The sequence below is a fragment of the Humulus lupulus genome, chromosome 6 (genome assembly GCF_963169125.1).
Source record: "Humulus lupulus chromosome 6, drHumLupu1.1, whole genome shotgun sequence".
Classification (NCBI taxonomy): domain Eukaryota; kingdom Viridiplantae; phylum Streptophyta; class Magnoliopsida; order Rosales; family Cannabaceae; genus Humulus; species Humulus lupulus.
Window position 1 is genome coordinate 190,459,156 of NC_084798.1, and position 72,089 is coordinate 190,531,244.

Genomic DNA, 72,089 nt, shown 5'->3' on the forward strand with positions numbered 1-72,089 from the left:
TTACGTCCTCCTTAACATTTTAAGAGTAAATAGCACTTGGGATCCTCAAACTTTATCACTTGTATCATTTAGGTCCCCAATTTTTTTTTTTGTAGCAATTAGATCCCAAATTTTCATATTTTGGTTCACATAGATCTATATTTTATTAAATACAACTTAATTTATAAGGGTAAAATGAGATTTTTATATAGCACCCATTTATTTTTTCTTTTTAAACAAACTAGTTAATTACTTATTATCAAATATATTATTTTTGGTAATTTGACTTAAATATTCTTATCAAATATTCAAAATTTATTTTCTATTATTCCTTATATATTAATTAGTTTATTATTTTTGATAAAAAAAAAATCATACTTGAAATTTTAAAAGCATTAAATTTATTAAGGGTACATCTATCTATAACATAATTTTTTTTTCTCATTACACACATTTCTATTAAACTCATCATTTTTTCTCACTACCCACTTAATATTTTTTTATGTGTGTAAATTTTTTTTAACAATTTATGAGGAATTTAAATAGAAATGTGTGTAGTGAGAAAAAAATGATATTATAGATAGAAACACTTTTAATAAATTTCATGCTTCTAAAATTTAAAATATGTAAAATTTTTTATTATTATTTTTTAATATCTCAAGAGAATATTTAAGTTAATTACAAAAATAAAATATTTGGTAATAATTAATTAATTACGAAGGATTTAATTAGAAAAAAAAATGGGCGCTATGTTTTTATTTATATATTTTTTTGTTGAAATCCTATCTTACTTTTATAAATTAGAATTTATTCAATAAAATATAGCATTAAGGACATATGTGAATCTAAAATTAAAAATGATAATTTAAGTACTACAAAATAAAAATTAAGAACCTAAATGACACAAGCGGTAAGGTTCAGCACCCTCTTTCAATTTTCTCCTTCTGTCCCCGATAAATGCATGTTCTTTAGCAGGGTATCAAGTTGTCTGTTTGGGAAGCCTGTCATAGAGTATTTTGAGTGTTGGATTCATTGGAAATGGATTAGGGTTTCTTGTAACTCGTGTTGCTTCAGGTGTGGTGTACAGAGAATCTTCTACTCATGCTTTGGTATTCTTTGTTAACTTGTTATTTGCCCTTTGGTTGCTAAGAGAAGTTTCTAGCGTGAGTCACAGTATTAATTATGTGCTATTTTGAGTAAGCGTAATAATCTTTTCATTAAAAGTAATTAATTAAGGTGCAAAACACCTTTTATTTATTAATTAATTGCTTGAGGATGCATGTTTTTTTATGAGTTTTAGATTGAGTTTTTTTTCCAGGTTTAGTTCTTATTTTTTATACTTTGTAATACTTTGATCCCGAAAGTTGATTTTGTATCAGTTAGGTCCCCGATCTTTTTAAATTGTATCATTTAGATCCTTAAATGTTATTTTAATTTCTTTTTTATTTCAAAATACATAAATAAATTATGAAAAATATTGAATCAATCTTAAAAAAATTAGACCACTTAATTTATAACAATACCAAACATGACATTGACAAAAATATATATTTTCATGACATTTTAAAAAATATTTAATGATTTTATAACTTAAATTAATTTTTCATTTAAAAATTCTTACATATAAATTTTTAATATTAATTACTGACTTATCACGAGATTATCAATATTTATAATGTTCATATTTATTTTTTATTTTGTAAATATTTTCTATAATGCAACTTATAACTAATCATATATATATATATATGTGCACATAATTAACTTTATATTCATTATTATTAAGTTTTAAAAAGAATGTATGAAATAAAAAAGCATAAACATAATAAAAATTAATAATATCAAAATAATCGAGATGATATAGTTATTAATATTAATTATAAAACAACAATATATGTAAGAATATTTTTTTTTAATAAATACTAATTTAGTTTATGAAAATATTAAATATTTTTAAAATGTCATGAAAATATATATTTTTTATGTCATGTTTGTTATTGTCATAAACTAAATGTCCAAATATTTTAAGAACGATTCACTATTTATTTTGTATTTTCAAATAAAAAAGAAACAAAAATAACATTTAAGGACCTAAATAATGTGATTTAAAATAATTAATGATCTAAGTGACACAAAATTAACTTTTAAAACTTAAGTGTTAAAAGTACAAAAAATGAGACTGCAGCTGAAAAGAAACCTTTTAGGAAACCAAAAACAAAAATAGAGTTGAGTGATCTCATCACGAGGAGAGTCTCCAAGATTATACTCTCGATATATCTCGATCCCTCTCCTATAGTGATCACTAATTAATATAGATCAAAGCTCAATATTATTGATGCCTCTCTGTGTTCAAAGATGTGATCACATTTTTTTGGTATTTGGGCAATTATTCGTAATAATGATGGTAAGTTTGGATATTCTTCGCTTTTACTTCTTATACAGTTGAAGTGATAGTCATACGAGTGAAGCATCATAACTATAAATATCCAGTTAAAAAATAATACACCAAAAAAGTTAAGAGATATTCAGTTAAATAATTAATGTAAAAAAAATTACTATATCTTGAGGAGGCATCTTGATGACATTAAGCCATGTTAATTAGTTTTGAATTGAAACTTTATAATCTTTACATTAATTAATTTGGTTGAGAGTGATTATTTATTTGTTTTATTTTATTGAAAACACGATTGAATAACCATAATGATTAAATTGAAAAATGTAAAAATTTGGAGGGATCATTTTCATTAAAAAATGTTTGTTATCTACCTAAACAACATACAGACTAAATTATAGATTGCTCGCTCCATAAGAATTGCAACCAACAAAATAAAGAAATATTCCTGAAAATTTTGACCAAAAAACTTTAAAATAGGAAAGAATACCAGATTCAGAGAACCGATTACTTGAGCTCAATTAAATCCCACCAATAGAATCATCATCCACTTGAAGGGAATTAATTTTTTTAAAAATAATAAATATTATTTTATTAATCACACAAAGAATATTGAGAGACAAAAAATCACTTATTTTCCTTAAAAATTTAATATTATATTTATTGAAGTCTATCTTTTAAATGACTTTTTAAAAAAACAAAAAAAAAACAGAGAAAGAATTACGAAAACTATGCACAAGTTGTGAGTTTTCTTGTGATGATTTAGCTAGTAAAAGTAAATACATATCCATTGATGACTAATGATAATAATGGCTCTATTTGTTTTATTCCTTATTAAGGATTGGCACATTCACAACCACACATTTGTTAGCTAGAAGTTGTTTAGAGCTTGTTTCTAAATATGGTTTGGATCCATAAAGTTTCTTCTTTTGATTGTGATCGAATACAAGTCAAAATTTGAATTAAGGCTATCTAAATTGTGCTTAGTAGTTAGTACCCCAAACCTAATTAATTTTCAAGACTAATATAAGTTTTTATAATAGAAAACAAGTTATGTTTTATGGTGGTTACTTGGCTTCGTAGATCTCTTATGTGTTTTATGGCCGTTAATTAGAGTGGTAGATCTTTAAAATGATCATCAATGATCAACTTTTTCATATATTAAAGGTATTAATTAGTGATTAATAATTTTTTCTCTAGAGCACGTCTTTCTAACAAAAGTAACTAAAAACAGAGAAATAATTTTTCTTCTTCATTTCGTGATTTGTTTTATCTTAATTGAAAAGCATATATAAAGTAGACAATAAAAAAGTGAGAATTAGTGTGTATATATCACTATCAATAACAATATTAACGGTAGGTCCCGCGTTACCTTTTCTCTCTAGGTGGTCCTGGTTTGACCTTTCAGCTTCTGTTGTCTTCTTTCAACTTTTCTGTTTCTCAGCTTGTATGGAGCCGATTGAGAGTCCACAGGTGGATCTGGAAGACATCCTCAATAAAACAGGGTCCCTGTCAGTCGAGGATGCTGAGGAGGAATGGGAGACTATTGAGCCCGGGGATATCATGGGGAAGATGTCTGTGGTAGGAAGAGTGGTAGCCAGGAGAAAGTGCAAGGAGAGTTTCTTAAGAACGAACTTCGGAAGAATATGGGAAACTAAGGTGGGTTGGAATGTGAAGATTCTTGAACAGATGGAAGGGAGCTCGATCGTGGGATTCACTTTTGAGGAGGTTCAACTTCAAAAGAGGGTCATTAATAGGTCTCCATGGTCCTTTAAAGGAGGTATATTGATTGTTGAGGAGTGGCCAGCGTCAGGTAACTGGAGAGATGCACGTCTTGAGCACTTTGAATGCTGGGTTAGAATAACAGGTATCCATCCAAAGGCTTTAACAAAGAACAATATAGTCCGACTGGGAGGTATGGCTGGGACAGTGACAGATATCAAATGGGAAGACCCCCGAATCATCATGATGAAACAAGAAGTGAGAGTCAAGATCAAATACCCCATCAACAGGGTTGCCTTTGTGGGGAGATATCTACCAGTAGATGGGGGGAAACATTGGGTTCAATTTAAATTTGATTTTCTCCCCTACTCTGCTTTTGTTGTGGCCGTTGGGGCCACCACAAAAACTCATGCTCCGAGGAACAAGTTATGGTCCACGACCCAATGGGGAATTTGGTTGCCCTATACGGTGGTTGGCTTAACTCAGACGATGAAAGGAAGAACTGTTTCAGTAACACAAAGGGAGAGGTGATAGCCGAAGTTGAAGGGTCGACGGCGTACACGGAGGCCGGAAGTGCCAGGAAAGAGAAAGCTAACCAGGGGGCAAAGGAAGTTGATGGGATTGGAAAGGGTACTTTCATGCATGGAGCACCCAAAGGCGCATTGGGGGAAGAGATTTTACAGCCTCAGTCGGCTGCTATGATCAGGGACCAAGGGATGAAACAGAGAATTGGAGGGAACTTGGGAAATACGAAAGGTAATGCTCCTAGGAAGTACCTTTTGCCCCCTACAGAAAGACATTTCGGAGTCAGACAAACGGGACAGCAGGATGGACAAGTGGCGGCAGGGAAAGTGCATGTCGGGTCAACAGAACTTGAGCTGGTTGACAAGTTCAAAGGCTCTAGTGGGCTGGGCCTAAGACCTTCTGGGCTTCGGGAGTGTGAAGTGAAGGAACTGGGTCCTCAACCGGAAGGTCTGACTCGAGGGAAAAATCTGGTTAATGAAGAGGGAAAAGGGCACGTGTTGTTGCATGAGAGGACCGTTGAAAGTATTCGAAAGGAAGGATGGAAATGAATAACAAGAAAGACAAGCCCTGGTAAGGCTTCAGGCCAGGGAAGGTACGAGCATACGACAAGCAAGAGGAAAAGTAGAGGGGAGAAGGAGGGGATCACTGAAAGGCTAGAGCGAAGATGCAAGAAACAGGATGGGGACGAGCCAAAGTTCGACGAGAGCAACTCCAACCCCTCTTCCCAATTTATGCTGGTTCCAGAGCCTTTCTCAGTCGCAAACGTCTCTCTTCGTTCTGCTCAGTCCAAAGGGAAAGGCCGGAAGAAAAGGTCGATCAAGGAAGAAGCCCGACACAGGGCCATAGGGCTTGGTGTCATCGAACCGAGTGAGAAGTCAGCTACTAATGGAGAAGAGGCAAGAACGAGGATGGAAGAAGGAAAGGCAACACCAGGGGAAAGGTTTCCTAGCTCAGAGGATTCCTCGGCTCCCGCAGATGAAATCGAGTCGGCGCGCCTTGTTGACCAAGGCCGCCGGTCCCAATGAAAATCCTGTGTTGGAATGTGCAGGGGTTGGGGAACCCCTGTACATTCAATATTCTAAAATCCCACTGTGTTCGTCTAAAACCGGATATTGTGTTTATCATGGAAAGCAAGCTTGCCCGGAGCCAAGCTGAAAGTGTTACCATTAGATGTGGCTTTGACAATCTGTTTACCGTGGATAGAGCTGGTTTAAGCGGGGGATTGTTGCTGATGTGGAATTCCTCCGTGAAGGTTAGTGTTCGCAATCATTCAAAATCTCACATTGATATCTTTATACATAAAGAAGAGGAGGTGGGATTCCATTTTACGGGTGTGTATGGGAACCCGGTGGCTGGTGACCGCATTCACACTTGGGAGTTATTGTGTCGTCTGGCTGATTCAATCCAGGGGCCATGGATCCTTGGAGGTGATTTTAACGAAATTTTAACGATGGAGGAAAAGTGTGGAGGCAGTTCGCGGAGTGGGGAGGCTATGAGTAGATTTCAGAGAGCGCTGGATTACTGTGCTTTGGACGATATTACCAGACAGGAGAAAACCTTCACGTGGTGTAATGGCCAGAAGGCAAACTTTATCATGGAAAAACTGGACCGTTTGCTGGCAAATGTGGAGTGGAAAGAATTGTTCAGGGACTTCAGGTTACAGTACCTTGACTGGCTGGGCTTTGACCATAAGGCTAGCATTATTGTGTTTGGGGAGGAGGGCTCATCTATGGAAAAGAGAGGTCAGTTCAAGTCCCGGTTTCACTTTGAGGAGGCCTGGTGCGACGAGGCAGAGTGTAAACAGATTATCGAGGAGAAGTGGAATAATGGAGTGGCTTGTAACAACCCCTCTGAACTCAATTTGAAGTCGAAGGATTGTAAGGAGGAGTTAAGGCGATGGAACCATAAGAGGAGGAAGCAAATGAACGATAGCATTGTCGAATCTCAACGAAAAATTAATGATTTATCTATGTCTATGGACCCTGGTAACTGGCAACAGCTCAAGAGAGAGGAAAAACACCTGAACTGTTTACTGGAGAAGAAAGAAGTCTACTGGAGACAGAGGAGTAGAGCAGTCTGGTTAAAATGTGGAGATCGCAACTCTAGGTATTTCCACCATAAAGCCTCGACGAGAAAGAAGAAGAATAAGATCAGGGGGCTGCTTGACAAAGAAGGGATCTTTCAGAGTGAAACTGAAAATATCGAAAAAGTGGTAGTTGATTATTTCCAAGACCTGTTCAAATCAACTAGTCCCTCCAATGAATCCATAGATATAGCTATAAGAGGGATACAACCACGAATAACGGAGGATATGAATGAGAACTTGCTAGGCAGGTTCACAGAGGAGGATGTTGTTTCGGCGGTTAGGGGAATGAATCCTATCAAAGCCCCGGGGATCGATGGACTCCCCGCCCTCTTTTATCAGAAATTTTGGAGCTCAGTGAGGGGGGATGTCGTAAGTGTCTGTTTGAAAGTTCTAAATGATAACGCCCCTCTCCATCAGCTCAATGAAACACTGATTACGCTAATTCCGAAGGTGCCTAATGCTAAGAGAGTGGAAGAGTACCGGCCTATTAGCTTGTGCAATGTGGTATACAAAATTGTGTCAAAATGCTTGGTTGATCGTATGAAAAGTTCATTATCGGTGGCTGTCTCGAAGTCTCAAAGTGCTTTCGTGATGGGTAGGATGATACATGATAATGCTATTGTTGGCTATGAAGGGCTACACTGCATGAGGAAGGATCGCTTTGGGAATGGCAAGAAATTGGCTTTAAAACTTGATATGTCTAAGGCGTATGATAGAATCGAATGGAGTTTTGTGGAGCGATTGATGTTAAAGCTGGGATACCACGAAGTATGGGTGAAGAAAGTCCTGGGGTGTCTTACGTCAGTCTCCTTTGCCTTCCTGTTGAATGGGGAAGTCAGAGGTAATGTGTCCCCAGGTCGGGGCCTCTGCCAGGGCGACCCCCTCTCTCCCTTCATTTTTGTGCTTTGTACTGAAGTGCTCTCTTGTTTGATATTGGAAGCTGAGCAGAGAAATCTTCTTGAGGGTCTTTGTTTCGGTAGAAGGGGTGTTAGAGTATCCCACTTGTTCTTTGCGGATGACAGCATTATGTTTCTAAATGCAAATGCTGCTGAATGTAGAGCGCTGAAGGACATCCTTCGGTGCTACACGACCGCCTCGAGACAAAAGATCAATTTTTGCAAGTCTGAAGTATGTTTCGGCAGCACGGTTAATGAAGGGACCAAGAAAGAGATGGCAAAGATTTTGGAGGTTAACATTACGAACCAGTTTGAGAGATATTTGGGCCTTCCGGGGCTGGTTGGCAGATCAAAGAAGGAGACCTTCAGCTATATCAAAGGCCGAATCTGGAATAAAGTTGAGGGATGGAAGAGATCTTTGTTTTCTGCAGCTGGAAAAGAGGTATTGATTAAGGCAGTGGTGCAGGCGATGCCGAATTATACAATGAACTGTTTTAGACTCCCCTTAAACCTGATAAACAGTATTCATAGCATAGCTGCCAAGTTCTGGTGGGGTTCTTCTAAGAAAAGAAGGAGAATTCATTGGTGCAAATGGGAGGTGCTGTGCAAAAGAAAGCTCAGAGGAGGTTTAGGATTTAAAGACATGGAGCTCTTCAATAAAGCTATGATCGCTAAACAATGCTGGAGGCTGGTGAAATATCCCGACTCCCTCGTCGTTCAAGTCCTCAAATACAGTTATCATGGTAACTGTGAATTTTTGCAGGCTAAGTTGGGTGCTGCCCCTTCCTTTATTTGGCGAAGTCTCCTTTGGGGGCGGCAGATTATCGAAGCTGGGGCGCGTTGGAGAATCGGTTCAGGAGAAGAAGTGCGAATTGTTGAAGATAAATGGATTCCTAGGCCTGTGCAGTTCGCTTTTACGGAGCAACCCGAGCTGCCTACGGGACTCAGAGTTATTGATCTGAGGGGAGCCGAGGGGGAGTGGGATGAAAACTTTGTTCGTAGCATCTTCAACAAGGAAGATGCAAGAAGCATCCTGAGTATTATACCAGGGCCCCTGGATTCTAGAGACAAGAGGATATGGCATTACAACCAGAATGGAGAGTATTCGGTGCGTAGTGGATACCAAGTGGCTATCCGGGAGAGAGAAATGGTGGAAGGGTCAGACATGAGCGAAACTGAAAGCTGGTGGAAAAGAGTGTGGGGCCTGAGTGTCCCTCCGAAAATCAAACAATTCTTATGGAAGCTTAGCAACAAGTGGCTTCCCACTAACAGTGTGTTGTTTTGCAGGAAACTCAGGAAAGATTATGACTGCTGCAGGTGCGGGGAGAAATCGCAAAGAGAAGATTGGTATCATGCAATTTGGAACTGCCCAAGAAATAAACAGGTCTGGAAGGTGGCGGGATTCAGCAAGGTCATCAAGAGGAGGAATATGGAAGACCCGATTTCCTTCCTTTCCAGAATTTCTTCTTAGCTTCCCAGAGACAGATTCGGGTTCTTCATTGTTTTAGCGTGGCAATGCTGGAAGAGTCGGAATAATGGCCTGTTTAAGAAATGGAACCCGGAGGCTGCTGCATTGGTGGACTGGGCAGCTAACTATCACAATGACTTTGTTCAAAGTCGGGGTGCCAACCCCCACATTAGCACTTCTACCCAGGAAGGGTGGAACGCCCCAGCTACAAACGAGATTCTAATCAACGTGGATGCTGCCACTAACAGGGTCCAAGGCTGCTGTAGCAGTGGAGTGGTGATCAGGGACAACGAGGGAAGGGTTATTGTGTCCAAGAGCACCCTCATAAACTGTGCCCACGAACCGCTGGTGGCCGAGCTGCTGGCCATTAAGCATGGCATTGATTTGTTTAAGAGCTTAAATCTGCAGGGGGGGTTGATTGTTTCTGATAGCAGCTTAGCAGTGGGCATGCTCAATAGACCACCAGAAGAGAGTGGAGATCTTCATCTTTTGGTGGCTGAGATTAGAAGGGAAGCAGAGGACCCCAGTATTTTATCTGTTCGGTATGGACCAAGATCGTCGAACACTGTTGCCCATTTGACTGCCAGGCACGCTATTCGTTATCAAGCTTCTGGATGTTGGGACGGTGGGGTTCCCCCCATTGCGTTTCCGGCTCTTGCTGAAGATATGGCTCGTATGGCAGACCGACCCTAGGTGGCTCTGTTTTCTTTTCTTTTGTTTATCTATTGTATTTCCTCTCAAAAAAAAAAAAAACAATATTAACGTGTAGGTTTCACATCATAAACTGAAATAGAATTATCTTCCAGTCAAACTAGCTAGTCTAACTTCTTTCCTAACTCCCAACTTTTTTTATCATTTATAATAATATCAATTTTAATATTTAGAATTAATAATTTGATGGTTCGTTTTTTTTAAATGTCACACTTGTCACAATGATCCTGTCTTGATTGTCAAGTTAATAAAAAAAAAAGTTTTTTTTAATATATGATGGGACTAAAAGAGCAAATACTAGTGGCCCAATAGGCCAACAACTTGTTATGGAAGTTGGTTCCAATTGGGAACAATTTATGGGTTAGTAAATATATATTATTTTTCTTATGTTTTGTCCACTGAATATTTAGAAATACCAATTAGATAAGCTTTTTCATTTGTGCATTATATACCATTCTTTTCAACCATCTAGTGGCTTCAGATTAATTTCAAACCAGACAAATTAAATAAATTATCAATATTGTTAATGCTCTTTTTAATTTATATTTGTTTCATAGCTTAATTTCAGGGCACTTCACACCCAAAATGTCAAGCATTGATATCTTTTTTATTGAAAGTTTTTCAACTAAAGACTAAAGCCATCCTTAAGCTTACCTAAATTGGTGTTTTAATTATTACCAATAAATAATTCATTATTTTGTTGGTTGATTTGAAGAAGCCAAAAGCCTCTGTCTGATCTTAACCCTAAAAAAAGAAAAGTAAAAAAAATAAAGCACCGACTTATTTTGTATAAACAGCCATTAATTTTGCTTGTTAAAATAATCTTAACTTTCACCAACTCTAACATCCAGCAAGAACTTTAATGCAAAACAGAAATACAAAATTAAATAAAAATTAATTAAGATATTATATATATAAATATATATTCTGCAATCTGTCTATCTATTATTCTCTTAAGCATATCAAGTATTGGAAAATTGTTAACTTTGAATTTATAAGAGAATTTTCTTAGGTAGCATCAATTGGGAAATTTGATTAATCATACTTACATTAGCTTAATAATTAAAATTTGAACCAAAGTTAACCACCATATGATATCAATGCTCATCTTTCATTTAATACCAAAAATACCCCTCTCATAACACCTTTCCTCTCTATTCTCCCTCTTCCTCTCTACCTCTCTTCACCATACCTCTCTTTACCATACATTCTCTCTCACTCTCTCTTCACCATACGTTTTACACACAAGATTTTTATACTAAAATCTTGCAAGAAAGATACACATTCGGACATTGTGGATTGTTTGAGGAGAAACACCAAGCTTTGTGTTATTTTTGCTCATAGTGAAGATATTAAATGGGTAAGTGATTTTCTTTGATTCTTGTTGTTGTTGGTTGCTTTTATGATTCATAATGCTGTTTATATGTTGGATCTATAGTTTGTTGGTATTTTTTGCTGTTTTTTTGGGTGAAAATCGTGTCATGTGAAAATCTGCGTTTTCTTGGGTTCCCTGAGTTTTTTTCTAAATGTCCGATAGTGTCCGATAGAGACCCGATACAGGCACGATAGTTGTTGAGTTTCAAGGTTAGGGATGAAGGTCCGATGGCAACCCGATGGTTGCCCGATAGTTTGTTTACCCGATGGTTATAAGGGTACGATGGCTACCCGATGGTTGCCCCGATTATTATTTTAAATCTACACATCCTTTTAAGTACGATAATGGATCGATAGTAGTCCGATATATGCCCGATAGTTATTATTAAGTTACTGCTGACCTAATAGTACGATGGTACTCGATGTTACCCGATACTTGCCCGATATTAGTGTTTTAAGTGATCAAAAAACATAAATAAAACTTTGCCCGATACCGCCCGATATGGCCCGATACTGGTACGATTCCCAAACATTTGAACTAAATTTCGACATTTTGTTGCCATTTACTGATTTTTTTTCTTTGTACATGATAGGGTCAACTTTGTTCGCGTACTTAATGTATAATGGTGTTTGGGAGCGTGAAGGTAGAGATTGGGTTTTTAATGGAGCCGAAAATTTAACGTTCGAGTTGGAGAAGGACATAACTTACTCACAACTTGTTGAACTTCTGTACTCAGAGCTGGAGGTTGACAAAGTGCAGTATGACCTGAAATTAGAAGTGAATTATAAGTACATGAAAGGGTTAATGTATCGGCCTGAACTTATAAGGAATGACAAGGGTGTAAGCTTATATTTGTCAATGCTTTTGAAGAAGCCAGATGAATTTGTTCCCCTTTTTGTGACTTTGGTGGAGAAGAATATCATTGTTGATCGTAATCCTCCACCAAGTACTGTTAAGGATACTCGTAGTGAGGTTGGGACTTATGTTCTAGAAACAAATCCGGAGGTGCTGGTAGCCACTGCAATACCTGAATCAAACCCTTTCATACCAACAGTTGACCATGTAGCACAGATGCCATTTCATGATGATTTTCCTGATTGTCCTGACCCTGAAAATGATTTTGAGGGCAATGACGACCAAGAAACAGAGGTCCGTTCTCAAGCTTTGAGCCTGAGTCCACTGTCGTACCAAATACCGAGGCAAACAACATGTAGAAGTAGACCCCGTAGAGAAGATCGCCAAACACCTGGTACTAGTAGTAGTCGTCCAGACGGAACAAATGATGCTAGAGAATTTAGTGATCCACTCTCTTCTTCGACATATTATAGTAAATTCAAAGCTCAGATGTTTACAAGAGAAGACATTGAGGATAATAGTCACTATATATCTATGGGTGGCACATCGGGCGGGGAGATTCATTTAGGAAAGTTTTTCAGAGACAAGGAACATTTAAAAAAGGTTGCTGGCTTGTTTGCAATGAAGAAGGGATTCGACTTTATAGTTAAGAAGTCTAGTACTGATGTTTGGTATATTACATGCAAGGATCCTGATTGTGGGTGGAGGTTAAGAGGGAAGAAGAAGCAACTTTCTAACATGTTCGAGGTGACAGCATTTGAAAATGTACACACATGTTCCCTCGATGTTCAAAAAAAAGATAACCGTCAAGCATCACCTTTGGTAGTTGCCGAACTGATCAAGGATAAATTCTCAGTTAACGGTTCAGATTATTTAGCCTCCAAAATAAGAGAAGATATGAAGAATTCTTTCGGGATCGAAATGAGTTATGAGAAGGCTTGGAGATGCAGAGAGAAAGCACTCCACATAGTTAGGGGTACGCCTGAAGCTTCATATTCGAAGTTACCTGGGTACTTGCACATGCTGCGGTTGAACAATCCCGATTCCATTACTGATTTCAAGGTAGACGAGGGTCGCTTCAAGTATTGCTTTTTTTCTCTGGGTGCTTGTAGGCGGGGATTCAAGTTTTGTCGACCTGTTATATGTATTGATGGGTCCTTCTTGAAAACTAGGTATGGTGGCCAAATGTTGTGTGCCGTGGCATTGGATTCAGACAGCCACATATTTCCGATTGCTTTCGCAATGGTTGACAGTGAGAACCACGACTCTTGGACCTATTTCATGAGGAAGTTGAAACAAGCGATTGGTGATGTTGAGAACTTAGCATTCGTATCGGATAGGCATCAAAGCATTGTTCATGCTTTGGAACTTGTCTTCCCTGATGCACCCCATGGCGCATGCTACCACCACATTATTATGAACGTGGCTAGCAAGTTCAAGACTGATTGCTTCACGGATCATATTTACAGTTGTGCATACTCGTATAAGAAGACAGATTTTGAAAGAGAATTTGAAAAGATAAAAGCAATGGATGTTCGAGTTGCACTATATCTTGAGGGCATTGGATTTGAAAGATGGGTTCGTGCGTACTTTCCAGGGGACCGTTACAATGTAATGACAAGTAATTGGGCTGAAAGTTTCAACAGCAAAACTAAGGACGCAAGAGCCTTCCCGATCACTGCTTTTGTTGAATTCATCAGGTTTACTATTCAAACATGGTTTGCTACTCGAAAGGAAAACGCTGAAAAGTGTAGCACGACTCTATCACCAGTTATGGAGGGGGACTTGTCATGTCAATTTGAGAAATCTCGGTTCTTAAGCGTCGACAGACCTGGACCTTATACATTTAATGTCCACCCCGGAGGAACAGTTCAGAGCGGTGGTATAGTTGATTTGGAGGCACGACAATGCAGTTGCGGCCTATTCCAAATCATGAAGATTCCTTGTCCACATGCATGTGCTGCTGCTCAAGAACGAAATATTAGCATGTACGCATTGTGCTCTCAATATTACACAAGAGAGAGTTGGAAGAGCACATATGAGGGGACAATTATGCCAGTTGGTGATGAGGATGATTGGGAATTGCCTGAAGACATTAAGAACATCCAAGTTGGAGTACCGATTGAGAAGAAACCTGTAGGCCGACCGAAGAAGCAAAAGGTCGGACGAATTAGGAAAAATCGATATCCTTCTAATGGAGACAAGGTTGTGATACAACGATGTTGTAGCAAGTGTGGTGGTAAAGGGCACAACAAAGCGTCTTGCAAGTACCGAGGTTAACTTGTTTTGTTTGTATTCTAGTTGACCTATTATGTTTTATTTCTGCTTGAACTAGTAATATTTGTTATGTACGATAATGTACGATATTGGTCCGATAATGGTACGATGGTATGGTTTCAGGACTGTTCGTGAAATTTGTGAGGCAAGTGAGGGTACGATAGAGTACGATAGTGATCGATGATAGTACGATGCAAAGATTAAGCACATTAAAATGTAGTAATTACAAAAAGAGCAATCAAAAAAATTATACAATTCAAAAAAATTAAGACCGTTCAACATAAGTTTTGGTAGAATAAGTCTACACACCACCTTTGCCTAAAAAGTTTCATATTATTGTCAGTTACATTATCAAATGGTAGTTGTAGAAGCTTATGTTCAATATGCTCAATTACGTAACATCCGCAATCGCCACTGCATTAGAAAATAAACAATAATTTAATAAAGTTTTGTAATTAAGAAATAATAATTAATATGTGATATTTAATAAAGTTCACCTGGATTTTGTTTGCGGTACGAATTCACGTGGAATGAGTTTCCAATCGAAGGGTCTGACCTGACTCTCTGATGCTGTCAACTGAGGCGCGAGTATAACGTCATGGTTCTCAAATAAACCGGACTGTCGCAAGACCGACGGGAAAATGGTACACCAGTCAACCATCAAGCTGATCAAATCGTTTTCGGAAATTGATCCAATACTGGAGTCAAAGATGTTGAGCATCCACCCATTCAGGTCTGCCTCTACAGCTACCCAATGCATTTGGTCTTTCAAGAAGAGGGAAAAATAAATGAACTCCTTGTTCTGCCAACTCGGTAAGAACTGGACTGCATCACCCCTAACCAGGTCCAATATACTGTCATCCCAACTAAATCTAGAGTAGTCAGAACCTGGAAAAGCGTCCCACCGACCCTTCAATGATTCGGGAAAAATTGTAGGCATAACAACACATTTCTGAGGGTACACGTTAGGATAAAATTCTAGACGCCTCCTCATGAGATGAAATGCTGCATCTAAATGCTACATTAAAGGAAAATTAAGTCAGTAATGAATATAGTAACTATCGTACCCCAATCGTACCATTATCGTACCCCAATCGTACATGAATATATTAACAATAAAACCTTCTATCGTACCAATATCGTGTTAATGTCGTACCATCATCGTACCTTTATGGCAAAAACTAGTATTATACACCATCGTACCCACTAGCGTCCCACTGTCGTACCATCATCGTACATTATCGTACTACCATCGTACCACTATCGTGCTAATGTCGTACCACCATCGTACCATTGACATAAACAGTTTATAATTTGACACTTATAATTATCGTACTACTTTCGTACCATATCGTACCCATATCGTACCACTATATATAGAAACATTTAAATAAATTTTCAACATTATTTAATTATGAAGTTATAGAAAACTTACAGAGTCAGAAAGCCATGTCCTCGGAGTATGCAGTTTCAGGAACCAAGCAGCATCGTGTGTCCCTGAGAAGCATTCCCTCGGATATTTATTCCCAATGGTGCCAAGCAACCACTTGTGAAAGGTCATAAGTAATTTACCATCAACAACCCTCAATGGATCCACATTCACTGCTGTCTTCGATTTCTTATTCCTTTTCCTCATTGCAGTGTACTCATCGAACCACCTAGGCCTCTTTCTTTCTCTCCTCTTCTCCGGTGCTGGTGGAGCTATGTTTAAGAATTGTACTTCAGAATCTTCAGTATCTCCGATTACAGTAATTTGCATATCCTCTGGTGTGCGAAAAATGTGATCATCTACATCATCAGGTCTGTAATCGTTAGGGAGAATGTCTTCATCTACAGGAGACTGAGGGCCTTCTTCAGTGGACTGAGGGTGTGGATCTGGAACTGGCCTACTAAGATCTTCCATCATTGTCATAAGCTTCTGCAATTGACCCAAGATCTCGGACTGACCTTTAATAAGGGCACTTTGTTGCCCTTCAACCTTTTCCAACCTGGCCAAAATCATAGAGTAGCCTGGTTGCTCAGCTTGGGAGGAGGTGCTGGCATGAGGTGTTGATGGGGGAACCTCAGGTGCCTCAGGTTGAGCTGGTGGAACCTCCTTAAAAATATTTGCTGCTTCTGCTTGCTCAGCTAACTTTTCAGCAAGCTTTTCAGCCTGGCTCTGTAAGGCTTCCTGTGTAGGCTGTCCATCGGGACCCACCTCTAGTTCCTCTAACCCCATGTCCACATACAATGGGGCTTCATTGTCTGTAAGGGTCCTCACATACTGTTCTTCAGCAGGTCGGGCACACAGGTAGGGGTATACTGTCAACTGCCACAAAAAACAATGCATATTTAGATTGGAAAGTAAAACAATATATCATGTCAATTGGTAAACTATCGTACCCCAATCGTACCCATATCGTACCCATATCATGCAATTATCGTACCCATATCGTACCCATAACATAACAATATCGTACCCGTAAGTGAGAATTGCTTGCTAACTATCGTACCATCATCGTACAACATCGTACCAATATCGTACCACCACTACTACATTAACAAAGAATACATATCGTACCCCCATCGGACCATCATCGTACCAAATCGTACCACTTAGTCAGTTTTCAAATAGTTGACAAAAAACCACAAAATAACCCCATAATCGTACTCAAATCGTACTCTATCGTATTCCTATCGTGCAGTACCCATAAAATTGCATATCTAGAAAAAAATATAGAACATTCAAAAGTAAAGTAAAAGCTCACCTTTTTGGCAAACAACTTAATAAGTTGCTCTTTGTGTATCTCTACTTTCTCCTTGCTCTGCCAGTTGATCATTCTTGGTATGCCTTGGCCCAATCTCACAGCATGATCCTGACCCAACTCAATGATGGACTCAAAAGCCCAATACTGCAATGCTGCAGCATACCCATAAATAGAGTACTTGGCCTCCTTTTGAGTCTTTCCTTTCTCAATCTTCTTCTGTAAATGCTTCTTCATTTCAACAAAGTCTTTTTGACAAGTTTGTAACAACTTCTGGTATGATATCTTCCCCCACGGGTACTGGAAAAAGAAGTCAACATCGTCTACCATCTTCAACATGTCAGTCCAAACCATCAACTTCTCCTCACGACCTTTCAAAACACCCTCAACTAATAAGCACAAACCCATCTTGTACACATCATCAACTATTTGACAACTCTCAAAAGTTCTGCGCAGTTGCCCTATGCTCACTTGGGAATGACCATTGAAGTACTCAAGAATTAACCGATCCGAAGTGGTCTTCGCTTTAATCTCAGCTTCAGACGGTCCGGCCTCAAAATTTAAACCAGTAACTAAAGCGAACTCCAATTGGCTAAATCTACATCTTTTTTTCCCAATATAAAACTGGACTTCGTCAGTCTTCTCCCCTCTGAATTTGTGCAACAACAATTGATGGACTAAGGCACCAGAAAAATTTAATGGTTCCGCCATGAAGAACTGTTTGAAAGGGGATTCCTTCACCCTATCCAATAAACCACACTGTATAAATTTTGCTTTAATCTTTGGAAAGTACCAACTGCCGCGCCAAGTGATACGTCCCGTAAAATGTTCCTCTACTGGAACTATCAGTTGTGGAGGTCTTAAGTTCTGCATAAAACAAATAAATACCCAATTAAATAGAATAACAAAAAAAAACATCAAATTTTATATTCTGCAATATACTATCGAGCAACTATCGGAATCTATCGCACCATATCGGACACCAATGGAAAACTGGAACTATAACATTATCGTGCACAATCGTACCTCACATCGTACACCATCGTATTATAACATACACAACAATTTGTTCCCACTATCGGGCACACATCGTACCCAACATCGTACCCTATCGTACCTCCATCTTCAACCTCAAGTTATCAGAAAACACAACCTATCGTACCACCATCGAACCACTATCGTACCCCTATCGTACACTCATCTTCAACCTGAAGTTATGAGAAACACAAATACTATCGTACCCATATCGACCCACTATCGTACCTTATCGTACCTCTAAAAAACCCAGAAATTTTTTTCAAAATTTTACGGTTTATCAGATGTCACACAGTCAGATTTAACACAGTCAAATTCAACAATACATACTATAACATTTTTTAATGGAGAAGAGATTAAAAAAAACACATACCCTAGACATTTTTGCGCAATGGGGTGTCGGTTTTTCTTCTCCGGTGAGGGGTTGGAGCTTGGTTTTTCTTCGTCTCCGGTGGGGGTTGGGGCTTGGTTTTTCTTCGTCTCCAGTGGGGGTTGGGGCTTGGTTTTTCTACGTCTCCGGTGGGGGTTTTTCCGACCATCGGGTGAGGGAGAGAGCAGCGTCGGGTGATGGTGGGTGAGGGAGAGAGAAGCGTCGGGTGTGAGTACTTATGTTGCTCGATGGTTTTGTGGGAGTGAAGAGTTGGGATTTGGGAGGGAACGGGAAATGGGCAGGGGAAAAGCCGAAAGGTACGGTTTTTATCAAGTTTTTTTATCACTATCGTGTACCATCGGGTAAAATCGTGTACCATCGTACTATTGGGCAAGCATCGGGCACTTATCGGGTACCATCGTGTACAATCGTACTAATAGGTCTGCATTAACTTAATAACAACTATCGGGCATGCATCGGACTCGTATCGATCCATTATCGTACTTAAAGGGTTTGTAGAATGAAAATAAATATCGGGCAACCATCGGGTAGCCATCGAACCTTAATGACCATCGGGTAACCAAAACATATCGGGCAAGCATCGGGTGGCCATCGGACCTCATCACTAACCTTGAAACCCAACAACTATCGTCCCTGCATCGGGCCTATATCGGACACTATCGGGCATTTAGAAAAAAATTCAAAGAACCCAAAAAAACGCAGATTTTCACAGACCACGATTTTCACCAAAAAAACAGCAAAAAATACCAACAAACTACAGATCCAACATCTAAACAGCAATCTAAATCATAAAAACAACCAACAACAACAAGAATCAAAGAAAATTACTTACCCATGTGTATCTTTTTTGCAAGATTTTAGAGAGGAAAGGTATGGGATTTTGTTATGAGAGGGGTATTTTTGGTATTAAATGAAAGATAAGCATTTGTATCATAGGGTGGTTAACTTTGGTTCAAATTTTAATTATTAAGCTAATGTAAGCATGATTTATCAAATTTCCCCATCAATTTTGCTCTTACCATATGAGTGTTTTTTATTTTCGATTATTGGAAAAATTATAATTTAATTTTTTTTTCATAATAATGTACATTATATATATAATAAGTATCCTATTAAATTTTAGAAAAAAAGATTATTTGAACTCTGATTTAGGCACGGTAAATTATTCGGAATTTCAAAAAAATTAGCAGGATGCCTACTATAACTATTATGTATGATGTCAAATACCCAAAATAGAAAATACCCCATACGGTAGAAGCAAAAATGATGTTCATACCTAAAAAAAAAAAAAAAAAACTCCCTATATTTTTAATAAGAGATTTTATGGTTGAATAATTTTGACATGTGAACGAGAGTATCAAAATATTCTATTAAAGCCTTACTATTTCTATAAAAGCCATAACCAAAGTAAATCTGTTATAATAATCAAACGAGATTTACATCATCTCGTTAAAAGTATAATTTTTATATGCAACTAATTGTATCTATCAAATCAATAGATTTAAGTAAGGAGAATAATATTTCATGTAATTTCATTATAAAATTAGATGAAATATTAAAAAAAATTAAACATTCTAAATTATTGTATAGTTTGGAATAAAAATTTGGGGTAGTTTTATTTTATCCAATATAATCTCTTTTTTGAGTAATTTAATAGTTAAAAAAAATTAAAACTTTACTTCCAACTTATTTTCTCTTATTTATTATTGAGAAGTACTCAACTCATTTATTTTTCTATGATTCTTTGTCAATTAATTTAGCTAAATAAAATATTTTTACACCTACATATTACAATTAATAAACATAATGTAGAAAATTATACTGGACCTCAGTACCTCACACTTACTAAGATTCATTTATGGTTTATTTTTAATATATATTCGGATCAATGAGGCTTACCTTAATAGAAAGTAAATTCACTCATAAGAATTACATTTTTTATTTTTTTTAAAAGAAATATGTTCAAATCAAGTAGCACAAATAGTTCCCTAAAAAAAAATAGCACAAATAGTTAAAAAAATATATTTACATTGTAAAATTTGAACATAAATTTGTTTATCCTGTAATTACTGATCGAATAGTTAATAGAGAACAAAGATAACGATCTATTTTTAGCAAAAAAACAAAATTAAAAATCTTGGGAAAGACATAACTAATCTAAATTGTTGCCAAAAAACAAATATTGGGAAGGGGACTGCTGATCTGAATGGGAGTATATATTTTAATAAAACTTACTGAAATATCTTGAAGTACGTTTTTGTATAGATCAATATTGATTGAATTTGTGGATTTTGTGTAGATATTTAAATTAATAATAATAAAAAAATTAGAAAACAAAATATAGAAAATAATATAGATAAAACCAAAATAGACAATAAAATATTTATTATGAAATTTAAAATATAGTCATGTTTACACAAATTCTAATAATGGTCATTTTCTGTTTTTACCCCAAATAGTGGGACGAAATAGTTCCAATGAAAAAAAAATAAGAGGCTCTCAGCAAAAATAAATGAAAGAAGAATAAGAGGTCATAAGAAAATTTTTAGATTTGATATTTTTAAGAAGAAATTACACAAAAAAAATATTTTTTTTGCTTCACTAAAAACATCTCTATTTTTTTAAATGAATATCTCTAAATTTTCCAATATGTCATTTCCATTCACCCTGTAATCTAAACAAGTGGAGAGATTTACCAATCTCAAACAAACTTTCGTCCTTATTTTCTATTGGTGTATATCACCATAGGTCCCAATTTATTAGAAAAAGTGTCTCTTAGGCATTTTAGTTTTATTTTGTATTACTTAGGTCCCCACTTAATAAATAAATAAATATGTATTAAATAAGTTTTTTATATTATAAGTTACCCACTTAATAAATAAATAAATAAATATGTATCACATAAGTTTTTTATATTATAAATTAATTTACATAATGCATAATGAATAATGATTTATAACTCAGTTAATTACAAAAAAAAACTAACTAAGTTATAAATCGAAATTTATTCGGTTAAAATTGTTTTCTATTATACATTTTAAAAATGATTTTCTAATAAAAATGACTTATATAATACATATTATGTAAATTTGGGGACTTAAATAATACAAAATAAAATTTAAAGATCTAAGTGATACTTTCTAGAAACATCACATACCTGTACTAATTTAAACCCTTTTCTATTAAACTATTTATTATTTAATTTTATTTTTCATAAAATGAATAAATATATAAATGTAGATAAAATGGGCCCAATTAAGTTACGTACAAAGTTTCATTTTTTTTCTTCCTCCTTTGTCACTATCTTATAATAATAAATAATCATAGGAAGAAAAAAAAACATTCAAAAATTTATTTTTATTAAATTAAAAAAAGAAAAACACTTTAAAAAAAAAAAAAAAATTTGCATGAAAGGATCCACGTGCCGTCTCTCTCTCAATCCGAAAATTCCTTAAAATATTGAACAAAAATCCACTGATGCCATGTTTCTCTCTCTCAATCCAATCCAAAGCCCAAAGAAAAGACCGAAGCTTTTCCCTTTGATTTTCCCGAGAAAATAAAAATCTAACCCAGGAAAGGAAAAGAAAAAGGAAAATGACAATGGCATATCTGTATTATTACCCATCCAGAACAAATGGAGAGATTCGCTCACATCTCCTCAATCTAGACATCCAAACTGGAGAAGAAGGAGAAGCTTCATTATAATCATACCTCTAAAATCCCACTTCTCTATCTTATCTCTGTAATTCTCGGAACGCTTCTCTCTCTCTCTCTCTGCAGAACACCGACTCGGCTTCTCAGTTCTCATATCTGGTACTCATACATATATATATATATTATGTGTGTATATGTATGCGTGTGTAATTGTGTATATCTGTTTTCCTCTGGTTCTTTTTCTTTGGTTTGGAATAATATGTACGTTGTTTCGGAAAATAATCTGAAAGGTTTTTTTTTTTTTTTTTTTTAAGTTTTGTTGGGATACTTTGCAACTAAGAAAACGAGGGAAAATTATTGAATATCCAACTAGCAAAAACCCTAGCTAATAGCTATGTGTGTTGTTTTAAGATTGATTGTATGGAACCTAAGTTGAAATTGGTTGATTGCAGATATGGCGTTTGATCAAAATTCGATCCCGAAAGATTTAAGACCGTTAAATATAGTTAGAAATATATCTGATGATCCCCGCATTACGCCGGTTACTTCAGCGGGTAGAAGTCCAGATGGGTATTATGCTAACCCTGTTCAAGAGATTAGGAGCCCCGATCCCGTACCCGTATCCGTTTACTACCCAGCAACTGTTTCTGAAGCTGGGCTTGTAGGACTAGGATATGGAAATGCGGTTCCTAATGTGGCTGCCTGGGCCCCTCGTGTCGCTGTCCAAACCTTACCAATGGCGTATCAGAGTGTGTGCCCTGCTGTTGGGTATGGTTTCAGTTCTAATGTGCCCAATCGGTGTGCTGGCGGCTCCGGAGAACTTGTCAGCAGCAGCAGCGCTATTTCAACAGGGTCTGGTGGCAGCCCAAATTTGGGCAATCCGGCTGGTGCTTGTGGTGCTGATATTGCTAGTTATAATGTGCCTGGCAGGGTTGGGTATACTTCCACTTTGGGTAATAGGGGCATTGGCAATGCTGCTGATCAAATACTGAATGATTCAGCAGCTGGGTGTGGTTATGTCCCCAATATAGGCACTCGGGTCAGTGGTAATGTGGTCGATCAAGCTAGTGATGAGGGCGGAGATGATTTTGCGTCAGGGAGGAAAGTAAAGTTTCTTTGCAGTTTTGGGGGAAAGATTTTACCCAGACCAAGCGATGGGGTGTTGAGATATGTGGGAGGACATACAAGGATTATTAGTGTCAGAAGAGATGTAAGCTTTAACGAGCTAGTGCAGAAGATGGTGGATACCTATGGGCAACATGTAGTTATCAAATATCAACTTCCTGACGAGGATCTTGATGCACTGGTGTCAGTTTCATGCCCTGATGATCTTGAAAATATGATGGAGGAGTATGAGAAGTTGATCGAGAGGTCTTCAGATGGATCAGCTAAGTTGAGGATGTTTCTGTTTTTGGCATCTGAGCTTGATTCATTTGGTATGTTACCGTTTGTGGATTTACATGATAGTGGGCAGAGATTTGTTGATGCAGTGAATGGGATTGGAGGTGGTGGTATTACAAAGAAGGAGAGCGTAACAAGTGCCACTTCAACACCAGCTTCTGATTTCAGTGGGAGTGAGGCTGTTGATGGCCTCCTTCCTGGTCAAGGGGAGGTCACTGGACCCTTATCAACTGGTATGTTATTGCGTAAGCAGAATTCAGGCAACTCTGATGACGTTTCTCCAAAATTGGTGTACGTGGATCCTAGCACTTCAGGTTATGCTGAACCTTCTGTAGTTTCATTGCGCATGCCTTTGATTAAGTCGGGTCCTCAACTGATTTCACCTTCCACACTAGAAGTCGAATTAGAAAGGCCTGTTCCTGTATCAGTAGTTCCGCAACATTTGGGTTTGCAGCAACCTGGAATGGAAATTCCAACTTCTGCCTTTGTGCCACTGCCAGCATACATTGATCCTCGCCAGGAGGTTTCAAACCAAGCAGACTATCTACAGTTTCCTCCCCAGATGGGATTTCCAAATCCTCAGCTGTTGCGAACTCGTGGCCCTGTGTACACACAACCACATTGCCATGGTAATGGGGCTGGGGTTGTCACAAGTCAATATATTCCTGCAGTGTGCGCAACAATGAATCCTTCACCTTCTTATGTTGGTATAAGACCAAACGTGCTTCAGCCAGTGATTCAACCTCAACAGGCTCGAGTGGATAATTATGTGGATGAGAGAACATTTGGTCCAAGGGTTGTCCAGCTGCCTGCTGAACAAAGCTATAATTCATATCAGGTTCCGGTCTCTTCTGCAGTGGCGGGTGGTAATTATGGCTGGCATCAGGTTCCAAGGCAGGACCATGCCCTCATCTCTGAGGGTCTTGTACCTCACCAACAGGTAATGTTTTCTGATAAAGTCCCTAGGTTTCAGGAATGTTACATGTGTCAGAAACGATTGCCTCATGCACATTCTGATACTGTGGCACAGGGTCAGAGAGACAGTGGTGCAAGCGCTTTGTCTGATTTAGGCTCTACTTTTCATAGTCTTCATTTGGACAACCATATGAGAGCTCAACCATTGGCTAAGGTTATGGTAACTAGTGGTCTGGGGGATTGGGCCCTTGATCAAGGAGTTGAAGCACGACGCAAGGTCCATGCTCATGTTGATCCTCAAATTGGCAAGTTTCAACCTGAGACCAGTGGTCTCGTGCAGAAACCTGATTTAAAGCTTGAAAAGGAAAGAGTTAATTTTCAACAAGTAGATAGCATTGAGCATCCTAGGATTCCCATTCCTCAGGCTGTGATTGGAAGAGCTATTGACATACAGCCACCTAATTGTTCATTCATGACTTCTGTCCTGCAGTATGGTCGAGATGATCCTGTTCAGCAACAATCTGTTGCTGCTCAATACCTGGTTAAACATGATGCCTTGGTCAAACCTATTATCCAAGATATGCCACCTGTTGGAGGAACTCCTGTCCTAGCTTCAGAACGTCCAAATCGTGAATCTCCAAAAGCTAACAAATTTCCTGGCATAGTAATGAGTGAAGGTGCTACAGACACTTGCATTTCGTGTGACCAATTGAGACCAATTGAAGGGAGAATGGAATCTGTCAGAAATTTCCCCCCTGAAATATCCATCCTCAATGACCGCAGCAAGTCACCACCTGTTGATAAACTGAGATTGGAAGACAGCTTTGATCACAGAACTCCACATGAGCGCAGTAAACTACCTGTTGATAAATTTGAAACCAGTTACTGTATACCAACTGAACTGCTGCCTAGTTCCTCTACAGAAGTACCATACATCCCTACTTCACGGTTTGTTGAAACATGTGAGGTAGCACAACCACCTTTGTGTGTCAATCCTGGATATCACACACAACCAAAAGTTGGAGCACATCTCTTGGATTCTAATGAAGTTCATTATGGAAACCCTGCATTTCCTGGCATTGACCCACCATTTTCACTTCCTTTATCTAATACGACTGGAGAAGATATTCAAGATTCCTCAAACTCACTTTTCAGCAATCAGGATCCTTGGAATTTGCACCATGATACTCATTTTCCACCTCCTAGACCTAGTAAAAGTTCATCGATAAGAGAATCTTATGCCAGTAATGATTCTTTTGGTGAGAACCGCTCAGGTAATTACACAGAACAAAGCTTAGTGGAAGATGGAGTTCAACCATCATTTGGCATCTTGAACAAAGACCTAGGTTCAGATCAGTCTCAGCTGGAAAATGGTCAGCATGCCTATTATTGTAATAATTTTTAATATTATAATTGCTAGTAACTGCCATGATGTTGATTTTGTTTATTGTATCTGTAAAAGGCTCAACAGAGGAACAGATTAAGAATGATCTTCAAGCTGTTGCTGAGGGTGTAGCTGCTTCTGTTTTCCAGCCAGCTACTGCGTCAAATCCTGGATCTTTTAATGATTCCATTCAAGCAGATGTTAAAAAGAGTAGTGCTGAGTATAAGACTAAAGTTGAGGTGATCATCTACATCTGCTTTTAACATATACACATATTTATTTATTTGTATTTATATATTTATTTATATGTTTGGTTTTCTTTTCCCTTCAGGGTGTTAAGATCAAAGTCCCAGAAACAGCAAATGTTGGTTTTTCTGTGTCTGATGGCATTGGACGCTTGCAGGTTAACAAATCTTAGTTTCTCAGTTTGAGTTAACTTTCTTCTGCTCTTCTCTGAAGTTAATCTATTGACCTCGGTCATATTATCTTGCAGATTATAAAGAACAGTGACCTGGAAGAGCTGAAAGAATTAGGTTCTGGCACCTTTGGCACCGTCTATCATGGGAAATGGAGGGGTACTGATGTTGCAATTAAACGGATCAATGATAGGTGTTTTGCAGGGAAACCTTCAGAACAAGAGCGTATGGTTTGTGTCTCCTCCTTGAAACAATTTAAAATTTTTTTAAAAAAAAAAAACTGTTCTGTTCATTGCATGCTAATCATCTCTCTATATGGTATCAGAGAGATGATTTCTGGAATGAGGCCATTAAGCTGGCTGACTTGCACCATCCAAATGTTCTAGCTTTCTATGGGGTTGTGCTTGATGGTCCTGGAGGTGCTGTAGCAACAGTGACAGAGTATATGGTGAATGGTTCTCTAAGAAATGCTTTGCAGAAGAATGAGAAGTACTTTGTTACTCTCGCACAGCATCCTTCACTCTTTTTTCCAGTTTAATTCAAGAGTTCTGCAAAATGATAACAATTGACAGAGAAGTATTTGTTTCAGGATTCTTGACAAGCGCAAACGTCTATTAATTGCCATGGATGTGGCATTTGGAATGGAGTATCTGCATGGAAAGAATATTGTGCACTTTGATTTAAAAAGTGACAACTTACTTGTTAATCTTCGAGATCCTCACCGTCCAATATGCAAGGTTAGTGCTTTCGCAATTCTGGTCCAAATTCCAAGTCCAGCATTGCCATTTTTTATTAGTGCTTGTGTTGGCAACTTACCTTTTCTAGTGCATTCACCACGTTCAACTATCCCTCATTCAATGTATATCTTGCCTTCATTTGTCCAAACAATGAACATAATAACTTCTAAACTATGCTCTGATAGAAGCTGAAGACATTAGTGAATCTACCAATCCCACTACATGCATTGCCTATTGGGTCAACAAAATCCAAGAGTGCTTATAACTCCTGAGTGTTTACCTCCTTAAATTTTATTTTGAACATTGGTCTGTCAATCTGGACACCTGTTGGTGTTCGAGTCCGTCCTAGACATTTACATAGGGATTGCTAATTCTTATAATTTTCTGGCCTCCAAATATAACAAGATTAAGTAGAGGGCCTCGTTTTTTTTTTTAATATCTCGACAGCTGTTGCTGACTACTATTTTTTCATACTAAAGTGAAAAACTAATTAAACACATGAAGATTCTTTGACACTGCGGATTTTGCTATACATGCTGATGTCACATGCCACACGTGCCATCGCCCTTCTTTTTATTTTTCCTTTCCCACAAACTTGGTTTTCTTTTTAGTTATCTGGTAAAAGCCTTTGGCACTTTGATTTAAGCATTTGTATTATTTGATTTCTTATGATATTGAATGTATGCTTCTCAGGTTGGTGATTTGGGACTATCCAAAGTGAAATGTCAGACACTAATCTCCGGTAGCGTTCGAGGAACACTTCCATGGATGGCTCCAGAACTTCTGAATGGTAGCAATAGCCTTGTTTCTGAGAAGGTTTGTGTTTGGATCCTGTGAAAGAAACTACTCTCGTCTTCATTATTTACTATTTGAACTCTGATCAGTGCATGTTTATCTATACCAGGTTGATGTGTTTTCATTTGGTATTGTGATGTGGGAGCTCCTCACTGGAGAAGAACCATATGCAGATTTGCACTATGGGGCCATCATTGGTATTCTTCCCTTTCACTTCAACTTCAAATTATTTGCATCACCCTTTAGTACTCCACTTTGTTCAGCTCCATAATGAGAGACTTGAAATTGGAAATGTTCTTAATCAGTTGTCCAATCATGTTGCAGGAGGTATTGTCAGCAACACCTTGAGGCCATTGGTACCGGAATCTTGTGACCCTGAATGGAGGTCGTTGATGGAGAGATCCTGGTCGACGGAGCCATCTGAGAGACCAAGCTTCACCGAAATTGCGAATCTCTTACGGGCAATGGCAGCAAAGCTTCCTTCCAAAGGACCTAGCCCGCAACAGCAGCAGCCCCTTGTTTAAAAGATATAGCTCATATGTTTTTTTTATTACTATTTTGATCATTATTATATTTTTTCTTTAGAAGATATAGCTCATATGTTTTTTTTTATTACTATTTTGATCATTATTATATTTTTTCTTTAGTGAATATATATATATTTATAGATAGATAGATAGATAGATAGATAGGGAAATTTTATACACTGATCTCCACAGAAAAAAATTAGTTCTTACAGAAGTGGGTGTTAGGCCTTTTTATGGAAGATATTTATTTAGATGTACATTTTTTTTTACATAAATATGATTGTAAAATGGTGAATTAATTTTTGTTTCTATTTTTTGTGTGTTGGGATTTTCAAATTCTTTTCAACAGTAATGACTGATTGTAGTAACGGTATACCATACTGGATCTTACACTAATACTTAATTCTTATATATACTTTTATTTTTAAGCTTATTAGGATTTTTTCTCCCGAACTATCACAACGATCAAATTGTGTTCTTTGAATTTTTTGGCTACGTTACTGAAATGTGGGATTTTTATCCAATTTTACTAATAGAATGGTGATATGTGACATTAGATTGCTAATGTGGATTGCCACGTGTATAATTTAAAAAATAGATAGGATTTTACCCTCAAACTTTTACCCATCGAATTCTAAAATTTAATATTTAAACAATATTTTGAATATTAAAAAAAAATATAAAAAATATTAAACTAAAAATTCATTTAAATTAAAGGGAATTTACTCATTTGGTACCCTATGATTTTATAAAGTATCATTTTGGTACCTTCTATTTTCAATAATGCTCATATGGTACCTTATATTTTAAAATCATACATATTTGGTACCTTAGATTTGGATTTAATAGATAAAATTTTGTCAATATGACCAAGCTGTCATCAGTTATATGTAATTAAGTAATTAAATATAAATTTAGAACTTATATAATTGAGAGCATTTTGATTAAATTTGTAAAATTTTATTAATTAAATTTGAGTTTAGGGTATCAAATATATACGATTTTATGATACAGGATACCAAATATGTACGATTTCAAAACACAGGGTACCAAATGAGCATTATTGTAAACATAGGGTACTAAAATGATACTTTGCAAAAACACAGGTACCAAATGGTTACCTATCCTAAATTAAATGAAATCATACAAAATAAAAACTTAAGGCGATATAGGTGACACCAAAGCTAAATGTCGCCAGGGACCCACATGAGCCCAGTCTATCGACGATGTCGCTACCCAACCAACTTTGAGCTCATTCTGATGCATGCCCAACACCCAACCCAATTTTTTGGCACCATCAATTTTTTTTTATTTTAATCATTTTTTTCTTTTTTTTTAATATTCAAAAGATTGTTTACTTTTAAATTTTTTAAATTCCGGGGGCACAATTTGGTAATGGTAATAGTTCAGGGGAAAAAATCATATTTATTCTTTATATTATAAACGAGGCATTGATATAGCAATACCACATCAGCGACCAAACTAACACATCACCATTTTGTTAGTGAAATTGGACGGAAGTCCCATATTTCAGTAACATGAATAATTCAGGGGGAATTTTTAACAAGTTGAAAAATTCGGGGGAACGATTTGGATTGGTAATAATTCGGGGGGAAAAATCATAATAAGCCTTATTTTTAACAATGATATAATAGTAAGTTTATTAAGAACATTCATTAATCTATCCCAAACTTAATTTACCCTTTGATTTTTGAAAATTAACGTGACCCTCTTTTGTGATTAGAGGTCTTAATTTCACTGTGTGTAGTGGTGCATTGCGGTAATTTAATCTAAATGAGACAGTTTTAACTGTCTTATGTGGTACGAGGGATTTTTTACATAATATTTAATAAAGCTCCTGATGGTTCGAGATTGATATTAAGTGTCTTATCTAACACAGTTGTGTGATAGTGTCTGTTTGACATGCAAGATTATTGTATTGTTAGTAAGGACTGGACTGGACCAGATTGTCTTAGTACTATATTAAGTTGTATAATCCTTGCGTTGTACGAGACTAAATAATTTTTTTTTTACATAATTAAGATTATGTCAAATAAATAATTTAATATATATATTTAGAAACTAATTTGTATTAATATTTTAATACTAAAACTATTATTTAATTTTTCATATATGTATATATAAAATAAAAAATATAATGTTGAATAATATTTTAATATTCATAATTAACAATTAAATTAAATTAATATTTTAATATTAGACTTTTTTTGTTATTTAAACAAAGTTAAAATATATAAAACACATATTACATATAATATATGTATATAAATGTATTTAAGTAATGTTGAATAACATTCTAATATTTATAATTAAAAAAATAAATCATATTAATATTTTAATATAAAATATTTTAGTTATTTTAAAAAATTAAAATCTACAAAACAAATATTATATATATAATATTTATACACAAATTTATTTAAAAGTCACATATACAATTATAGAAAGTTAAACAAGAAAAAATTAAAAAAAATCTGAAACTATTTTAACTCACTCTAAACAAATATTATATATATATATATAGTTTATATGCATATACATTAATTATTGTAAAAAATTAAAAAAAAGTTTGGGACTATTATAACCCATCCTTTAGGTGGGTCAAAATAGTCCACTAAATAAATATGAGACTATTTTGAGTAGTGGACAAACGAGTCCAATTACTATAATGTTACCAAACATATGACTGCACATTTGTCCCAAAGGTTTGTATGGCTTAACACACAGAGCCACATATTAATGATAAATAAATAATTATTGGTAAAGACGCTATAATTTTCTAATTTTATGGAAACTTATGATAAAAATCTGTAAGTAGTTCATAAGGTTGTACTAAAGTAACTAAGAAATTATTTTGGTAATTTTTAGCCCATCTTCATCAAATAGAATTCCAATAATGATCTAAAATGTGTGCTAAATTTGACATATGTCAAAAGTTGTCCCAAATTTGCTATAAAATATAGTATGAGCCAAGTTTGGCCCATAATAAATATCACTTTTTTTTAAGTACTCATTTGCCACTCATTAATACGGTTTATTAATTGAAAATTATTTTTAATTTATCTTTTAATAATAAAAAAATAATTGATTTGTATATTTTCAATAAGCATTAGTAGATGTATTAATTTTTTTAGGAAGTTTGCACCTTGTGCATTGGAGTACAAATGCAAAAAGTGGGTCAAATATAACTTTGACACATATTTTAGGCCAAATTTAGCACAAAATATGCACCATCTAGTCTAAGTAGTCTGAAAAGTTGCACTTAAGTCATTATATATATATATATATTTGTAAAAGTTACATTTTACAAAAAATTATATAATTTTCAATTAATTAGTAAAAATCTAAATACATATATTTTTAACATGAAAATAAGAATTGGAATATGATTTAAAAATAAAAAAATAATTTAAAACTTCTAACATGAAAAAATTATTTAATTCTAGTTAAACTAAATTTTTAAAAATTATACAACTTAAATTAAATTAAAACTTAATTTAACTAAAATTAAATAATGTTGACTGCATTTTTCACTATCAACTAATTAAACCAAATCTTAAAGAGATGCAGTAAAGAACACTGGCCAACACCATCGCCAGCGAAAATCTTATATTTTTATAGTTTCCGCAACACGCCGAGGAAGAAGCATAATAACCTCGATGGGTACTACGCGTTGATGAAGTATGCCCATACCTCACTAATCTACAAGGCCTCAAATCACAATGAGAACCATTCTCGGGACTTCAAGAACAAATACTTCTTCACCAACAGTTTCCCGACGTGTACCAACCTTATGCTAATACTTGAGTGCTCCAGGGTTGGTGAGAATTATCACAAAAAAGCTTTGTACTTCTTTCACTTCCTTAGTTTTTCCCATACTTAGTAGTTCTTGTGCATATAGGCCCTTTCCATTGGATTCCCTACATCCAGGTGTATGAAGATCACGTGCTGGAGATGAAGACCCTTCCAGATGTTGAGCTGGAATTGAGTTTCTTGGTGACAGAGGAGAACTTGAGGGAAGTAGGCCTTCTCCAGCCGGGGCAGCGTATAAGCAATGTGGACCTGACCTGTTACATGAATTTCAATAGGCCCCGACAATTGGCCAATCAACACATTAACTACATCAATGGTTGGGCACTCACGATGTTCAACTAGAGGCTGCTGGAGGAGCGATTCGAGAATGCTCAAGTCGTTCAAGCAATCCTAAAGGCTCAAGATGTACAAGAGCTCGAGGAGGAGCTCCAGGCGGGGATAAAGAGTTCATACCTTATTCAAGTAAATCTGCGATAATTGTATATAACGCTAAACTAGTAGGAGATGGTGTAAGTCCCGAGCACGTGTGGGCTTCTCCATCGCTTCTTCGGTGTGGGCTAACTTCCGATCGGCACTAGACTAGGGAGGAGTTCCAAGATTACCACTTATAGACGCATTCCTCCACCAGTCGCGAAGGCAATTGCCTCCACGGGGATTCGTGCCCTTGGAAAATGTAACCTCTTTCCATGCGAACTGGTTTTTCCAATATGAGACTATCACTACCCAGATGATGGGGAGGTTAATTAGGGAGTTTGCGCGTTCAATTCTACACCCAGAGGAGCTTAGTGGTGGGAATTTCGGGAAGCCAGCGTGCTCTCAACTTGCGTATTTACATCTTGTTCATTATTTTGTGTTATGCAATTTTCTGATTGTTGCTTTGCATTTTCAAAACACATGGGGTCGACTGACATTGCTCGATCATCCCTTGGACTTGGAGTGGGTCCAAGTTCGTCCACTGTGGGAGGATCACAGAGACCTCAGGAGGAGGTGGTACCTCCTCCGCCGGCAAATCAGCAACATACCTCCTCCCCCTAGAAAGAAGTTCCTCGGGCGGAGGTCACACCAATCTATGAGATTTCCTCCTCTCCTTCTCTTGTGGATGAGGAGACTCCGGGAGTGGAGAGCCAGAAGTTGTTGGCTCACCCCCAACTCCAGGTATACTAAGAGAAATTCGAAGGTGAGATGTTGGAGCATTTTCAAGCCATGCTACAACACTTCGAGGTGCACCTGTAGGAAGGGAGCAAGGACCTTCATGACACTACAGAGGCTTTGCGCCAACTAAATCCTCCAAGGGAAAGGCCTGTCGTGCACTCGATAGGTCGCGCCAAGCTAGAGACCCTGTTCGCCACCAAGCTGGGAGAGATGGTTGCTACACTTGTGGCAGAGCTTCTCCAGGGGGTCATATCCACCATGTTTGAGCAGACTACTCCCAGCTATGCTCAATTGGGTGACAGCAGAGGCATCCCTTGTCGCCTCTTGCCGATATGCCACCGTTTGGGTAAGTTGTGTTTTTATCAGCTATTTGCATCATTTTTTTCTAATGTGACACCATCTAAACTGTTCCATGTTCTTGACTTGCAGTCGGCATTAGCATGCCAGCGCCTTGCGGACATAATGATGGATAAGTCATACGAACTCCAGCGGGCTCAAGCTAGAGTGATGATGCTACTAGAGAAGGTCCGGGTGCCCCCGGAGAAGCTAGTCCGTCTGCGGACCTTGGTGGAGGCGGAGCAGACCCGCACCCAGATGCTTGAAGAGACAGCCTAGAAAGTAGCTGAGGAGATCCAGGAAGCCAAGGAAGAGGCCCAGAAGTCTAAGGAGGAAGCTGCTAAGGCCACAACAGAGGTTGCACAAGCAGTGGAGGAGGTCACTAGGGCTCATGGGGAAACCAAGGAGGCCATTGAAAAAACCCGTGCTAGTGAGGATAAGGCTCTCCAAGCTACGGAGAAGAACAATTCCCTTCAACGGGAGGTGGAGGTCCTTAGGAAGGAGGTTGACACCATCGCCGAAGATTCATTTTATGTAGCTTGGTTCCACTACCAAAAGATGAGCATGGACTTCATTGGCGAAGCATACAAGTATCAACTTCTCTTTGAGGAATGTTTGCGGGTTGCAAGGGCTGTGGAGGTTACCAAGCATGCTGGGGTGGCTCCGGAGGTGGACCCCATCATCGATGTTATTAAAGAGGTTCCCCAGGGTCTGAATTTTTATTATTTTTAGGCATACGTGCCATTCCTTCTTTGGTTTCTTATGGGGTACAAACAATTTACTACTCGAGCGCCCGAGCACATCTATGTATATTTTTACCTTTCGAGAACGAGTTTTTCTTGCACTATTCACTTGCCTTCTTTTCTTTATAACTTAACACGTTTATTAGCATTTAGTAATTGTGCAAATTGGTCTTAAAATTCTTAAGGTTCCATTTTCAACTCTCAATGTAATTTATCATCATGAGAAAGATTGTTTTATTTAACCTTAACTTGTCCACCCTACGTGGGTCTTAGTCATGATACTTAGGTCTTATCTGCCCTAGTTAATGCAACTTGGGACTTGTGCTCGAGTCCTGGCGACTCGGGTCCTATCGATCCACCTAGTTCTTTGACGCTTTTAAGCACTTAGTGTTGCTTCACGGGCTTCATGCCGTCAAGTGTGAGCACTTGGTGTGTCCTTACGTCCTCTATTCCTAAGAAACTTGAGGCTTAGGAGGCCAAATTAACTTAGGGTTCGAAAAATGTGTTACTCCACGGGCACATAGTCCTCGGAAGGTTACACTGTGACTTTTTCATTAGTCATGATTATAATTTTGCCCCTGAGTACAAGTCACTCAGGGTTTTACCATTTTTTGGAAATTGGGAACTCGCTACTAGTCCTCAGGCTCTAGGTCCTTGGGACATGGATCAAGTTCTTTGCCTCTTTAGGTTCCCTAGGTTAGCCCATTCTAACAAGCCTTGGAATTAGGCTTACTCCGCTCACAACAAGATTAGTTTCCTAGGTTGTGCTCCACGAGCAATTACCCTGGGAGTTGACTCATCTATGCCCCCAAGTGACCAGAGACTAGTCTGCGTTCACTTGTCCAAGGCATTGAGCAGGTACTCCTTGGAGAGTAAAAGTTAAAATTAAAATTAAAAAATACAAGAAAATTCTCTGAATTTCATCTATTGTGTTTTGTACACACGATTTTCATTTACCATGCTTGGAGGCTACAAAATGATTACAAAATTTAGAAAATACATTGCTCATATTACTAGTAATACTGACGGATGTGCTCGGCATTCCAAGCTGGGGTATTAGCTCCCCATTCAGTCAGGCCAGTTTGTATGTCCCAGGACACACGATGCTCTCGACTTGGTGTGGGCCTTCCCAGATAGGGCCCAATACTCCAACACCTGGGTCTCGGGTTGCTAGAAATACTCTTCGCAACACCAAGCTGTGAAGCTTCTCATAGCTCCTCCACAAGGTCTAGAGATTCATGGAGTAAAGCATGATTTATGGTCAGATAGTATGTGTCTCTTTGGTGTGTGGAAATAGCCGCCTCAACTTGGTGAATGGCTTCATACCCGTAGGCCATGGAGAAGGGTGAATGGCCAGTAGAGGTCCTAGCTATGGTGCAGTAGCTGCACAATTCCTTAGGCAGCTCTTCGGGCCAGGCGCATTTCGCCTGTTCTAGCATTTTCTTCAAAGTGGATTTAAGCATCTTGCTGACCGCTTCCACTTGCCCATTTGCCTGTGGATGGGCTACGGAGGGCAAAATCTTCGTAACTCCATGCCTTTGGAAAAATTCCGCGAACAACTCAGTGTCAAACTGCATGTCGTTGTTGGAGACTATCTTCCCGAGAGCCCATAATGGAAAATGAGGTTCTTGATGACAAAGTCTAGCGCCTTCTTAGAGGTGATTGTAGCGAGAGGTTTAACCTTGACCCACTTCGTGAAGTAGTCAATTGACACAATAGCGTACTTTACTCCACCCTTTCCCATGGGCAAGGGTTCGATTAGGTCAATGCTCTAGAATGCGTAGGCAAAGGACTTGTCATCTGTGTGAGCTCATTTGGAGGAGCTCGGGGGATGTTGGCGTAGCATTGGCACTTGTCCCATTTCTTGACATAGTCCATTGCATCACCATTCATTGTAGACCAGAAGTAACCTTGTCTCATAATTTTCTTAGCGAGGCTCTGCCCCCCAGTGTGGTCCCTAGGTAAGCCCTCATGCACTTCTTGGAGGATGAGGTTGACTTCCTACTTGGATATGCACTGGAGTAGTGGTAACAAATATCCTTACCTGTATGACTTATTGTCCATGATTACGTACCAAGGTGCTTGGTAAAGCAGCTTTCGAGCTGCTTTCTTATCTTGCGGTAACTCTCTGGAGACAAGGTACTTCACTATTGGCTCCATCCAACCGTCGTGGGGTTGGACCACTTCTACCTCCTCGAGAGCTGAGATGCTCGGAGAAGAAAATTAGTCTATCAGGACCACACTGATCAACTCGACATCCTTAGTGGTAGCAAGCTTGTTCAGGGAATCAGCATTGGAATTCTATTCCCTTGGCACTTGTCGGATGGTGAACTTTTTGAAGTTGTGCAGCATTTCCTGGGTCTTGGCCAAATAAGTAGCTATCTTTGTCCCCCGTGCTTGATACTCTCCGAGGATCTGGTTCACTACGAGCTGAGAATCATTGGAAATTTTGAGGCCTTCAGCTTTAAGTTCTAGGGCTACTCGGAGTCCAGCAATGGGTGCCTCGTACTCAGCTTCTTGTTTGAGACGTCAAACCCAAATATCAAAGCATTGTGAATCCTGTACCCTTCGGGGGATACCAAGATAAGGCCTGCTCCGGCTCCATTCTTGTTGGAAGACCCATCTATAAACAAATTCCATGTGGGCCCGACCACCTGGGCCTCCTCGGGTCGCTCATGTGTTCCTGTGCACTCGGCAATAAAATCCGCTAGTGCTTGAATCTTTATGGAAGTCCTCGGGTGGTAAGTAATGTCGAATTAACTTAGCTCAACCACCCACTTGAGGAGTCTCCCAGAGGACTCCGACTTTTGGAGGACTTGCCTTAAGGGCTGGTTGATGAGGACCCCAATTGGATGCGCCTTGAAGTAAGGCCGTAACTTCCGAGATGCTATCATCAGGGAAAATGTTAGATTTTCCATGAGCAGATACCTAAATTCCGCTCCGATGAGTCGTTTGCTCACGTACTAAACGAGATATTAAATACGACCTTCCTCGCGGACCAAGGCAACACTTATGGCATTTTCTGAGACAGCCATGTAGAGGAGGAGGGGTTCTCCGTCTACAGGCTTCAACAAGATTGGAGGGTTTGTCATGTAGGCTTTTAGCTGCTGGAATGCCTGTACACACTCCTCCATCCATTCAAATCTCTGAATTCCTTAGAGCGTGTTGAAGAAGGGAATGCACTTGTCAGTTGCCTTCGAGACAAATGCGGCTTAGAGCTGCGATCCGAACAGTTAGGCTCTGCACATCCTTGTGCTTCCTGTGGGATGGCATCTCTATGAGGGCCCTTATCTTCTCAAGATTTCCGTCTATTCCTCGGGCGTTGACAATGAGTCTTAAGAACTTACCAAGGCCACTCCAAAAGTGCATTTATGGGAATTTAACATCATTTCAAACTTGTGGAGGACAGAGAACGCTTCTGTAAAATCTTTCACATGGTTGGGGGCTGTTCTTGACTTTACCAACATGACATCTACATAAACCTCCATTTTCTGACCAACCTGGATTTTGAACATCCGGTTCCCTAATCTCTGATACGTGGAACCAGTATTTTTGAGACCGAAAGGCATCTCCTTGTAGCAGTAGACACCTTTGTTTGTTTGAAAGCTGGTGTGTTCTTGGCCTGCGATGTGCATGGATATTTGATTGTACCCCGAGTATGCGTCTATGAAGGACAATAACTCATACCCAGAGGTGGCGTCGACCATCTGATCAATCTTAGGCAAAGGAAAGCAATCCTTTTGGCAAGACTTGTTAAGGTCGGAGAAGCCTATACACGTCCTCTAGGTGCCATTCTGCTTGGGCACCAGGACTGGGTATGAAAACCACTTCGGGTACTGAGTGTCTCATATGAAGCCATTTGCGAGAAGCTTGTCGACTTTTGCCTTTAAGGCCTCCGCCTGGGTCGGGTCAATTGTCCTCCGCTTCTATTGCACCGGGGCAACATTTGGATCGATATTCAAGGCATGGCATATGATGTTCGGGTCAATGCCCGTCATGTCAGAGTGGGACCAGGCAAAGACGTCTTGGTTTTCCTTGAGAAAGCTCACCATAGATTCTTGGACCTCCTCCTTGAGTTTGTTCCTGACCTTAGTTTTTCTCTCAGTATTGGAGATGTCAAGGATGACCTCCTCACCTTCTTCCATGGGCTCAATAGCCCTTTCTTCTCCAACCCTCATGTAGTGCACCAGTTTTTTTAAATTTTTTTAATTATTTTATTATTTGTTAATTGTTAAGTGTTAGAAATTTTAATTTAATTATTTGAGTGTTTAATGTTAATCGTGTGAATTGAATTGAATTGTATTTGTATTTGTTTTATTTATTTAAATTATTTTGTGAATTTATTTATGAGTTTTAATCTGGTGCATGAGATTGCATGTTTAATAGTGGTGGACTTGTGTACTTGTGTGTGTGCATGTACATGGTATGCATGGTGAGCATACAATAGATTTCCATGTTTTTTTCTTTATTTAATAGAAAATAAAATGAAGAAAAAGGTAAGGAATTGTGATTGATTGACTTATGCTATTTTGGGAAAGTAGAGAAGTGAGTTGGGAGTGTGAAAAGGGACATACATGGCCGAGTAAAGAGAGAGTGAGAGGTGGTCGGCCAAGGATGGGGGAAATGAATTGGCTTTGGTTTCCATTTTCGATTGTGTTGACTTACCTCATTGAATTCACCCTTATCCCCATTTGATTCTAGGCTAAAAAAAGAGAAAAACTAGAACTTACCCATTTTCCATTAGCATAGTGGTTAGCCTCTTGGATTATTATATAAAAAAAATGGGAGCCTTGGAGGCTCATGTGGCTGCTGAGCTAGAGAGAGTAGGAGAGAAAGAGAGTGCACACGAGAGAGAAAGGAAGAGAGAGAGAGTCTGTAATGTCCAAAATTACCTAATAAGGCTTAGGGCATTGATTAGGGAGCCAGGATGGAAATATATTGAATTATATGTTTATTTGATATATTTGATTGTGATTATGTGAGTTATATGATAATATAACTAGTTATGCATGTTTAAGGATATTAAATATGCATGTGGACCCGATTCTTATTAGAATGGAAACTTTCGTAATTTGGCCCCTTATGGGCATAATAGTATATATGTTCATATATGTGATATATGTGAGAGACGACCTTATTATGTGGGTTTATTTGGGTTACTCGGCACGAGACGATCCTAGGGAGCAAGTTAGCGGGAAAGTCACAACAGGACCCAATACCCGACTCAGGGTGAGTCAAGGGGTATTTTAGGTATTTGGCATTAAATTAGGTTATCGGGTAATGGGAATGAATAATTGAGGATAAATTTGGAGTTAGCGAGATTAGGAGGGAAAACTTGGGATTTTGACCATTTTGCCATCGGGGTCGTTTTTGGTACCCCGAGCCTCGGGATTAGCTTAAGTCGCTTAAGCCTTAGGGAAGCAAAACATTCAAACACCTCACACACTCAACCAACTCTGTCTCTTTCTCCTTTAGCTGTTCTAAGTTTACTCTTGAGAAGTTAAGAGGATTTTTGTTTGAAACCAAGGAATTGAAGGCTCGGGATAGGATTCAAGATTGGTTGTGGCTAAGAGAGCATCACTCATAGCTGAGGTAGTACTTTAATCCCTGTTCCAGTGTAATTTCTGCCCTGTTTCCCTTAAACTCTGAGGTGTTCTTGAGCTTGTGGTTCAAGTATGAGATTTTGGATTTTGGTGGGTCTTTCATCTAGTTTTTAGTTGGGTTTTGTTGCTGGGAAGATATTAAAATTGTTATGATGAATGAGTTATTGTTTTAGGGTGGAAATGGGATGGTTTTGGTTGAATTTGACTGATGAAAAATGGAGGAAACTTGGGTTCATAGGGCCAAGTCGCGACCCTGTTTTTGAGGGGTTGCGACCCAACTGAACCCAAGGCCCTTGGGGGCTTTTATCTGGGAGGCGCACCGCGACCCTCAAGGGCAGGTCGCAGCCCGCCTGGGCTGTTTTGGCCATGGTGAGTTTTTAGAGACGAGAATCTTTTCCTTAGGGCTCGGGATCGATTCTATTACCCGGTTTAGAAGAATTCGAGGTCTCAGAGGCTAGGACTTGGTTCGGAAGCCTTTATTTGCTCGTTATTGATGGATTCCTATATTATGGTTGTGACCAGGTTATCGCTAGGGGCTCAGAATTGGGATCGTGCTTGAGGGTCGTTCTTATTTTACGCTATACTCGGACCTGAGGTAAGAAAACTGCACCCAATACATGTTATATGTGATTAGGGCTTGGCTCGACTATTAATAATAATTATGAATAAGGCCTGGGCCCTTGAGAATGATTATGATTAAGTTATCGTTCCATTTATTGATTAAACACACTTGAATATTCTATACCTGCTTAAGTGTTTCATGACTATATGCATGGTTTGCGTGGCTAGGGCTTGGCCCCGTTAAATAAGCATGATTATTACTATGATTATAGTTGCTTGATGATGTTATGCAATTAATATGTATGTGTGTTTTTCTTGTTGAGGTATGCCTATCCATATCTGTTTTTGTATTGATATTCGAATACCTGGATCAGGGCTTGACTTATTAGTCAAGGACGACAATAGTGCATTGCACGCTAGTCGAAAGGCTTAGGCCTAAACCAGCAGTGTACTATTACGTAGGCCGACCCAATGGTCGATGGAAAACAAAAGTGTTTGGCTAGCTCTATGGCTAGTTACCCAGAGCTAAGGGCGAGGGCCCCAAGTGACTCTATGGTCACATAGCTAGGGGATAGGGCCCCAGGGTTGACTCTAAGGTCAATTGTTCAGGGCAGTGACCCCTGAATGGTCCAATGGCCATTTATTTATGATTGTATGTTGATATGAGTAGATTATGCACATGTTTAAGTTTTCTTGCTGAGCCTTGGGTGCTTTGTGGTGTAGGTAAGGGAAAAGGAAAGCTTGACCAGCCATGAGTTGGAGAGCTTCAATGACGGCGTGTACATATGCGACTGCTCATCCACCACGGCCGAGGATATCTCAGAGGAGCTATGGTTGTATCCCTAATTTTCCTGCTTAGGTCGGCCGGCTGTAATTTTGATGTATATACACCCTTTCTAAAAGTTTGGTTGTAATATTTTGGGATCCCATGTATATTTAAACTTTTTAAATAAGAGTCAACAATTCTTTTGAATTTTTTTTTAACCCAAATCTTTGACGTTAACCTTAGTTACACGTTAATAACCAAATGACTTGATTAGCAAGTTTGACACAATTTAAAGTACACAATGTAATGATTATTGATTAGGAAGGCATTACAGAGTCGTAGAAGAGAAAAAGAAGAAAAGGGAAGGGGTTTTAAAATTTGCTAGGCAGGTTTTGGATTTTCATTTTTTGATTTTTGATTCCCTAAGTACAGTTTCTCCTCCTCAATTCAAAGTTTTTCATTTTCTTTTCTTTCTTTGTGGTGTTTGAAAATCCTAGGGTGCCCAATGTTGTTTTGCGCTTGTGTTCTTGAACAAAATCAAGGAAGGTAATGAGATTTTCCTTAATCTGTTTTTGATTTGATGGTTTGATTATTAGATCATGATTTTGTAATATTTTTTATGTTTCGGCAATATATGTTTATGTTTTGATTAATTAGCTTTGATGAGTTGTTGTTTTGTATTAGAAGTTGTTTATTGAATAATGGGAATTCTTTATATATTTTGATGCTTGTATTTTATTTAGAAACATTCTAAGGGTGTTGTTTATGAGTTTGAAAGATTTATTGAGGTTCTAATGCCTACAGGGTTCGGGTAGGGTGATTTTACATGCTATTGATGAATTTCAATTTAATCTTTTATTAGGAAACATGTTATGTTGTTTTGAGTTGTATCTTTGTCTAAGGTTCATGTGGATTTTTAAGAGCTTTGATTTGAGTTTTTAGTTTAATATTGGTATATGGTTGTTCAAAGATCTTTTAAAAAAGGTTTGTTATTATTTTGAGATTAATGACTTGTATATAAACAAATCTTGATATTGTAATAATGAAAGAATGCAAATTGGACACTTTAAAATGTCATATGGGTTTTGGCCAAGGCCTTGTTCTTGAAGTTTATGTTTTTTTGAAAATGGTTTAATTATTGGTGCACGCTAATTGAATTTTGGAATGAATGAAACTATGAAAGCATGTGAGGTTAATGAGTTAAAATGAATATGAGGATATTTAACTAAAATAATGCTTGCTGATTTTGGTTTATATCTTATGGTAATTCTCAAATATATTAAAAGAAAACAATATATGTCTTAAAATTCATATTTTAGAACCAATACAAGTAAAAATATGATTTATACATTAAATTATGCATTTTTCTTCAATAAAATACATGCAGATTTTCATTGTTTAAAGATTGAGAAAAAAAAACTATTTTGAAAAAGATGTTTAGAAATTGGTTTATTAAAAATGTGGGTATTATTAGTCATTTTACCAACCTTTAGATAATTATAAAATAATATGAATCTTGTGACCTAGATATTTTATTTTCTATAAAGGGTTGATTTATGTCACATTTTCTTTGGTACTATTTATTTAATTTTTACAAATTAAAAATAATATTTTTATGAAAATAATTAATTTTGTTAAGTTATTATTTTATGAGAAATTATAATATTGTCACATTTTATGGATATTAAATAATAAGTGAAATTATGATTTGGTACAATTATGGCTAAATAAAATAATTTTTTGTAATAAAATTTTGAGTGGAATTTTATGATTGTAAAGAAGTAATATGATATTAATGAAGTTGGTAAATTATGTATGTTTTTTGAATTTTATGAAATTGACAAGAAATAAAAGGATAAATTTACCAACTTCAAAGCACATTTTAAGAATCCTCCCACGTATGGATGTTACATGCAATGTTATTTTCACGTTAAATTATACGCCATTTAATTAAATACATGAATATTGTTTTGAAAACATTGGGGATTTACTAGTAGAATTTAAATTATTCTTTTATGATTTTATGTGAATTTACTGTATGATTAAGTCGTGGTACAACTTGTGCCACGTGTGCATGGCACATGCACATGTGGGGGTATATTTGTAAGGTGTGTTTAGTTTTATTTAATATTAACACAAGAATTTGATTGAATTTTCTAGGCGTTGTGAAAGCCATCTCACATTCTGTAAGCTTGGACTGAGGTAAGGAAGTTAGATAGCAAGGATCACTATAATGTTGCTAACGTTTTATGATAATGTATATGTTTGTGTGAATGTTGGTAAGGCTACATCAAAAGGGTGTCACAAAAGTTTGCCAAAAGGGTGTCATGATTTTTTTTTATGAATGTAAGGAAGTTAGCTAGATTTTTGTTTTATTTATGAATGGACTCTAGTTATGAGATATGTATGGATTTGTTTGTGTTTGTTAGCCTAGTGCTGCAACATTATAAAAACTAACGTGCCTAAGATTTTGGACAATAGGGATGCCAAGTAAAAACATGGACAATAGGGGTGTCATGTAAGTGACCAAAAGGAAAGTCACATGTGATCATTGGACAATAGGGGAGCCATGATCTTATGTTGTATGATTGTGTTGCTAATCACTGGATAATAGGGGAGCCATGATCTTATGTTGTATGCTTATGTTGCTGATCATTGGACAATATGGGTGCCATGATCTTATGTTGTATGCTTATGCTTATGTTGCAAATGATCTTATGTTGAATGCTTATCATGTGATCTTGGACAATAGGGGTGCCATGATCTTATGATGTATGATGTATGATTATGCTTATGATTGTATATTTATGAATATGATCTTATGATGTATGATTATGCGTATGCTGTATATTTATGAATATGATCTTAAGATGTATGAACAGAATGCTGAAGCAACGTACCAAAGACTTGTGAACAGAATGTTCTCCGAGCAGATAGGTAATAACATGGAAATTTATGTTGACGACATGCTAGTCAAGTCCAAACATAACGATAACCATGTGGTGTTAGGAGTGTGTCCTAAAAGCATGTAAAAGACATGTGTTTTTTCTGTGAATAAATAAATACAGTGGTTTATTATTATTGTTATATTTAGATTGTTAAATTATTGTTTGAATAATTTTGTAAATATCAGAAAAATTCCATATTCATTATTGAGGATGTGATCTTGTATTAGTACGAGAGAATTAAGATCACATGAATGAATAAAAATAGTCAACAACAACAAATTAAAGTTATGGAATTCTTTAATTGGAGTTGTAAGTACGGTTTACTGAGTATCATAATGATACAAATAATCTAGATTCGGATTATTGATGTGGTAAGACATCTCGGTAAATGTGCTTTATATAATATGATTATATATGACATGGACAGACATGAATTAAAGTCTTTATCCAAAAACTATTTAACAATAAAGACTTGTAATTCATATCATAACTGATGATCATTTATAGATCAACCTAAATCCTGAGTGTTCATGAACTCCTGTTCATGTTTATTAAATCTTTTGATTCATTCGTTAAGGTCTCTTCATAGAATGAGGCTAATGACTTTTGTTTTGGAGATTTAATATCATGGATGGATGGGAACATGTATCAACAATACAGAATCTAATCTTTCCTAACAGATCGTATATTAGTTCCCTTAAGGGTTAATTATGGAACTGAATAATTTTGAGCTCAAATCTATAATTAGATTATAGATTAATTATTCACTAGTGAATTAATGGTACTTAAGGAATAAGAAGTAAATTAGAAAGGTAAAATGGTAATTCTTCCATTCTAATTTATGAACTAATTAATTAGAGGGTTGAACTATTGTAAGATGGTTATATCAATAGATGACTTAAGATAAGATTTCTGTAAAAGTATATCTATAACATAAAGAGTGCAATTATGAATTTATAGTGGAGAAATATCAGAATTAATAAATTAACTATTATAATTAAAGAGTTTAATTATTTAGTTTCAATTTATTGGAGCTTAATGTTATAGGTCCATGGTCTTCGAAATGGCTCAAACAAACACTGACAAATGTAAATACAAAAATGGGCAAAAAGGACTTATTTGATAAGTAAAATATTTTTCTATGTATCAAACATAATTATTGTATAATTATGTGTAATTAATTAATTCTAATTAATTAATTATTTGATTTAACAAAAATATAATTAATTTTGAATTAATTTATTTTTGAGATTTTTGGTATTTAAATAATAATAAAAATTAGGAAAAATCACATGCCATCACTGTCATGTGGTACACGTGTAGCACAGTGCACAGTCACTGTGCTACATGCATAAGAGACTCAGAACAGTTTCTTGGTTCCACAATTTTAGTTATTTAAATATTAAATAAATAATGAGATATTGTAATATGATTAAAACATTATTATTTAAACAAAAATCTGACAACTGATTAGTGATTTTCAAATTGTTTAAAATAACTAAGATTTTATTTTAATATATTGGATATATTAAATATAGGATATCAGTTTTTCAAGAACGTAACTTTTCAGGGATAGAAAAAAATATCTTGAAATCTCTTTCAGAGAAAGAGAACAGTGATACATACAAAAGTCACTGTTCTTCACAAAACTTAGGTCCAAACTTTATCAGATCTCATGTGTTGAGAACATCTGATAAATAGATTTTGCCTATTATTTGTATAGCGAGCCCACACTCATTCTTTGTGTGTTGAGAACATTTTGGAAGATCTTGGTGTGAGATCTCAAGGATTTTGCCATATAAAAAGATAGCAGCAAGGAAGGACCTGAGGTATTTTTTTCTATTCATGTCTTGGATTCAATATATACACGCATGTGAAGAAGTAGATCTAGAAATCTTATGGGATTATATTAACAATTTGATTGTTGTTTCGCTGCGTATAATCTCTGATTTGATCAATAAAAACTAACAAATGGTACCAGAGACATCTTCACATATATATATATTGAATCTGCGTGGGTTTACTTTTATGCATTTATTTATTTTGATGAATGAATGGATGACTTAATATGATTGAATGCATGAGAATGTTGAATCGTTAATTGTATGGTATTTTTGGGTTAAGATTTGTTTATGATTAGATCATTGTGTAGGCCATTAAAGGGCATAGGATTTATGTAATTTTACTTGGTTTTTGATTTAGGATTTATGTAATTAAAGGGCATAGGGTATAGGATTTGTTTATGTAATGTTGAGTCGAAGCCTATCACAGGAGAGGTCTTATACTTGTACCTTTCTACCACCGAGCACGCCATAAGTGCTTTGCTCATCCGAGAAGACAAGAAGGTACAAAAACCAGTGTACTATGTCAGCAAATGGTTACTGGGGGCAGAATTGAGATACCCTTTAATGGAAAAACTGGCTCTCAGCTTGATCCATTCATCTCGAAAGCTCCGACCTTATTTCCAAGCACATCCCATTCATGTGTTAACTGATCAACCACTGTGACAAGTTATCTAAACCAGAAGCCTTTGGAAGATTGTTAAAGTGGGAAGTCGAACTCGGACAATTCGAGATCATGTATCACCCGAAAACGACCATAAAGGGACAAGCCCTGGCAGATTTCATCGTAGATTGTACTGGAGTGTCTAACGACGAAGTTATAATCCCAACCTGCAAGCTATGGAAAATTTATGTCGACGTATCCTCCAACAAAAATGGATCAAGGGCAGGTATTATACTGATCACTCTAGCGGGAAGTTGATTTCTTTCTGCTTTAAGGTTCGACTTCGAAGCGTCAAATAACGAAGCCGAGTATGAAGCATTATTGGCAGGACTTTGAATAGCCAAGTAGCTCAAAGCAAAGGCTATACACTGATATAGTGATTCGTTGTTAATGGTCAACCAAATTTTAGGGGAATATCAAGCTTGTGGCATAAAGATGGCTGCGTATTTAGAGAAAGCCAAGGCTGCACTCGAACAATTCAAGTTCTACGCTATAGAGCAAGCTCCCCGAGAGTCAAATTCAAATGTGGACACCTTGGCCAGGCTCGCTACGACCAGTGAGGCCGACACACTGAACGTGGTCCCAATAGAGTTTCTATCGACCTCGAGTATCAGCAAGCCCGACGAAGAAGACATATGCATGATCGACTCTCAATCGACCTGGATGACCCCAATAGTCGATTACCTCGAAACTGGCATTCTCCCAGTAGAACAGAACGAGGCTAAAAAATTGATGTATCAGATCCTGAGATACACTACTGTGGAAGGAAGGTTGTACCGAAGAGGATATTCTATGCCATTACTCTGATGTGTAACTCCACCCGAGGCAAAGAAAATTCTAGAAGAAATTCATGAAGGATTTTGTGGAGATCACACAGGGGGCATAGTCTGTCTAAAAATGTGATAAGAGAAGGATATTTCTGGCCCACTGTCAAGGCAGGCGCGTTCTAGTATGTCAAGAGATGTGATAAGTGCCAGTGTTTTGCTTCGATTCCACGAGCCCTACCTACCGAGCTAACCATGCTGACCTCTGCATGGCCATTTGCAGTGGAGGAATCGATCTTGTAGGTTCGCTACCAATAGGTAAAATGGAGTGAAGTATGCTGTGGTCGCGGTCGATTATTTCACAAAATGGACTGAGGCCGAGCCTCTGGCAACAATAACCTCAAAAAAAGTTTTAGACTTTGTGGTAAAAAACATCATCTGTCGATACGGAATTCCTAGAAAGAAAGTGTCGGACAATGGTACCCAGTTCGACAACGACTTGTTTACCCATTTCTGCGAAAAGAATTGGATAATAAAAAGCTTCTCCTCTATTGCCCATCCCCAATCAAACGGCCAGGTCGAAGCAGTCAACAAAACCCTTAAAAGCTCCATGAAGAAAAGGTTGGAGGAGGCTAAAGTAAGATGGCCCGAGGAGTTACCCCAAGTTTTGTGGGCTTATCCAACCACAGCTCAAACTTCAACATGACATATTCCTTTATCCCTAACATATGGATGCGAGGCCATGTTGCCAATTGAAGTCAAAATACCTACAATTCGGACCCATGCCTACGATCAGGTCTTAAACCAATCCCAGCTTGAAGAAAGTCTAGACTTTATTGAAGAAAGACGAGATGAAGCTCAACTAAAAAATGCCGCATATAAGCAACGAGCTACCCGATACTTCAATAAAAAGGTTCTAAATAGAAAATTCAGATTGGGAGACTTGGTATTAAGACGCGTGTTCCTGGCCACAAGGGACCCATCTACTGGAGTACTCAGACCTAACTGGGAAGGACCTTACTAGATCGAGTCTATTATTCGACCTAGAGTATATAAATTGGAAAGATTGAACGGAGAATCACTACCGCGAGCTTGGAATGGTGAACATCTACGACCTTACTATCAGTAGTGTAGGAATGATGTGTTATTGTAACCAAGCTGGTTTATTTTCCAGACTTTTTGTTAATAAAGTGTTCAACATTGGTCAAAACTTATTTTCTTTACTAAATGTTGTATTTTTTAAAAACTCTCTTAATTTAATAACCTATGGTCACACTCATAGGATATTAAGGGGGCATCAGTGGTATACAATAATACCATAAGTTTGAAAAAAAAAACACGAAATAAAAATGTCTGGATCGTTAAATCGACATAAAAATGTTAAGTATACACGTAATCCGACAAGAATGTCTGGATTATTATGCCAACATAGAAGTTAGAAGTGTATACGCGAGCTAAAAGTGTCTGGATATAACCAGATGCGTGAGCTAAGATGATCTGGACATAACCATATCATCAAAATTATAATTCTGGATATAACCAGATGCGCGAGCTAAGATGATTTGGACATAACCAAATCATCAAAATTACAAGTGTCTGGATATAACCAGATGCGCGAGCTAAGATGACCTGGACATAACCAGATCATCAAAATTATAAGCCTGGTTCAAACCAGACACGAGCAAAATAAGTTTAGAACAAACCAATTAAAACTAATCGACAGAAAGTTGGAATATAAATAAACCTACTTCGAGCTAAGTTGAGATCGAGGCTGGAATATTTTGCAAAAAGATAGTTTTGACCTCACAACCTTGGGGAGCTACTCGAGGAAGAGGAAAGGTGACTAAAAAAGCAAGATATAACTAAACTACCTATCTTACATGCCATACATCGAGTGAACTGTACATGAAGGCATTGAAACTTGATCTTAAATCCAAAAGATGTGTTTGTATGAATAAACAAACATAAAAGCAAACCTTTAATATAAGATGCTTGAAATATTTTGACCTAGGAATGTAAAGCAAAAAATTATTAAAGCAAAATCTGGATGTAAAATTAAGGGTACGAAGGTTTTCGAGCAAAGAAAATCATGCATTAAAGTTGCCTGTTTGAACAAATATAAAAAAGGGGAAGCCCTTAAGCGAGCTATCAATTGTCTTTGCCCCCAAGGGCTCAAAATAATAAAAAAATTATTACAAAAATATTAATGGGACGCAGCCCATGACCTCGCTTATATGAAGCGGGTGCATCCCCCTCGGCAGCATCAGGCTTCTTCGCCACCTTTTCTTCCTCCTCCTCGGCGTCCTCCTCATCAAGAAGAGCTTGCCACCTTGCCAGGAACTCATCTTCGAGAGTGTCCAAGAAGCTTGTGTCGAGGTCAGTGTTGTTGGCCCAGATTCGGTACATGGCCATATCAACCCCATGATCCTTCTTTTTCTTGAAATCCTCAAGAAGGCGAGCCTTTTCACCCTCGATTATGTCAAAGGTGGCATTCTTATCCTCCTTGAGCTTGGAATTTAGCTCTTCAAGCCACTTGATTCTTGAGTCCCTCTCCTTGATCTCAGAATCTTTAGCCTCCAGCTTTGACTTTGTGGCCTTAAGCTCGTCTGCGAGCTTGATCTGGAGATTCTTTGACTCCTGAGCATAGGACATGCTCAAATGGATTTCATTGTTCAGCTTGTAGTTAAGCTGAGCAAATGCAGCAAGGGCCTATACACAAACAAATTGGGTTAAAACACATACAGTATAAACTCGAACAGACAACATGACAGAGTAAAAGAAAAAAGAATTACCGAGGAGTTGAGCTCGCTACCCTTGTCATCAAGGGAGTTGGTGTCTCAGCAGGAAGTTAGTAATTACCATTGACGGGCGCTGAGATTGTTAAAACTCTAGCCAACTCAAGACAGTACGTCTGAGCCCAGAGTAGCTCCCTGTTTCCCCGCGGCGTTGTCGATCACATACTCCATGGAGTGGGTCGAGACCGACAACAAGCGTTCTCGAGTGGGAACCAGCTTCTTTGGGGTCGAGGCAGTTTTTTGAGAAGTTTCGATGGCAGGAGGCAGGGGAAGCGTGACCTCGGCAGATACCCTGACCTCGGGGTCTGCAACAGCAGCTTGGCTCGGGCCCTGGGAGTCCAGAGGTGGAGGAGTCGCTTCGGTTCTTTTTGGGACCTTAGAAGGGCGTCTCCCTCTCTGTGACACCCTCGGACGTTTGCTTTGTTTTGCTCCCGAACAACGATTGAGCACGTTGTCGAGATCGGACTCCATGTCTCCTGCATACACAAGTCACACATTAGTTAATGAGCTTAAACTAAAAAAAGAAACAAAGGTTAAAGAAAAAAGAAACCTAACTGGAACTCTCCCCCGAGCTTGTGCTTAGTGACCATGTAATCCCCTTATCTTCAGAGGAGGCTGGGGGAGCCCCGTCCCTATATGAGGGTGACAACCTCGAAAGGTCCCTATTGTCGTTGGTATCATACTGAACAATGAACACATCCAAGACTTCATTTAAACTATACATAGTCTTGAATTTTCCTAACCAACTATCGAACATATGAATCCTCTCATCTACCCAAGACCATACATGGAAACTATCCTTGAAATCTGAGAATAGGATTAGGGTATCAGGCTTATGCTTTAGCAGAGAGGGGGACCACATAGACGAGCTGAGAATGACTTTACCTCCACCGCTCGAGCTCGAAGCCTCGTCGTTTGCTTCATTTCCCGAGCACGGGCATTCATGACGGCGAGCCACTGGGGAGCGGACCCATGAGCTTGTTGACCTCTGCCTTGGAGGAAGCTTCTCAGTGGGAAGGGGTACATGCTCCCACTCAAGGTACTTATGGTAAGCAACATCGTTTGTTGACTGGTCCTGCTCCAGGAGGCCACAGGCTTGAAGTTTATCTTCATGTAGAAGATAAGACAGGGAGCGCCTACTGTAAGGCAACTAGAGCAAAGCCTTCTTGTGCTCCACCATTGAGTCATAGGGTGTGGGACAGTGATAATTGGCTGAAGAACGAATACATGTAATTAGTTCAAGCCTAATCATTAATCGAGCAAAAAAGAAATAAGTATGTGTACTTACGAATTCATTGGAACGAATAAAATTTTGAGGGAGCAAGGCCGTCTATCCAGAAGAAGGCCAACTTGAAGTTTGGAGGATGGTTAGGCATGTCCTCGAAGATCTTCTTCTCCTTTGGGTAGCTCAACAAATAGTAGAAGCCATCTCCTCCCCGAGCTCGAGAGGGATTGCTATTCAAGCAAAAGAGATAGAGGATCTCTTTTTGTGAGGGTCCTTCCCACTTTAGCTCGTGGTATAATGACCTTAGGGCAGAAAAAACCCTTTATGAATTGGTCTGAAGTTGGAAGGGTGCGAGCCCGAAAAAGTCCAGAAAATCCTTAAAAAAGGATTTCAGGGGCTGTAAAGCCCCTTCCTTCATATGCTCGTGACTCTAGGCTGCGAGCTTAATCTTATTATTGGGTCGACCATCACCCGAGGCGTAGCAGCTCGACACATCAGCGTGCCGGATAGTCTCAAGCCGTGGCAAACTAGGATGTCAGAAATCTGTCCCGTCAAAGTCACCGAGCTCCAATAATGCTCGGCTTCGAAGAATTCCTCCCTGGAGGTAGGAATGGTAGTAGCTTGCAAGGTAGAGGGATAGTTTGAGGAGTCCTCCATCAGATAAAAGGAAAGTACACCAGGCTCGAAAGCAACGGTGATTTTGAGCTTGGGATCGAGGGGGATAGGTCTGAGTTTGGGGTCTGGATCAGGGTAAATCACAACTGAAGTTTTCTTCTTTTTCTTCCTTCAGCCCCATCGATCTGACGTTGGAAATGGGATCGAATATATTCTTGCTCGCACCTCACTTTGTGCTTGTGAATCCGTCGTTGGTTCCGAGTGAAGGGAGATTCTGGACGGGGAGTTGATGGAAAATAAGGGATTGGGAGCACTGACCCCCACCGATTCTCAGAATTCTGCGACATCTAGTAAGAAAGAAAAGGGTGAGGGTTATGCATACAAGAAGTCAGAGTATGATTTTTGATGATTCGAGCTCGAAGGCTCGAAATCACGAGTAGGCAGTCTCGAAAGGACAGGACGAGTTTAAGGAAGAACCCCGAACTATTGTAAAGTTCGGGCTTCGAACGTGTATCTGCGCGAGAGTGGGAAAGTGTGGGTTCATTTTAAAAATCCTGGATTTTCAGGGGAAAGTTGACGGTTACTCAAAAAGGTGATAATTTTGGGATTTGTACAATTATCAGAACCCCATTTCGTGGTCTACACGATACATTACCCGTAGTCTAAAAAATAAAAAACCTACATTTGCATTTTTTGCACTAAATCTGGGTTTGAAACCCATGATTTCAAAGATTTTTGAGTCCAAAGTTTATGTAGTATCAGCTAAACTATATTGCTAAGGCTACAAACTAGTGAGCACATTCATAAGGAAAGGAAGTACGTAAAAATTCATGGAACTTACACACAGAAGCAGCTTGCAAATACAGTGAGATTGACGACCGAAGGAGTGGTGTCAAGGAAGCTCTCACAGATTCAAAAATGCCAAGGATGTTTTGTCTCCTCGGTTTGGAAAACATGCAAAGATGAAACAAGCTTTTTAAGTTTTGGGTTTTCTTTCTTTCTCTTTGAAAACTCAAAACACGAAAGTAAAATGAAGAAGACGATATGGGTGTATTTATGGGCCCCAGGGAATGTCAAGGGTCAAACTGATCTGGACCATTGGCCGGATTCGATATTTGATCAAACGGTCGGGTGCAAAAGTAGCAATGACAGCAAAAAGTTGGCAGGTGAATAGACGTGGGTATGGTGAAAAGGTACTTGAGTACTCTAATTGAGCAAGCCGTGGTTGACACACGTCCACACTTGAGTATATTAAGTGGCTCAGTTTTCAATAGAAGCAGTTCAAAAGTTTCCTTCTCATAAGATTCGAATTGATACTTTTGAGGGGGTTAAATGTTACACCCAGATTTCGAGAATGGGAATTTTGATCTCGAAACTCAGGCTCGTAAGGCGTATACTCGAGATTAGCATAGTTGTAATGTGATCCGCAAGTCAGAGACAGTCTCGCTAAAGCAGTAAGTGACAACCTCAGATTGGTGAGCTCAGAAACTATATAGTCTCGGAGGTGCTTCGAGCATATAAGTCAGGCTCGAAACTCACAGTAGCAATGGTTCAACACTTGTATAAACTTTTTGATTTATTTCCTGCCCTCAGACAAGACGGTTCGAGCTCGAGAGGTGTAAGATCGAAGAGGATGGTTTTGTCAATAATTACTTGTTGGGAGCATAGGCAAACCAAGATGACAAGCTCGCAATAGGCAAACGGTCGCGAAGGCAAGTGAATCTAGCATCCAAGCGCGTCAGTTGTGTGTGAGCGTATTTATTTTTATAAAATCCCTATGTTAAGGGATCTGATGTAATTTGTTATTAAATCCCAAATATCATGGGATATTACCACGTACGTGATAACTGTATGCATTTAATGGTATTATTTTATTTGATTTGTAAAATAACTTCCCGAAATTTGTGGGAAGAGATTCAGAAAACCCCTCTATAAATAGAGTGGGATAATTCATTTGTCTGGACCAAGAAACCGATATTGGGGAAAACTCTGTACAATTGCTTCAACAAAGCTATCAGAGAATTCCAAGAAGTTAATAACATAGACTCGTGGACTATGTAGATTTTAACTGCTGAACCACATAAAAGATCCTGTCTATACTTTCTGTTTCCTCTGGTGTATTTTTGTTTAATTGCAATTCTTCTTTAAGTTGACGAAAAATGGTGTGAACACCTTGGGGAAACATGGCTTCTACAATGAGAGGGGCACAAGGATCCCCATCTTCATCCTCCAAGTCAGAGTCATGACCTTGTCTCTGGGCCATTTTAAGCATTATCTTCTTCAAACTCTCCAACTCTGTACGGAGAGGGTCGTAATCTTGATTGTCACTTTGTGCCGGGTGTTCTCTCCTCTGAGCATTAAGATCATCTCAAAGGTCTGGCTGTTGTCATCTACCAGAGTTATCCTCGCTAGCTGCTCTATTCTTGCGAGCGTTCAGGTCAGGTTGCACGTGGTGGCGACCATCGTCCATGGGGTATCCCACTTCGGCCTCCCCCTCGGAGTCAACGTATTCATTATTAACGAAGATGCTAATTCCCTCTCCTCGGTAGGCGGAGACGTTTCTTCAATTGGCCCCTAGTCTAGGATTTCTTGGAGGCTGGCGAGGTGCTGGAAGGATACCACCTCCATGCCTAATGCGATATATCGCAACACACTTGGGTGGAAGGCACCGGGCTCCACGGATGCTATCACCCTGGTGGTGTCCTCGGGCACCATGCCCTTGAGTACCATTGACCCTTCTTGATGCCTGAATGGGCTCGAAAGCCTGAAAATCTCTTTTTCTCATTTGAGAGGGATCTTCATCAACTTCCCCCTTTCCAAAATCATGTGGTGCAGGTGGGGATCCAACTCCAGCTGGGTGCACAAGAGGCACGACAACTGGCGGATCTTGTGCCCTGTCAGTGGGGAGATAAGGAGGCATGCCCTTTGGCGGAACATGTGGCACTCCAGCTGGGTGCGCGGGTGGCATGCCATCTGGCTACCTAGGCGGTACTTCACCATAGGGGTCCACTTGCAGCCCTTGAGCTGCCAAAGTGGCCCTTATGGCGTTAACCATCTCTTTCAAGGCAACGATATTCCCATCCTATGTATCTATATTTTACTGCTGGGAATAGATTTGGCCTTTGAGGGCCACCACTTTTGGTGGGTCCTCCATGTAAAGGGAGTGAGAGTAGCCACTCTCATAGTACTCACCATCCTCACCGTCGTATTTGACATTTTCATTGTAATCTTCTTGGGCCACCTTCGGGTTTGCTAGTGGAGGTGGCCGGCTGGGCTCTCCTCCCCCTGCGACGGTGGGAGAAATAACGTCGTCAGTGGAATTTCTTCTAGAGGTTACCATTGTTGAATCTTCAAAGCTTTCTTCAAGCTCTCAATGAAAGCACCAAAGGGATTTACGAATTAACTAATTAAACGAAGCTTATAGAAGTGCAGTAAAGAACACAGGGATTTACGTGGTTCAGGTTATTAATTAACCTTAGTCCATGAGGCGATTGTATTAGGATTTAAGGAGCTTATGGAGTCAAGATTCTATGGAGTTTCAAGAAGCATTTTAGCATTGCTCTAAATAACAAAAAGTTGGGGGATCTTTTACAATGCGAGCCCTAGCCCTATATATAGATGGCTCAAGTTGATTAATTTCCATAATAGGGGTTTATTACAAAACATTCCCCATTTATTGAGGTATAAACCCTAATAAATGCAACCTAATGTAATTAAGGCTATGGTGGGCCCGTGCGTATCACACATGGCTCATTTATGAGGTTTCAGCTCACCATTTTTTGGGGTGACATGCCCATGACAATGTCAGGGGGTAGCCACAGATTTCCCTATGTCAGGCGACACATTTGGAAATGCTGCTTGTCGCCTGTATGGATTTGACACCATTACTAGTGGGAATGGTAACTTGGTCAGACGGTTGCTTGTGGTCCAGGGTCGATGTGCATGACACCTGACACAATGCTCCAGGGGCAGAGAACACTCCTCGCAGATCAGGAGGACTTGAAAAGAGATGGAGGAAATCAGGAACGATCCCTGAGGCGTGGTCCTCCTCAGGACACCTTTCTCCGGGGATGGAGCATAACCACTATGAATAGCCTATGGCTGGAGTAGGTCAGGCAAGTCTCACATAAACTCTCAGGGCCCGTGAAGCCTAATTACTCTCTAGTGAAAACCATGTGTCAACTGGTGAAATCATTGACAACAAATAGTTTTTTGATGTTAGAAATTTTGAATTGTTTTTTATGTTTAAAATATATTTTAAATAATTTTTCAATGTTAGAAATATATATTTTTAGGTTTTAATAAAATGGAGACAAAATTAGTGTAAAATATGGATTTTGCAACAAAAAACTACGTAGTGACTTGAGTGTAACATTTCAAATTATTTACTAACTTTTACCGCAAAAAAAAAAAACTACTTAGTGAATGAAGTGCAACCTTTCTTACTACTTACTGTTGACTTGTGAAATTGGACAACGGTCATATGTACGGTATACAACACCTTTTGAATGAGATAAATATAAATATACGATAGAGCACAAATATCTAACCAAAAACACATAAAAAATTATAGTGGTTCAGCCCTGTTCTGATGAACAGTAATAACCTAATCCACTAAGTATGTAGTATTGAATCACTCAATTGACAATTACAAAGATGAACTGAAGAGATCACTCATCACAGATTTTCCCAGACTCTCTCTCCCAAAATATATCTATCTAGAATGATCCCCTTTAAATGAAGCCCTGAGTCCTTTATTTATAGTACCCATGGGCAGTTACATGATCAGGATGACTAGGGATCATGGTTTGGTACACGATCATTGGGAGTGGAGATACGTGTCCACCTTCCCATGATAATGAGATCGTGGTTGATGATGCACGATTGAACCCTTTGGGAAAATGTTAAGTCTTGGTTGTTCTATGGGACTTAGGTGCTAGGCCCGATGACCCTTTAGAGATTGAGTGCTAGGCCTGATGACCCTCTGGGTGCAAGGCTTGTTGATCTTCTGGGTGCTAGGCCTGTTGAAGTCAGCTTGAACGAGCGTGGACTTTATCCAACGAAGTGTATTTGGGAGTTTAGGCCGACCACCTCATGCAATCCTTGAGCATGCCAGGCTGACCATTCCTAGGGGTTGGGGTCAACCCGACCACCCATAGGGGGCTAGGGCCAGGCCAACCACCCCTAGGAGGTTTAGGCCTAGTTGAATTCCCTATAAGTCTTGGACCTATTCATTTTTGTTCATCGGTCTTTTTTCAATACTTTATCATTTTTCCATGACTCGTGATGCCACGTGTCGCTTTCTCATTCGCCACGTCATCTCTTGAATTTTGAGGGATAACATTTTCCCTCCAAGTTTATCGTAATGTATTCAACATTACGGTAAACTTGATCTAGCCCGAGAAACATATCGTGGCAGTACTCTAACAGCAAAGTCCCTTGGGACATGACGTAGTACTTTTATCAACTATCGATAATTTTCTTAGCATGTATTTTTCAAGGAATTTTGAAGTCCTAAAAATATAATATATTTTTCAAGGATATTAATTCCTAAAAAATACAAAATATTTTTCAAGGAATTTGAATTCTTAAAAATATAACATATTTTTCAAGGAATTTGAATTTCTAACAACACCAGATATTTTTCAAGGAATTTGAATTCCTAAAAGTACGGTTAGCCTGAGAGGCTATAAGTAGGGCCTCACTCATCAGACCCCTGACCCATGCACCTCCTTCAGGAAATTATGAGATGAGGAATTCTCCAATTCTTCATCAACTCGTATCTTCTCTTCGGTAAGTATTCTCTCCAAATCTTTACGTCTTTGATGATCATGTCTGAATTTCCTTGTTTTTCTCTATTTGGATTTAAAACAACTGACTGGTTTGAATAAAAGAAACTTGTTTTTAATCAATGGCTTGATCTTTGTTTCATTTTTCCATGATTCTATAGGGTTTAGAGGCATGTAGACCGACTACCCATAAATTTTCCCTAGCCTGGGCGATTTCCAAGGTCACAAATCCCTCATAGGCTGACCACCTCTAGGTTTCCATGGCTTGAGCGATTTCCAGGCCTACAATTCCCATCATAGGTTGACCATCCCTAGGGTTTCCATCGCCTTGTGCAATTTCCAAGCCTACATATCCATCATGGGCCGAGCACCCCTAGGGCTTCCTTAGCTTGGGCGATTTCCAGGCTTGTGAATTTCATCATAGGCTGACCAACCTAGGGCTTCCATCATGGGTTGAGCACCCCTAGGCTTCCTTGACCTAGACGATTCCCAGGCTTGTAGATCTCATAATGGGCCGAGCACCCCTAGAGCTTCTTCAGCTTGGGTGATTTTCAGGCCTACAATTCCCATCGTAGGCCGACCACCCCTAGGGTTTTCATTTCCTGTGCGATTTCCAAGCCTACACTTCCCATCATAGGCCGACCACCCTTAGGGTTACCATGCTTGTGCGATTTCCAGGCTTCAGCTACAAGCATAGGTGATTTCCAGGGATACAAATCCAGGCATAGGTGACTTCCAGGGTTCCCAGGCCTGGGTGGTCGACCCAACCCTTAGCATAGGCCGACCACCATATTCCCTGGGCGATTTCCAGGGATTCAAGATCTAGGCTGGTTGGCCGACCACCCAGGACCCTATTTTTTTTTCTTTTAATTTCTTCACTTTTGCTCCTTAGTAATGGATATGCCCCCAGATACTGGCCTATATGGTTCATGGTAGGGAGCTTTATTACATCGATATACTAACTTTATTTTTTATCCTTTCTTTGTTGCAGATGTCCAGCTCCTCTTCGTCTGAAAAGTCTTTGAGTGAGCGTACTCCCCAAGAGTTGTTGAAAAGGGTGAAAAGGACTCTCCTTCGTTTTGCTTTATATTTATTCAGTGAGGAAGATTTCTTGAGAAGGAATAGCCCAATGGCGAGAGTAAAACAGACAACTCGACAACTTTCCGAAGATGATCCTCACATTGCCAGGCACATCACTCAGGGCTCTTCTCAGATATTTTCTCAGCATAGTACTCCCCACGGATCTTAGGGCACATCTCATCGAGGTCATTTCTCTCAACATAATCTGTCTGGTCAGCAAGAATCCTTGCAACGCCCTTCGTCCCAGGATACCAGTCGGGTTCCCCATCTACCTTCTTCTCAGCGGGAATATACCGAGGGCTCTCATCGCCAGGCTACTCACCCTCAGGAGCCTTCTATTCACAGGCTCTGACCTAAGGTGGCTCGTCCTTCTCCCAAGGGAAAGACAGTCTCACCAGCTACGCCTCAGAAGAAGAGACGACAAAAAAGTTCCATTTATCAGATTCTGGGGCCACCTTTGCTAGTTAGTCTTTTTTTGGTCTTTTATTCTTTGTCTTTCCTTTTGTGCCATTGGTGGGGCACCTTGTACTTGACAGTTTTTACATATGACATTCTGTGCCTTTATGCTTTTTTTTTTTTATGAGTACTCAGTGTATTGATTGAATTTTTTTAATTCGAATGCTTACTAAGTATATCACCTCACAACCTTCATTGATTCAGGTATCGATATACTTTGAACACATGTATTTCACGCACCATACTAACCTTACTCTTTTACATTTTTTACGTTAACAACCATGGTAATGTGAGTAGTACAATACTTCACTAAAGTACCACGAACAAAATGGTCAGGTTGACCACCCCATGGGTGATAGGCCGACCACCCTATAGGTTTGATGGTCTGGCCGACCACCCTATAAGGGACATGTCTAGGAGTCTCCTTACAAATGCCTTTTGTGTTTTTGTTTTTGCATTTTCGGAACACATGTTGAACAAATGTCCTATAAAAACTTGAGCTTGCTTAGTACTTAGGGTCACATCCTCATTGCCTGTGTATACCCCGATTGGTATGTACTATATGTCCCCTAAGTGATCATGGGTTTAAAAGCCTTGGTCACTTGCTACTTGACCATGCCTTGCTTTGAGAATTTAGACACATAGTACTATCCTTTTCACCCAATGATGCAAGCAGCAAATGCTTGTCCCTCATTGGTAGTCGGGTGATGGTGACTGGTCTTCGGACTAGATTCGATTATGATCCAATGATGGTGATTGGTCTTCAGACCAGTCTTTTTTTGATCGTATGGGTAGATAGGTTCCTCAAGAACCATGATTGAACATGATCAAATAATGGCGATTGGTCCTCGGACCAGTCTCTTTTGTTGATTGTATGGGTCGATAGATTACTCAAGTACCAGGATCGAACATGATCAAATAATTTGGCGACAAGGTTCAGGACCGATCTCTCTTGTTGATTGGGGGGGTCGATAGGTTCCTCAAGAACCAGGATTGAACATGATCAAATAATTTGGCAACAAGGTTCTAGGACCAGTCTCTCTTTTTGGATCGTATAGGTCGATAGGTTCCTCAAGAACCAAGATCAAACATGATCCATAATGGAGACAAGGTCCTAGGACCAGTTTCTCTTTTTGGATCGTATGGGTAGATAGGTTCCTTAAGAACCAAGATTATTGCACAATCTCTGGACCTGCCTTGCTAGAAATTGCACAATCTCCTCCTGGTGAGCAACCTGTGGATCCTCCGCATCAGATTGATCTCCAACCTCCACTTGAGGTTCGTTAACGGGATTGATGGGATCCTGAGTGGTGGAATCCCTGGGAGCTGTCTGGAATTTGGAGGCATCGTACAACTGATGAAAGTGCCTTTCTTGATTTTATACACTCAATGAAAGCACCAAAATGTTGACCTGTGAAATTGGCCAACGGTCGTATGTACGATATACGGCACCTTTTCAATGAGATAAACATAAATATACGTTAGAGCACAAATATCTAAACAAAACACATAGAAATTTATAGTGGTTCAGCCCTGTTCTGATGAACAATAATAACCTAATCCACTTAGTCTTTAGTATTGAATCACTCGATTGACAATTACAAAGATGAACTGAAGAGTTCACTCGTCACAGATTTTCCCAGAGTCTCTCTCCCAAAATATATCTATCCATAATCGTCCCATTTAAATGAAGCCCTGGGTCCTTTATTTATAGTACCCAAGGGCTGTTACATGATCAGGAAGACCGGGGATCGTTGTTTGGTACATGATTATTGGGAGTGGAGATACGTGTCCACCTTCCCATGATTATGAGATCGTGGGTCTTCTCGTTGTTTCTCTGGATCGTGGTTGATGATGCACGACTGAACCCTTCGAGAAAACGTTAAGTCTTGGTTGGTCTATGAGACTTAGGTGCTAGGCCCAATGACCCTTTAGAGCTTGGGGTGCTAGGCCTGATGACCCTTTGGGTGCTAGGCCTGTTGATCTTCTGGGTGCTAGGCCTGTTGATTTCAGCTTGAACGAGCGTGGACTTTATCCAACGAAGTGTAATTGGGAGTTTAGGCCGACCACCTCATGCAGTCCTTGAGCATGCCAGGTCGACCACCCGTATGGGTTGGGGTCAGGCCGACCACCCCTAGGAGGTTTAGGCCTGGTCAACTTCCCTATAGGTCCTAGACCTATTCATTTTTGTTCATCGGTCTTTTTTCAATACTTTGTCGTTTTTACATGACTTGTGATGCCATGTGTCACTTTCTCATTCACCACGTCATCTCTTGAATTTTGAGGGATAACACTTACTGATTTTTGCCGCAAATTTATTTTATTTTTATAAAAAGAAAGCCTAAAATTTATTTGACGATAACATATATCTTTAGTTAAATGTGAAATTCCAAATGACTTAAAAATAATATTTATTGAATTAAACTAAATTTAGATATTTTGATGTATTTTTAGCTAAAATAAGATTGTTTTAATATATAACATAAGCCTGATACTTGATGGGGAACTAGTATGCGGACTCAAATTCTTCGAAATCATTTAGGTAACGTTTGGTTGGAGGGAATGAAAATGGAGGAATAAGAATGTGAATGGGAAAAAGAATATGAATATAATGGAATAAAAATTAATATTAATATTAATATATTTTTTATTCTTGCATTGGAATGATATTTCCTTCAATTTTCAAATGGAATTACCATTCCACTAAAATTGTGAAAAAATCATTCCAATACTCTAAAATACAACCAAACATTATCTTTGTGTAATAAAAATGGTACAAAAAATAATAGTGAAGATGATAACAATAAATTAAAAATAAAAAATATACCATTTTTGCACACAACATCATCTATATCCTTACTTGAGAATCCAATTTTTAAATAAATGCATTGGATCAAATTCCATAAATTAAAGAAAAAATTGAATGAATTTAGATAATCATTTTATGATTACAAATCAACTAATTTGAAAATTCACACAGGATATGTGGTTTTTTTTAATTTTCTCTATATACCCTAAATATCATTCTTCATATCAACCTATTTTTCTCTTTAACATCACTTACATTTTAAGTTTTATGGTTTTGATATTGTTCAATAAAATTTCTTATTTTTTCTCTAATTTTTTGTCTTTATTTTTTTAGGGATATTTGTGGCGAAAGTAGCCAAATTATTACATTTGTAGCACTTAAGCACCCAAGTTATTTTTTTGCTGGAGAAAGTACCTTCTATCTATATTTTGTTGCACTTATTTATTTTGCCATTAAATCCATTACGTGATGTCAAATTTGCTTATAACCTGAGTACTTTTGCCGCAAATATCTTATAACTTGGGTACTTTTGCGGCACAAATCTATTAAATTTGGTACTTTCACTACAAATATTAATTTAATTTGGTACTTTCATCAACATATCACAAACACACTTAACAGTTGGAGCTCACGGTGTCAACAAAACAAGGATGAAAGATACTTTCGTCGGTAAAAAAATAACTTGGGTACTTAAGTACTACAAACGTAATAATTTGGTAACTTTTGCCGCAAATATACATTTTATTTTATTCTTATAACTTTTCTACCGTCATTTATTTTTTTTATAAAAAATTACTGAATTAAATTTACAAAATTATGTTTTTCAGTCATCAACTAGGAATAAACTAGATATAAACCCACCGCACACTAAAATGTGCCAAAAAATATACCTAAAAAAATTAAACATATAGCCAAAATAACTAAAAATTAACCTGATTTTTTTTTTTACAAAAAATACAAAAATAAAGTAATACATACAGAGAGTATACCTAAAATAAACAAAAATATAACCAATATACACCCAAAGTATACATAAAATAAACCAAAATTAACCTAACAAATGAAATCGAAAATCAACCCAAAGTATACCTAATATGAATTACAAATATACCAAAAAAAAAAAAAAAAGTTGCCAAATGTACTTTATATGTATCCAAAGTTTACCAAAGGTATATCTATAATAAACGTAAATTAAACTAAGAAAAGACTAAATATCAAATTATAAATATATCTGTGTGATAATTGAACTAAACAGAACCAAATTAACAACTAAAACACAACAAACTGATAAGCAAGAGCACAATCAAATGCAAGATTAGAAATTGAGAATTGAACAATGCAGAAAACAATAAACAACACCAATGATTATACTGGTTCAAGACCAATAGATCGATGTGATCTATGGCTCTAATCCAGTTCTGGAACACCACCAACTTCCTCTTTATTGATAAGAACAATTTCTTGGTACAATACAGTCAAGTAGATTCAACTCTCTTGGATCCTCTCAAAGTGCTTATCTTCCTCTCAAAACACTCAGACCCGAGCTTACATATTCATCAACATATGCAGCTCATTACAAAACCCAAGAACCCCAATCTCACTCTTTACTCTGTACCCAATCTTTCTCTCTTTCTTGCTCTTTTTTCTGTATCTAAAATAAGGAGAATGAATCAATATTTATAGGCAGCTGAATACGAGTGGCCTTGATAGATTTTCAACTGAGATGGATAAGTTAGTTAAAAAACAAGAAACTAACTGACATAACTGATTTTCTGGTGCTAATCATTTATAGGAACTATACCACAAATTCCACCTAGTTCCTTTAAATCATAAGCTGTAGAGTTGATGAATAATGACAGCCATCATAGGTGGTGTCCCAGGAATCTCAGATATTCAGTTTCTGAGATTGAGTAAGTTTAGACAATGCCTAAACTTACTAACTGTCAGGACTTTAGTTCCAACATCAGCTGGGTTGTCTTCTGATCTGACCTTCTTCAGTTCAACCACTCCTTCCTCTATCTTTTCTCTAATCCAATAGAGCCTTATATCTATGTGCTTACTCTTTTCATGATAAACAGGATTCTTGCACAGATGAATAGAAGATTGGCTATCTGAGGACACTGTTACTCTGTCTTTCATCTGTTTCAGTTCCTGCAGAATGCCTTGGAGCCACAATGCTTCCTTAAAAGCTTCAGTGGTGGCCATAAATTCTGCCTCTGTTGTTGAAAGAGCAACCACGGATTGTAATTGAGCCTTCCAACTTATACAGTTTTGATTTGTCATAAACATATAGGCAGTGGTTGATCTTCTTGTGTCTCTATTAGATGCATAATCTGCATCTACAAATCCTTTCAGCTCAAGATCACCTTTGGCTTTCTCATAGGTCAGACCATAATCCCAAGTGCCCTTTAAATATCTTAGTAACCACTTGAGAGCCTTCCAATGTTCAATGCCAGGATTGGACATGAACCTGCTTAGAATACTAAGAGCATGTGCAAGATCGGGTCTTGTACTCACCTTCACATACATTAGGCATCCTAACACCATAGCATAGGGTACATCCCTCATCTCTTCCAATTCTTCTGCATTGGTGGGGCATTGTTCTTTTGACAACATGAACTGCCCTCCTAGAGGGATAGATGTACTCTTAGCTTCTTCCATATTAAACTTCTGAATTATCTTCTTGATGTAGCTGGATTGCTTCAAACTCAGCTTTCCTTCCTTTTTGTTTCTGGATACTTCAATACCAAGGATTTTCTGAACTGGTCCGAGCTCTTTCATTTCTAATTCTCTCTTGAGTTTGGTTTTAATTCTTTTGAGCACTGCTTGATCTTTACTCATAATGAGCATATCATCCACATAGAGTAGTAGAAATACTGTTGTGGATAGCTCTAGGTTTTTGTAGTATAGGCAGTGATCATAAGCTGATCTCTTGAACCCAATTTGTTGCATGTATGTGTCAAACCTCTTGTTCCATTGCCTTGGAGACTGTTTCAGTCCATATAAGGACCTGTTTAGCATACATACTAGCTCAACTCCCTTCTGTTCCACCTGAAAACCAGGTGGTTGCTTCATGTAGATATCTTCATCTAAGAATCCGTTTAGAAAAGTTGTTTTCACATCAAGTTGTTCAACTTCAAACTCTAGTTGGGCTGCCAGGGATAGCATCAACCTTATAGTCTTGTATTTCACTACAGGTGAGAAGATTTCAGTGTAGTCAACACCTTCCACCTGAGTGAAACCCTTAGCCACTAATCTGGCTTTGAACCTCACTGGTTCCTTCTCATTTATTCCCTCTTTCACCTTGAGAACCCATTTGCACTCTATGACCTTCTTGTTGTCTGGTTTTGGCACTACCACCCAAGTCTTGTTCTTCCTAAGAGAATCCATCTCCTCATCCATGGCCTGCAACCATTGAGACTTGTGTCCACCTGAGATTGCCTCTTCATAACTGTCTGGCTCTGCAATTTCAGTCTGTTGTACCATTGCCAGTGCAAACGCTGTCAATTCTGCTTCAGCAAACCTTGCTGGAGGGTGTATTTCTCTCCTTGTTCTATCTCTTGCTAGTTGGTAATCTGCTAGATCTTCCTGACCATGTTCATCTGGTGCATCTATTTGATCAGCAGCCTCTGTTTGCTGTTCTGTTGCATCTCCATCTGTCAGCTCCTTGTTTATCTCAATACTTGTAGTATTCTTGGTTTCTGATGGACCTGTATCATCAGTAAAGCAACTACCTTTCTTGGCTGTTAATTGGGGAGTTTCATGCTCATTAAAAAAAACATTCCTAGCAATTACTACTTTTGGCCTACCCCCTTTAGAAATGCAAATTCTATATCCCTTAGTACCTAAAGCATAGCCAAGGAAGGTTCCCTTAACTGATCTAGGCTCTAGATTGTCAATAGATTGGTGTACATATGCTGTACAGCAAAATGTCTTTAGGTGCATTAAGTTTGGGATTATGTTATACCACATTTCATAAGGAGTTTTCAAGCCGATGGATCTGTTAGGACTTCTATTTACTAAGTAGGTAGCAGTTGCTAGAGCTTCCCCCCAAAATGGTTTTTCTAACCCTGAACTGAACAGCAAACATCTCATTTTATTTAACAAGGTTCTATTCATTCTTTCAGCTACACCATTCTGTTCTGGTGTCTTCACTACAGTTCTATGCCTAGTGATTCCATTCTCTTCACACAGTTTATTAAATTCTGAGTTAATGAATTCTAAGCCATTATCAGTCCTTAAGTTCTTAACCTTAAGATCAGTTTGGCTTTCCACCTGAGTTTTCCAAATCTTAAACTGTTCTAAGCATTCATTTTTAGTTGTCAATAGATAGGTCCATACACACCTACTATAATCATCAACTATAGAAAGAAAGTATTGCTTACCTGAGTGTGTAGGTACTTTGTATGGCCCCCAAAAATCAGCATGCACATATTCGAGAATCTTCTTTGTAGTGTGTCTTGCTGGTGTAAATTTCAGCTTGTGTTGTTTCCCTAAAACACACGCTTCACAAAATGGTAAGGTACAAGAATTTAAATTTTTAATGATACCTTGCTTGTGCAATTCTTTGAGGCCTTTTTCACTGATATGCCCAAGTCTGTGATGCCAGAGCTGCATATCAGATTCTTGCCCTTTCACTAAGCTTGCTTCTGCAGTAGGTACAGTTTCTCCTTGTAGAATGTACAGACCATTGATCTTATCCCCTTTCATCACTATCAAAGAACCTTTAGTAATCCTTAGACTACCATTCATGGATTTGTATCCATATCCCTCATCTTCAAGTGCTCCAAGAGATATGAGATTTCTCCTCAATTCTGGAATGTGTCTAACATTCTTCAGCACCTTGATTCCTCCATCATATTGTTTGATGGAAATCTTTCCAGTTCCAATGACCCTGCAAGAAAAGTCATTTCCCATTAGAACTTTGCCTCCATCAACAGATTTATAATAAAAAAATGATTCCCGATTTGGAGACATGTGATATGTGCATCTAGAATCGAGAATCCACTCCCTGTTCATTGATGATTCTGAGATGGAGAACAATTCTCCATTTGTTGAGCAGTCATCACTGTCTTCTGCTACAGCAACTGAATCTCTCTTCTTGTAGTAAGATTTGTTGTCTTTTCTATCTCCATTATAGGACTTGTTTAGGCCTTGCTGTTCTTTATACTTATTGCAATATCTTTGCAAGTGTCCAGGTTTTCCACAGAAGTAATATTTTCTGGTTTCTTTTTCCCTGGATTTCGATCTTGGTTGAGAGTGGTGATGTTTACTCTTTGAACTTCCTGTCTTTGTTGTTCTTCCTCTTGTTAGGTAAAAAACTTCCTTCCTAGATTCCTTCTCCAATTGTAATTCGAAATCTTTAGACTTAAGTGCTCCATGTACATCTGCCAGAGAGATAACATCCCTGCCATACTTGATGGCAGCTTTAACTTCTTGATATGCTATAGGAAGAGACCTTAACAGAATGATGGCTTGGCTCTCTTCATCAACCTTGTGATTTATGTTAGCCAAACCTACAATAATCTCATTAAATCTGTCAATATTATCATCTAAAGAAAGTGAAGAATTCATACGATGTCCATATAACCTTTCTAGCAAATTGATCTTGCTAGCAATAGATGGCTTCATGTAGAGTTCTTCCAGCTTGTCCCAGATTCCCTTTGTTGTCTTCTCTGTGGCAAGCTTCCTTCAAACACTATCGGACAGGTACATTATGATTGTGTAATAGGCCATTTCCTCCATTTCTGTCTTCTCTTTTGGTTTCTTTTCAGCCAGTAATTTCTCATCTCCAAGAACCTTGGAGACCTTCTGATGTACAAGGATACCCTTCAAACTTTCCCTCCATAATGCAAAGTCTTCAGTCCCATCGAATTTTTCCAATTCGAATCTTGCCATTGATGACATTGGTTCTTGCTTCAAGTTGCAGCGGAATTGAATCTTGATTCTGTTTTCTTGATCGAGAACCTAGTTCTGATTTGTGTGATAATTGAACTAAACAGAACCAAATTAACAACTAAAACACAACAAACTAATAAGCAAGAGCACAATCAAATGCAAGTTTAGAAATTGAGAATTGAACAATGCAGAAAACAATAAACAACACCAATGATTATACTGGTTCAAGACCAATAGATCGATGTGATCTATGGCTCTAATCCAGTTCTGGAACACCACCAAATTCCTCTTTATTGATAAGAACAATTTCTTGGTACAATACAGTCAAGTAGATTCAACTCTCTTAGTTCCTCTCAAAGTGCTTATCTTCCTCTCAAAACACTCAGACCCGAGCTTACATATTCATCAACATATGTAGCTCATTACAAAACCCAAGAACCCCAATCTCACTCTTTACTCTGTACCCAATCTTTCTCTCTTTCTTGCTCTTTTTTCTGTGTCTAAAATAAGGAGAATGAATCAGTATTTATAGGCAGCTGAATACGAGTGGCCTTGATAGATTTTCAGCTGAGATGGATAAGTTAGTTAAAAAACAAGAAACTAACTGACATAACTAATTTTCTGGTGCTAATCATTTATAGGAACTATACCACAATATCCAATATATGGAATAAGACACATTTAGATATGATCCTAATCCATAACCACTAGAAAACAACTGAATGTTAAAGTACGGTATCTCATCTCCGAAATCATTCACATAGATATTTTCTATATTATATTCATAGGCACGTGGCAAGTGAATAACAAAACATAATGAATAAAAGTAAAATAATTCACATGAATATGACAATTATCTTGTGGATCACTTTGGTATATCCACCACAAATCAAACTTAAGGTTTATAAACAAAGGCTTCACATTAGATTCGTCGTCTACTGCCCAACACCCACAAGTTTTGTTGTTGTTAGCTAATAATTAGACATTATTAGCTGTCAATTAACTTAATTCTAGTTTCTTGAATGTATAATTTTCTTTAAATAGATTTATAGATGTGTATATATATATGTGTTTATCCCAAAAATAAATATGGTGACGTGGCAAGGCAAAGTGACACGTGGCAACTAAATGCATAAATGTTATTGTTCCTGGTCGATTACTCGACTAGATGATTAGAAGTTTTTAGGCGGGTTTAGCTGATGAAGTTGAAGAGTTATTGATTGAAGGGTTGCTAGTAAGAGGCCAACTAAATATGTGAGTTGCTCGAAGAGGTGCTGGCCGAGAGATGTAGCTAAGAGTAGGTCGAACAACCAGAGTGACTTGAATTTCATGAGATATTTATGTAATTGTAATTTGAATGTATTTTTTATATTCTTTTATTATAATTTTAGCTGTAACGGACCCATATTATACAAGGTAGGACCCATTTCATGTTTGTATGACCCATGACCCACTAGGGACTATAAATAGAGATATCTCACCATCATTATTTTTCATGCGCACTTTACATACATAAATTCTGTCCAATTGTATTCTTTCTCAGGCTTGGGAAACTCAGTTGAATCCTGTTATTATAATCTTGAGTATGAGATCTTTGTGATTAATAAAAGTGCAAGTGGACGTAGGTCAATACCAACTCTTGGGGCTGAACCACTCTAAAATTGTCGTGCCGTTTATCTAAATTCAGCTCTTTATCATTTATTACTTTCGTATACTCGATTCATGTGTCGTTGACCAAATCGGTGGATAACATTTTGGTGCTCTCATTGAGAGCTGAACTCGAGAAGATAATTACTTGAATTAAAAAAAAAATGGCTATAACCACAAGAAGCCAAAGCTAGGAACCTCAACAGGGCAACCAAACCACTAGACCACATGACCGCTTTTCGAGCAATCAGTTCCCTCCTTTGCATCCTAGCCAGCATGTTCCTCTGACTAGGATTCTGCCTCCACGCAGAGTACTTGGTCACGATGAGCCCCATGTGGACTTGGGAGAAGATCTTAACCCCGACATCGAAGAACTGAAAGAAGTCGTGAGGCAAATGCAAGAGCATTTTGTTGCAATGCATGAAAACCAGGCAGCAGCCCAAGAGGTGGTATTTGAAGTCCTGAACAAGTAGAGAGAAGACTTCCAAACTTGGATGGATCAATGACAAAGAGCCCTTGAGGCTCGGCATAACACTGAAGCAGCTAGATTATTGGAAGCTGTCTTGCAACAAACTCAATTCAATGTGAATCGACTAGAAAATCCACAATTAAAAAATGTTGGTCAATCGAATGCTGCTTAAACCCAAACTGGTTGAGCCCGTGAGCCTAATCAACAAACACGATCCTGAGATCAAGTGGTTCCACCTGGGAAAACACGCAGTAATTGCACGAACAAAGAAACTCAACCATGGCACTATCGCCAGTTACACCAAGATGAACAAGTCTTGCCCAATCGTGATTAAGGGCAGGGTTGTGGCAGATAAGTTTCTGGCGAAGGAAGGCCAGCTGATGGACAACAACCTAGGTGATCAGTCTCAAGATGCATATTACCTCCTAATAAAAAAATCAAGGTGCTGGTCAACAATTTTGACAACCAAGGAATGATTGACTAGTGAGTCAGAATTGGGGCCAACAACCTCAACGTAATCAATAAGCTGGACATAACCAAGGCCAACCACCTAAAAGGTATCAGTGCAGAAATGACCAAGAAGTCAGTTGTGGTTATCGATTAGATGACTATGATGATGACGAGGGAGATATGGGTACTACCAACATTGGAATGATTAATACTATGACAACCGTCGGAATGATGGTCTACCGAGAGAACAATTTGTTCTACCAAGGCCACCTGGGCCCCAAAACATTTCTGCTCAAGAACACATGCAACCTGAAGGACCATTTGTCCCATTAAGGTAACCCGAGCGACTTAATTGTCCTACTAGTACACATTCTGCCGCCCCTCGAGCAGATAGCCAAAATCTTGGGGGACATCCGAGAGGAAATAATGTGTTTAACAAACTTGGAAACAGAAAGCGTGACCTGCGCAATGTCCTCGACCAACTCAGGGAAGGTAATGGGTAAAATGCTGTAGAATTGTTGCATCAAAAGTCCCTCTAGCACCACACAACGGGGCTGTAGTAGTCCCTGTCGTTCTGCCAATAGTTGCCCCCATATTTGCACTAGCCCTTCAAGCACGGCTAGACACTTTAAATCAGATGGTTCAGAAATTAACAACCCTGAAACCCACCGACATTGACCTAGAGAGAAGGAAAGGATCTTTCTTCTCTGGTCAAATAAATTCCTTAATAAATCCTCCAAAGTTTGAAATGCCAACTTGAAAGATGTGTAGAGAAAAAAAAAAGATCTAGTTTATCATGTGAACAACTTTCATATACAAATAGACCTTCAAGGAATTAGGGATGATGTCTGATGTGGGATCCTTCCTACTACCCTAGCTGACGCTGCCCAACAATGGTTTCTTGGGATGCGTTTGTGAGACTCTTTTACTCATAGTTCTTTGCTGTTCGAACTTTGCCTACTGAGCTCAATGACCTTTGTAGTTATCAAACAAAGACATGATGAGCCTTTCAAGTATTACATAAACTATTTATGCAAGAAGCTGCTCGTTCCAAAATAGTTAGCGATGATGGCAGACTGATGGCCATTATGGTTGGACTAAAAGTTCAAGGACCACTATGGTATGATTTAAGGAGAAAGAATGTCTACTGGACCAGGGAAATCCTTGATTGAGCAGATGAGTTTATCAAATTAGAAGAATCCATTCATAAGGCTGACCAAGCTAACCAAGTTGTAGCAGGAGCCAGCAATGCACATAACAAAAATCAAGGTGTAAACTCTAACCAGAACTAGACAAACAATGATAATGGAAATAAGAACAATCAAAATAGTGGGAAGCGAAATAATAATTCGAACTGTG

General features: G+C 38.3%; 2 protein-coding genes across 4 annotated transcripts; one reads left to right on the forward strand and one right to left on the reverse strand.

The window, feature by feature from the left end:
* Positions 1 to 14,366: 14,366 nt before the first annotated feature.
* Positions 14,367 to 16,744, reverse strand: LOC133782859 (uncharacterized). Its single transcript, XM_062222275.1, has 2 exons — positions 15,722 to 16,744; positions 14,367 to 15,304 (listed from the first exon to the last, which is right to left on the reverse strand). Exons 1-2 carry the CDS (start codon positions 16,613 to 16,615, stop codon positions 14,780 to 14,782), a joined length of 1,419 nt encoding a protein of 472 aa, XP_062078259.1. The 5' UTR covers positions 16,616 to 16,744; the 3' UTR covers positions 14,367 to 14,779.
* Positions 16,745 to 21,752: 5,008 nt separating this feature from the next.
* Positions 21,753 to 28,702, forward strand: LOC133782860 (uncharacterized). 3 transcript variants are annotated; one of them, XM_062222278.1, is made up of 11 exons: positions 21,776 to 22,269; positions 22,563 to 24,451; positions 24,542 to 25,799; positions 25,889 to 26,049; positions 26,142 to 26,213; positions 26,304 to 26,456; positions 26,552 to 26,715; positions 26,816 to 26,963; positions 27,657 to 27,779; positions 27,868 to 27,955; positions 28,083 to 28,702. In XM_062222278.1, exons 2-11 carry the CDS (start codon positions 22,565 to 22,567, stop codon positions 28,280 to 28,282), a joined length of 4,254 nt encoding a protein of 1,417 aa, XP_062078262.1. In that variant the 5' UTR covers positions 21,776 to 22,269; positions 22,563 to 22,564; the 3' UTR covers positions 28,283 to 28,702. The 3 variants fall into 3 exon arrangements, with proteins under 3 accessions (XP_062078263.1, XP_062078261.1, XP_062078262.1); XM_062222277.1 differs by having other exon boundaries at positions 21,775 to 22,269; positions 22,563 to 25,799; XM_062222279.1 differs by lacking the exons at positions 27,657 to 27,779; positions 27,868 to 27,955; positions 28,083 to 28,702 and having other exon boundaries at positions 21,753 to 22,269; positions 22,563 to 25,799; positions 26,552 to 26,674; positions 26,816 to 26,957.
* Positions 28,703 to 72,089: the final 43,387 nt, after the last annotated feature.

Bases quoted from the DNA above. Each gene is read 5' to 3' on its own strand.
- LOC133782859 (XM_062222275.1), bottom strand. From the start codon at position 16,615: ATGCATTGTTTTTTGTGGCAGTTGACAGTATACCCCTACCTGTGTGCC. The intron at 15,305-15,721 runs GTAAGTTTTCTA...CCTTTAATGTAG, and splicing joins GGACATGGCTTTCTGACTCT to CATTTAGATGCAGCATTTCA.
- LOC133782860 (XM_062222277.1), top strand. From the start codon at position 22,565: ATGGCGTTTGATCAAAATTCGATCCCGAAAGATTTAAGACCGTTAAAT. The intron at 27,780-27,867 runs GTTTGTGTTTGG...TATCTATACCAG, and splicing joins ATAGCCTTGTTTCTGAGAAG to GTTGATGTGTTTTCATTTGG. The intron at 27,956-28,082 runs GTATTCTTCCCT...ATCATGTTGCAG, and splicing joins GCACTATGGGGCCATCATTG to GAGGTATTGTCAGCAACACC.